This window comes from Perognathus longimembris, chromosome 13 (assembly GCF_023159225.1).
Source record: "Perognathus longimembris pacificus isolate PPM17 chromosome 13, ASM2315922v1, whole genome shotgun sequence".
Taxonomy (NCBI): domain Eukaryota; kingdom Metazoa; phylum Chordata; class Mammalia; order Rodentia; family Heteromyidae; genus Perognathus; species Perognathus longimembris.
In genome coordinates this window covers 54,283,995-54,355,101 of record NC_063173.1, presented here as the reverse complement: position 1 = coordinate 54,355,101, position 71,107 = coordinate 54,283,995, and the positions used below count along the sequence as shown (strand labels likewise).

General features: G+C 49.5%; 1 protein-coding gene across 1 annotated transcript; it reads right to left on the bottom strand.

Moving 5' to 3' along the window:
• Nucleotides 1-27,611: 27,611 nt before the first annotated feature.
• On the bottom strand, nucleotides 27,612-59,660 carry Cd6 (CD6 molecule). The gene is given in 14 exon segments (XM_048361425.1): nucleotides 27,612-28,458; nucleotides 28,752-28,853; nucleotides 29,115-29,357; nucleotides 29,494-29,565; nucleotides 30,530-30,550; nucleotides 30,553-30,651; nucleotides 31,655-31,759; nucleotides 32,270-32,410; nucleotides 33,202-33,267; nucleotides 34,318-34,620; nucleotides 36,843-37,154; nucleotides 38,154-38,507; nucleotides 39,790-39,867; nucleotides 59,504-59,660. Coding segments are annotated over 14 exon segments (2,022 nt in total). The 5' UTR covers nucleotides 59,565-59,660; the 3' UTR covers nucleotides 27,612-28,393.
• Nucleotides 59,661-71,107: the final 11,447 nt, after the last annotated feature.

Here is a 71,107-nt window from a genome sequence, read left to right as displayed (position 1 = left end):
TTGATCCTCAGATCTCACATTCTGAGTAGCTAGTATTATGTCACCAGCACCCTGCTGTATTTTTTTAAACACTCTAGGAGCCACTAATCCGTCTTTCCGTGGACCACATGCCCATGCGTGGGGGGCCCTGGCCCTGGGCTGTGAGCCCAGAAGTGGCGGGCAGAATGGTCTTGCTCTTTCCTCTCTGCGTCATTTTCCATCCTGACCTCCAATGTGGTCTTTGGCAGGTTCCCTTGTCTGCATGTGGGACACGGATCAGCTTTGGGCCGTTGGGCCGGAGTTTGTCATCTTGATGCTTCAGTCCCTTCCTTGGTGATGCAGAAATGGGAGCAGTTCTGCCTTGGCGGGGGGGGGGGGGGGGGGGCGGGAAATTAATGGAGGTTAAATGTTTGGAAACCCTCAACACATAGTAGGTTCTGAACCTGTCATTACCTAATATAGACCATGTCATCATCATGATCACGGTAGTCTTTGATCATCACCTTCTCTGGACAGGCGGAGTCACCCCAGTCTGATCCAATAGGCCCCCCCAAATCCCCACCCCCACTCACAGATTGTCTGAGGGCCTCTTCATCTCCCCTGGGCTGTGACCACCTAGTGAGGTGGAGTATCTGTCCTTCCATCATGCCCAACAAACCTTTGACCCGGAAGTAGATGGACATGGCTTCCTGGCTGGATGGCCTGGAAACCTGATAACCCCTTGCTATTGTAACCAGGGTTTTATTTTTTAACACGTGGGCAAAAGGCCATGCTTTATATAGAAGCACAGGAGGGTGGGCTCGGCTGGGTCTCTCTTAGCAGCCCCCACCCACATTCTTAGAAGCAAGGGAACAGGAAGTGAAGTGGGCAGACACTGACCAACATAGTTTCTGGTCAGGTGGGAATAAAAAGGACTGAGTGAAGCCTTTTTCCCTCTGGGCTTTTTTAGGGGTGAGGGGTGAAGGGGTGAGTCATTGAGATTTTTTTTTTAATGTGATTTTCAGTTTCCCAAGGATGAAGCATTGAAACTCGTTCTTACTACAAGTTGTGCAATAACAGATGACTGAGCCCTGGAACGAGACGGTGTTGGGTGTTGGGTAAGTACCTGGGAATTTTCTTTGTTTGCAGTGGGGTTGGTGGCTGAGCTGTGGGGCCTTACGGGGCAGTATGTGGCCCCAGAGCGTAGTGATCTGGAACCTCAGAGCCCTGATTAATAGTCTTCTGCCTTTGAGCTAAGAGCTTAAATGACAACACCTTCTCTGTGGTCACAATCAAGATGCAAGGAGAGATTCGTCCCCCAGCTCAGCCAGCCCACTGTGGCACGTTTTGAGGGTGCTGTGAAACCCGGTCGTCATCACAAGAGAACAATCGAGGGGGGTGGTATGAAATGGTGACCCTGCATGACTTTGGTTTCTTGCTGTCTGGGCGCCTGCCGGAAGCTCCCTCAGTGAGAACCAGGCCGAGCTTTGGGAGGGGCCTGTTGAGTCTTTGCTGGAATGACTGAATTTTTTCTTTCTTTCTTTTTTTTCTTCTTCTTTTTCCATTTTCTATTACTCTAAAAATGGCCTGGGACTTTTCAGTGTGTGGGTCTTGACACCATGTTCAGTGATCTTCAGCAGGTCTCGTGGGAGATGGGTGGGGGTGTGTGTGGAGGGAATCTGAAACTTGCCTCGAATTTGTATTCCGTTTGTCAGTTCCAATTCTATGGTTCATTTGCTCAAGCAATGCACGGAATGGTGGATAAAATAAGGGATTTGGAGTCAACTGTTTCTTGAACTACTGGTTGGACAAGTTCTTCTAGATTTATTCTAGATTTCTCTTCAACAGTTGTTTGGTGATAGAGGCTCAGAGGATGGTTAGGTAGAATTCAAGGGACGGTGTGCAGACCAGTGCAGGCAGCTTGGAGATGGTGAACTTCAGACCCCACCACTTGCATGGCCCTTATCTAATCTCACTTGCTTTTTTGCTCAAGGCTAGCGCTCTACCACTTGAACCACAGCTCCACTTCCGGCTTCCTGGTGGTTAATTGGAGATAAGAGTCTCACAGACTTTCCTGACCAAGTTGGCTTCGAACTAGGATGCTCAAATCTCAGCCTTCCAACTAGCTAGGATTACAGGCATGACCCACTGGTGCCAGGTGAAAATGTTTTGTTTCTTTTTGAATTTTTTTTGTTATTATAAGGGTGATAGACATAAGGGTTATAGTTACATAAGTCAGGTAAAGAGTACATTTCTTTTGGGACAATATTACCCCTTCCCTCGCTCTCTCCCAGTTTCAAAATGCTTTAAGTCAAGTTCATTCTGAGCTTGCGTGAACCATTCTCTTGTCATTTTTCTCTGAAAAGCAATGTAACACTTATCTACATGACACTTAAATTTTCATTAGATATTATTCATAATCTCAAGATGACCTAAACTCTCTAGGAAGATGTGTGTAGGTTTTACACCAATGAATCGGTCCCTTGCAGGTCTGAGGGACAGCTGTGTGTCAGTCAGTACAGCAGGAGTAGGAAATAGCCCCTCAGAGCTTGGGGCTCAGGGCTTTAAAGTTTGCAAACTCAGATGGCCATTGGGGCAGGCAGGTGGCTGTGTTGTGTGGGTCCTGCTAGGTTCAAACCAACAGGGGGAATGGGTCCTCAAGTTCAAACACTCTAAGACTCTCTGCTCACCAAACAAAGTGTGTCATACAGGGCATCTTATACATGGTGAAAAAAAATAATAACAGGACAAACAACCCTTCATGCCATAAAGATCAAGTTGGACTATCAGTGAGTCTCTGTGTTGCTTGTAAATTAACAAGCTTTGGCATTCAAATATGAGGTTTTTTAGTTAATTACTAAGTGTCGTTGGACAACATCCTTACTTTATGTAGGAGGAGACAGAGGCCCAGAGAGTCTGGACATTTTCGACCCCATGTTGGGTGAGCTTGGGCTCATCTTGCATGCCTGGGAGTCTTGATTTACACCGGATGTCATGCTGCCACTCTCGATAGTCCCTTCCCCGATGTCCTACTATCACTGTGGAGGGCCTGCTTTTCTCCCCCCAAATATCCTGGCTCTGGGGCTAATCACAGACACACGTGTGAAATTGCTCTGGCCTAGCACTCATCCCTAAATGCTGGGATGATCTATTGGTGCTCTTCCCCCTCTTGCTCTTTGTGGGAAAGACTCAGGGGTGTGTGTGTGTGTGTGTGTGTGTGTGTGTGTGTGTTTGTGTGTGTGTGTGTGTGTGTGTATGTGTGTGTGTGTGTTGAAATGAAGTCTCCCCAGTTCAGCACAGGCTAGCAATCTGCCTGACCCCTCTTTTGAGTCTTAGCCCTGCCGTTTACCCTAAGTTACTGAATCCCTCTGAGCCTCAGTTTCCCTGCCTGTAAAGTGGAGGCAACACAAGTTGGTTGGAGGAAGGACCACCAAGAGGATACCCAGAGGCTTCCTAGCACGCAGTGTGCAGCCAAAGCTTTCTTGTGGTAGGGTGGGATTCAGAAGACAGTGACCCTGTGTAGACAGAAGTCATACTTGCACTTTACAGTGAGTCTCACCCCTAGCTCTGGGGTGCTGGTGCCCCAGCTCCTGGCTGGGGGGCTGGGGTTCCGATCTTTGTGGCTTACAGCTTGTTTCGCTGAAGAGGCAGGTTTGGAGCTGACTGGAGGGGGGCTGGCAGGATGGCTGGGGTGCACTTGGGATCTGACTAAGATATGTTTTCCCAGAGACTTCCGGGGCTGTCAAGAGGCAGCCAGGGGACCGGGGCTGGGAAGGCTGAAGTGGAGAGCTGGCAGGGCTGCAGGCCAAGGTGTTACCCCGGCCAGAGGCAATCCGCAAGGCACAAAACCTCAGCTGCTCTTCACCGGGGAGTTTCCAATAAAACAATCTCTCAGCCCATGTGCGGTGCAAACTGGTTGAATCTGGATTCCAAGGTGGGCACAAGCACAAGGTCTTTTGCAAAGGGCCTGGGTTCTCGGCAGTGGCTCTGAGCTCTGTCCTCATTCTGGCTCGATCAGAATTTGCAGGCATTCTTGTGGGCGCTGGTGGCTCTCGCCTGTCATCCTAGCTACTCAGGAGGCTGAGATCTGAGGATCAAGGTTCGAAGGAGCCCAGGCAGAAAAGTCTGAGACTCTTGTCTCCAATTAATCACTAAAATCTGGAAGTGGAACTATGGCTCGAGTGGTAGAGTGGCAGCACCGTAACTCCCATGCCCTGAGTTCAGGTTTTTTTGTGTGTGTATGCACACACATACACACACATACACATCATCTGCAGGAACATTTGTAAGATTGCTAATTGCCCTTGTAAGCACACAAGGGTAATAATGCTGGAGAAGCACTTTGTGAGCCATTAGAGACCCCTTGGGCACAGGTCATAAATGCTTCCTTTTGCTGACAAACAAGTCCTGCAGCAGCTAGCCATAGTCCTGGCCCCATGGAGATCAAAGGCGATGTTAGATGGGGACAGCACCTCTGGGGGCTTCAGGGGGCCCATATGGACTCTGCACTGGCCAGAGCTCACAGACAACAGTGGGGGGGCTGGCCCTCCGTGGCCCATAGCTCTGAGCGGACAGCCAGCTCTGTCAGGCACCCCCTTCACGACTTCCGGTGGGTATGGGAGTGTGTGGGTGGGTGTGTATCGCTGTGGAGTCAAGGCGAGGCTTTGGCTTCGTGTTTACCTGTGCTCAGCTCAAGTCTGAGCTGCAGCCTGGGGCCTCTACCGTTCCCGACCCTGCGGCCAGGCAGACCCCTGGGAGCAATGCTGGGCAGCATTCTCAGTTGGCATGTCTATTTCTTTGCATTTAGAGACAGTGGGGATCCTCAAACTGGGGTCTTGGTGTGCATGTGTGCATGCGTGCCAGTACTGGGGCTTGAACTCACAGCCTGAGCACTCTCTTTTAGCTTTCTCGCTCAAATCTACCTCTACCACTTGCGACACAACTGGCTTCCAAATTTTTGGTGGTTAGTTGGCAATCAGAGTCTCACGGACTTTCCTGCCGGTGCCGGCTTTGAACCAGATTCCTAGACCTCAACCTCCAAAGGAGCTAGAATTCCAGGTGGGAGCCCCAGGCGCTGGACTAGCTGGTGTTTTGTGTTGTTCTTGTTTAAATGCAGGTCTTCTGTTACCAGGCCAGAGATTCAGCTCAGGGTGTCTGGGGTGGAGCCAAGCAACCAGCATTGTCACAAACACCCTTGGGCCAACCATTTGCTGGGCGATTTCCACAGCTCAGTGTGGAGAGTGGGACCTACTTCCCTCCTTCCCTCCACCCCTAATTCCCTCCCTCTCCTCCTTTACCTTACTTCCTTGACCCTGAACCCCCCACCCCAGGGGCCCCACCCTTCCTCTCTAGGGCTTTCAGGCCAGCTTTGTCTCAAGGTGCTCCTAGGGGCACTGGAAGGAGCTCTGAGTTGGGCAGAGCCAGTTCTGGGCCTGGGTGGCAGATGTCAAAGATCGAATGGGATCTGAAGTGCCAGGCCGTGTGACAGACAGCACACAGAGAAGGGACCCAGAGGAGCCGGGTGTGTCTCCAGCCCAGCTCTTGATCTGCAGGGCAGGGATTGGGGCTCAGGGTAATGACGGTGGTAGTTTGCTGAGCCCATAGCCAGGTAGAGGAACACATTGGTCCCTAATACATCCATGAGCTGGTCTAGGGGGGCACATGGACTGAGTTTTCTGGTCTCTGGGGGAGTCTTCTGGGGCTCTCTGTTTGTGGCTCGGCTCCTGGGACACCTAAATCTTCCTTTCCCCACAGGGCCCATGGCTGGAGAGATGGGGCTCAGGCCAGGGTCCCCATCTCTAGTGCACCACCTAACACAGCTCCTGTAGTTGTGGGGAGGGGGTTGATGGTGTCAAGGCACCCCTGAGTAGCAGGTTGACAGGGGCCTGCCCGGTGTCACCCCGGATGGTGTATGGTGCAGTGGGGAGCAGGGGGGGAGGGGCGGATGGGGTGTGAACACCGGGATCCCCAGCCTCAGGAGCTGATCTCTGGTTAGGAATGTGACTATGGATGCAGAGGGGATGTCTGTATCCTTGACCTCATACCCTTGACCTTTGTGCCTCAGCTACATGCATCTCTTCTGGAAGCAACGGGCCAGCCAAAGCATGAAGAGGCACAGGGGCTGTGGCAAGGGTGCTGGCGCCGTTCCAGGGCTCGGTGGTGGTGGGTGGCGTTGGTAAGAGCTGGCTGGTAACCGCCGGTGCCTGGAAGGAAAGCTTTCTGGGCAAGCCTTGGGAGTCGAAACCCTGACAGTCTGATTCCCCCTGGAGATGCTGCGTTCTTTCAGCGGGTGATTGTAAATCAAAGGCCTGGACGCCCAGAAAGCCACTTCCCAGCCACACTAATGATGCTATGCTGAATGGAGCCAGGGAGGAAATGGTCCTTTTAGGGTCGGGGGTGGGGGGGTGGGGGGATGGGGGGTGTCTCAGTGAATCTCCCAGGAGGCTCACTGGCTCCGACTTCATGGCACGGAGATGAGCTGCGGGCTCCGTTCAAATCAGAGATATGGTGGAGTGGTTCTTAGTTGCCATGGGAATGAGAGTTGATAGTGATGACAAACATATGGGATGCGCGTGCCTCTTGTCAGGGCCCCCAGGGCACTCAGGGTGACCAGGGCTGGAGCATACATTTTTTTTTTTTTTTTTGGCCAGTCCTGGGCCTTGGACTCAGGGCCTGAGCACTGTCCCTGGCTTCTTCCCGCTCAAGGCTAGCACTCCGCCACTTGAGCCACAGCGCCGCTTCTGGCCATTTTCTGTATATGTGGTGCTGGGGAATCGAACCTAGGGCCTCGTGTATCCGAGGCAGGCACTCTTGCCACTAGGCCATATCCCCAGCCCCTGGAGCATACATTTTAATCTGTCGTTTATAACTGTGTTCTTACAAAACACGGGATCTCTCATCAATGAATGCACTAGCATTCTAATTTATAAAATAGTGGGTACGAACGTTTCATTCTTCTGTTGTTGTTCTTCAGTGTATTCAGTTGTTGTTTTTTGCCAGTCCTGGGCTTGGACTCAGGGCCTGAGCACTGTCCCTGGCTTCTTTTTGCTCAAGGCTAGCACTCTGCCACTTAAGCCACAGCGCCACTTCTGGCTGTTTTCTGTATATGTGGTGCTGGGGAATCGAACCCAGGGCCTCATGTATACGAGGCAAGCTCTCTTGCCACTAGGCCATATCCCCAGCCCCCAGTGTATTCAGTTTTATTTTTCACCTACTACTGATAACCAAGATAAGTTTCTCTGAATGCATAAATCGCATGTACACGTGCAAGTACCTGCCTGTCTATAGATATACATAAACCTGTCTGTACATATAGTTGTACCCATACCCCTGTCTATATAAGCATGTTTGTCACTCATGCATGCACATATATGTCTATGTGTATATTTTTCTTTTTTTTTTTTTTTGCCAGTCCTGGGGCTTGGACTCAGGGCCTGAGCACTGTCTCTCGCTTCTTTTTGCTCAAGGCTAGCACTCTACCTCTTGAGCCACAGCGCCACTTCTGGCTTTTTTCTGTTGATGTGGTGCTGAGGAATCGAACCCAGGGCTTCATGCATGCTAGCTAGGCAAGCACTCTCCCACTAAGCCACATTCCCAGCCCCCATGGGCACATTTCTTTAAGGAGTTTTCTTATTAAGTAGTTGTTGAGAAGGTTGTTTCAGTTCCGGAAGTCAGGATATGAGTGCAGTGCAAGCTAATCCCTGTCCCCCCTTCCATCATTGTCCCTTACTTCTGCCCTCTTAGTACTTCTTAAAGTGAAAGCTGCTGTGTGAGTGGTTACCACATAGTGGGAACTAGTGCACGGCAGGTTGTGATGAGCCCTGCGCCTCTCATTTTGTGGGGTCCTCACAAACCCCCCTCTCCATCTCACAGAGCTCGAAATAAGGCTGAGGAAGGTGAAATGACAGACCAAGAGCACGGGGCTCTGAGGGGAAGTCACTCCCCAGGATCCTGAGTTCAGGGACTCTAGCTTCCCTACGTGTGTGTGTGTGTGTGTGTGTGTGTGTGTGTGTGTGTGTGTGTGTGCTGGTACTGGGGCCTCATGCTGTCCTTTGGCTTCCTCTGCTCAAGGCTAGCACTCTTCCACTTTAGCCATGACTCCACTTCCTGATTCTGAAGAAAAGAGTCTCCCAGGCTTTTCCTACCTGGACTGATTTTGAACTGTTATCCTCATAGCTCAACCTCCCGCGTAGCGAGGATTACAAATGGGAGCCCCTAGTGCCTGGCCTGGGTTGGTATTGGGAACAGGGTCTTACTTTCTGCCTGAGCTAGGCTGGGATGTCATCTTCCGGCTTGTGCTTCACCAAGCTGCTGGCATGACAGGCACAGAGCACTGTGCCTAGCCACCCACCGTGCTTCCCTTGTGGCTGGAATGACAGGTGCCTGCCCCTGAGCCCAACCATCGACTGAGATGGGGTCTCCTAAGCTTCTTTATCCCTGGGAGCCTTGATTCCCCAAGTCTTCACCCATGTGAAGCAGCTAGAATGACAGGCTTGAGCCATCCTGTCCAGTTCAGCATCTCTTCTTTGTGCTTGTTGTACAGACCCAGATTGTAAGTGTATATGTTAGGGTGTTTCATGCCACAGGCATGGGCAGATTTGTGTAGGAGGAATGTAAATTATTTTGTTCAAATGTTGGTGCAGTGTCTAAAATATTAACATACGCTGGATGGTGCAGGGGGAGGTTCAAAATAAACTCCTTTTTCTTGATCCCTTATTTTGTTAGGGCTGGGGGACCAAGAATCCTGTTGATAATAGACAACCAGCTTTGCAGAAAGAAGTGAAATCCTACAGGAAGGATTAGACCCGTATGCCAGGAAGCCTTAGCTTGTGGGCTCCTCTGGACACCTTCACACAGCGTGATAAAATGTGGGGAAGTCACTGGGGAAAGGGTTGGGGACAGCCTGGCCTTCGGAGCTGTTAAATCACGGGGAGGTGACTACAGGAAGGAAGAGATAGAAGCCAGGGTTCCACGAAGTAACCCTAGCATTCATCCTGCCAACCCCAGTGGGTGCTTTCCCCATCGGTAAGATTAAGAGTCTCCTCTGCAGTGGGTGAGAGTTGTCCTAGTTTTTGTATAGGATTAGGAGGCCCTAATGGTTGATACAAATGGAGGTTCAGGTTACTGGTGCCCAGGAAACTGATGCGGGGGGGGGGGAGGCGGGCAGAGAGACCACTGGTTTCAGCTCAAAACCAGTCCCTACACCAGCATGGCACAATTAAGGCATTACACTCCAATCCCTTTCTGCTGTATGTTTCTTGCCTTAAATGTACTCAGCTGAAGGACTCAGTTTAAAGGAGAAAGATCTACACATTTAAAGGTATCTCCAGTGCAAACTTACCTATTGGGTAGAAAACTGATGTGCATCCTAAAAACAACAACAACAACAACAAAACCTCTGAGGAAAGGACTCAAGGAGAAGTCCTTCAGAGGGAGCAGCTATTCAAAATGGCAGCCCCGAGGCAGGTGGGGGCTCACACCTGCCGTCCTAGCCAATCAGGAGGCTGAGATCTAAGGATCACCCTTCAAGGCAGTCTGGGCAGAAAAGTCCATGAGCTCTGTACCTCCAATAAACTACTCAGAAAAAGCCGGAGGTGGAGCTGTGGCTCAAAGTGATGAAGCACTAGCCTTGAGCGAAAGACACTCGGGGATGGCGCCCAGACCCTCAGTTCAAGCTCCAGGACTGGCACACACACACACACACACACACACACACACACACACTCACAAATGTCAAGCCTGGAGGAAATGGACACCACTTGACCAGACTTGAGGCAGAACCCAGGGAAGCCCCAGAGGGACACCTTAGGCACTGAGGATGAGGAGGCCGGTGTCAGGGACTGAGGCTTGTGAGGGACACAGAGCCAGGCTGTAGGCAGCTTCTGTCTTCAGATTCTTATCTGTGGTTTCATCCATGCAATCGTGTATTTAGTTATTTATTTTTGGTGGTGTCGGGGTTTGAACTCAGGGCTTTGTGTTTGTTAGGCAGGCGCCCTACTACTTGAGCTAAACCTCAGGCCCTTTTGCTCAAGTTAAGTATTAGATAGGGTCTTGCATTTTGCTCCCAGATGCCCTGGACTGTAATCCTCCTATTTACATTTCCTACTGTAGTTGGGATGACAGGGCCATACAACTCCCCGCCTTTTCTGTTGCAATGAGTCTTGGTGAACTTTTTGCCTCTGCTGGCCTTGAACTGCTATCCTCCTCCACCCTGCTAGGATGGCAGGCATAAGCCACAAACACCTGATTTTGTTGATGCCATTTGAAAACTTGGAAGATCCCCACAGTGTGGGGAGTTATCCAATTTTTTTTAAATGGAAAGGAAAACCGAGTTAAATTATCAGTTTGCCATCATCAAGTGCCCCCCCCCTTTTTTTTTTTACAAAATAAAAACAGACAGGAAAGGCAATGAAATCTCCCCCCAGCAGTGAAACCGCAGTGGTTGTGCAAAGAAAGCAAAGTTCAGCGCTGTCAAGTGTGTGAAAAATAGATGTGAAGGCTTTGGAAATGTCGAGGCACTGATAAGAGGCTATCTATCATCAGCCTGGGCTGACCGGGTCCCGGAATGGCTGCCCTGTCAGGCTAAATGGACAATCACGTCATTGTCAGGACGGGGGACTGGTAGCCGGGCACCCATCCTGCCCGGTCCTAGGGGGGACGAGGAAGCCCAGCGAGGAGGCAAGGCAACAACCCAGCTAGTCACCGGGGGAGGGGGGGTGCATTCACTGTCCATCTATAGGATAGGCCATGGATTTGCTTTGGAGCTTCCTGGTGGTCAAAGCAAAGAAGTAGCCCAGAGGCCCGATGGAGGCTCCTAAGTAGAAGAAGTTGGAGGGAGGTGAAGTACCTAGTTCAAGGCCACAGGAACCCAGGCACCATGGCTCAGGGCTGTGTATTGATGTGGATTGCCACTTACTGTTCCCCATCCACAGCCTAGCATGGGGAAGGCAGTGGGGCAGAGGCCAGCTCCCAGCCCGGGGCCACATCGGCATGTTCAAGACCAGGTGAAACACTGCAAAACATCTGCCGTGCAAGAAATAATGACATGAGCAGGCAAGATGTAAACATTTCAATGCAGGCCATTAAAAAAGAAATGAGGTAAGTGGACTTTATTGATGTCGAAGGATGTCTGTGACATATTGATGAGGGAAATAAGCAGGTTGTAAATCAATGTGTGTGTGTGTGAGAGAGAGAGAGAGAGAGAGAGGAGGGGGGAAAGAGAGAGAGGGTGAGAGAGAGAGAGAGGTATACTGCTATGTGTTGTGCAGCAAAGTACTAAAAGGAGGCATCTCCAGGTGGTAAGATGTGTGTGTGTGTGTGTGTGTGTGTGTGTGTGTGTGTGTGTGTGTGTCCTGGAGCTTGAACTCAAGGCCTTGGGTGCTGTCCCTGAGCTTTTTTTTTTCTTTTTCCTAAAGGCTGATGCTCTACAAATGGAGCCACAGCTCCACTTCTGGCTTTTTGGTATTAATTGGAGGTGAGAGTCGTACAGGCTTTCCTTCCCATGCTGCCTTTGAACCTCTGTCCTCGCATCTCAGCCTCCTGAGTAGCTAGGGTTACAGGTGTGAGCCACTAGTATTGGTCCATGGTAGGATTTTTTTTTTTTTTGCCAGTCTTAAGGCTTGAACATGGCCTGGACGCTGTACCTGAGCCTCTTTGTGCTCAAGGCTAGCACTCTACTACTTGAGCCACAGCGCCACTTCCGGCTTTTTGGAGTCATTTATTATAGATAAGAGTTTAATGGGGACTTTTCTGCCTGGGCTGGCTTTGAACTAGCGTCCTTAGATCTCAGCCTCCTGAGTAGCTAGGATTACAGACATAAGCCATCAGCACCCAGCTTATGATTTTTTAAAAATATTTTTTAGGTGTAGTAAAGGATACAGTGTTTAGACCTTTTCATTTTCCTTTTGATGTGTTTGGATGTGCTATAGTAACAGGTAACATTAATTTTGAAAATGTCAGTTGCTTGTGGGAAATAGATTTCGAAAATCAATAAGGAAGGACACAGGGAAGATGTAAAATTCAGAAAACTATTCTTAAAAAGCAGCATAAGAAAGAGTTCCCATCTAATCTTGGCTTCAAGAATATTACGGGCAACCGCTCCATTAGCTTGCTTACTTCTTGCTGGGATTAGGGGAATGAGCTATCATGTCTGGCTCCAAGAAACATTTAAAAAAAGAAGAGAAAAGGAATGGTGAAAGGGAAGCTACCCTTATAGGCATCAAGATGTAAGTGTTTTGGGAGTTAGCTTGGTGTTAGCCTAGCCTGTGTGAAGTCCTGGGCTCTCTTCCCAGCACGCCAAAAAGAAAAACAAAAGACAGATAGATATCCGTGCTTTACAAAAACACAACATTGCACAAGCCATGTTTCTTTCATTGAAAGGACGAAGCAAAGACTTACTAACAATACAGGACAAAGGAAACACTTAAGGGAAAACACAGCTTACATCACAAAGCACTGTGAGCAGCCACGTTAAGCTGTATGCTAACTAAGAATAGAACATATATTTGTATGTGTAAGAGGAGAAAAGATGGAGGCTTCATGGCCCTAACACTCTGTGAGCGTTCCGTGAACACGTGTGGAGAACTTACTATGAGTGAGATTCCATTACCGAGCCTGGGCTTTCAAAATATACCAATGCTTTTACATTCCCAGAAGAGAAAGGTAAGAGCTCACTGGAAAGATGGGTGAAAATAGAAATAGTTTCCAAAAGGAAAGATTACAAATAGCCAGTAAATGTAAAAAAAAAAAAAAACAAAACAAAACACTGGAGGAGAAATGGTGGGCGAATACAGTCATAAAACAGTCATAATACTCATGTATATATGTGAAAATGGAACTAGGAAACTTGAGGGATGGTGGGGGTGGGCTGGACTGGGGTGGGAGTTGATGGGAGGGTGACAATCATCAAGATGCATTGGTGGTCAGGTTACATTGGGTGGACTTATGGGTGGACAGGTTACATTGAAATCCCTTTGTACAGTTACTTAGAGATAAAAATGAAAGAGAAAGAGAGAAGAAAGCCATTCTTCCCTAATAATCATGAAATATACATGAACTTGACGACACGCAATAATTTTTCACCTCTAAAACTGTTTACACATTTTAGGACAGTTCAGATGAATTTTGATCTGATGATAGGTTTTTTAAATTCTTTAGAAAAGGAAGTCAGACACCAGTAGCTCATGCCTGTAATCCTAACTACTCAGGAGGCGGAGATAGAAAGATGAGATTTCAAAGCCAGCCAGGATAGAAAAGTCCAAAAGAGTCCCCTCAAAAACCAAAAATAAATTAATAAATAAAAATCCAGAAGTGGAGCCGTGACTCAAATGGAAGAGTGCTAGCCTTGTATAAAAACAGCTCAAGAATCGTGTCCAGGCCTGAGTTGAAGCCCCAGGACAAGCAAAACCAAACCATACCAAACCCATACAACACAAATAAAACAAACCAAAAATAGAAACTACACATTTAATGCACACACAGTAGGAAACACTGTGAATGACACTTCCAACCACTCTGCTCAGTGTATTTTCTTTCCACCTTTATACACTTTTTCAGGTGCATTACCTCTAAATTATAAGCAATGAGTCCAACTGTTTATCTAGGCAAAAAAAAAAAAAGGTGCAATAAATGATCTCTTGAACCCCTGTTTACAGACATTCTGGGTGCTATAAAGTCTATGACTGGGAGCTCAAGAAGAGCTCACTGAGGCTAGTATTGAAGCGTAGCATGCTCTGTGTGCGCTGTGGTGCAGCCACTTTGCAAACTGCGTTGACAGCTTCTTATGTAGTTGCACACACACACCCATCACACAACCTTGTGATTCTGCTTGTAGGTGTTGGTGAGAGAGGAGCATGTGACCCCATGGCTTGTACCAGAATGATACAACATTGCTGCTCCAGCACCAAACGACACACTACTAAAAATGTCCAGGTTCGTAGAAAACGAGCCCATGGCAGCATTTTGATCTCTCCAGATACACTATGAAATAAAAATTAAATAAAAAAGCTTGACACTGGTGGCTCATGCCTGTAATCCTAACCACTCAGGAGTGAGTTCTGAGGATTTCAGTTTCAAGCCAGCCTGGGCTGGCAAGGCTATGAGACTCTCATCTCCAATAAACTACTCAGAAAAATCTGGATGTAGTGCCGTGGCTCAAGTGACTGAGTGCTAGCCTTGAGCAAAAGAAGTTCAGGGACAGCACCTAATAAGCCTTGAGTTCAATCCCCAGGACTGGCAGAGAAAGAGCGGGGAGAGAGAGTGCGAGCTAGCCACTGATAACAGCAGTGTGGCCAGTCACTAACCCAGCCCAAAGGGAAGAAAGAAGGCAAAATGTGAGGGCAGGGCAGGAGTGGACAGAGCCACTTGCATTAGATTCAGGAAATCAAGAACCAAGCAGTAATGACAGGGCGGATCCTGGCTGCCTGGGGTGTGGGGCGTTGTACCCTAACAGTTAGGAAGAACTTTACGGGTACTGTCTGTCTTGACTGCCACCGCTGTCTGTCTGTCTGTGTCTCTCGTCTTCCCGCTGTCCACTTAAAATGAATGCATTGTTGTGGCATGTAAATTATATCTCCGCAAAGTTGATGGTTTAAAAGAAAAAGAAGAAGGGGTTTATTCCAGGATGGGCCAGCTACATAATTAATAATCCAGACACACATCAGTGGAGCCTAAAACCGGTGGACAGATGTGGAGACAGCATTTCATGTAAACAGAGTCTTACCGTACATGCTGCTACTTTTGTTTTTATTTTTCCTGCCAGTTCTGGGACTCAAACTCGGGGCCTGGGAACTGTCCCTAAGCTTTTGTGGTCCAGGCTAATACTCTACCACTTGATCCACAGCCCTACTTCCAGCTTTTCGGTAATTAATTGGAGATAAGAGTTTCATGGGCTTTCCTGCCTGGGCTGGCTTTGAACCGTGCAACTCAGATCTCAGCCTCTGGAGTAGCTAGGATTCATTACAGGAGTGCCTGGCTGCTACATTCCTGTTTTTGAATTCAGCTGGGTTTCCTCTGTGAGCCAGGGAGCCTAGCTCCTGATCTTTCCCCCCAGAACATCGCATTGTGGGTATGCCGTCCCCCCAACAGCCAACCTCCTGATCGTATTGTAGGATTTTTTTTTTCTGTCTTTGTTTTTCACCATCATCAACACCAAGCCCATACATGGCATGGGGTTCTCAATAACAGAAATTTCTGGGCCCCTCCCAGCAGGCTGCCCCTCCACCCCAGCCGCAGTCTCTGGGGTGCTGCTTTAGAGGTGGTTTGCCAAAAAGCATTTCCCTTCCTGCCTTCTTTTTCTCTTGAGCTTAAAATAGAGCAGTGAAGTTGGGTCTGTGTAATGATCCAGTTTCTGTCGCTCGGAGGCAGCTGTCTCCCGTTCCGCTCCAGGAACCATGGGGCTGAATCCGGGCACACAGATTCTACCTGGCCCCTGCAGAGGCCTGGAGGGACATCCCTAAGATTGCTTCCGGGGCGTCATGGGTGTCCAGGGGTCAGAGCCCCTGATCTCTGAAGGACTGTCATTAAACATGCCTGTATGTCTTTCAACACCTTGACAACCCCTCTCCCAAACTCCATGTAGCACACTGAGCTTGGGAGGAGGGGGCTTCCAGAATCTACCATGAGACACTTCCATTTCCCCACAGAGGAGCAGCACGGGCACAGTTCAAAATAAAAGTATCCACCTCTGTTTTTTCCCCCTGCTGATTTCCCATGTCTGGGGCAGGCTCTGTCTCTGGCTTTTAGCCAACATGAATGGCTATGAGCAGTATGAAGGATGTGGGGGGTGGGGGGGGTTACTCTGTCAGTCAGCGTGCATTTTGCACATGTCAGTCATGTGTCAGGACAGCTGGTGTGAAATGGGAGCGAATGCCGTTCTCTGGAGGTCACATATGCCCGTGCATTTGGTGATCCTTACAGATTCCTGAGGTTTCTCAATGTCAGAGACCCCTTCCCAGAGTGGAAGGATGGTCTTGGCCCAGGGTTTGACCTGAGCCCCACAGAACCCCAAGTTGAGGAGGAAGAAAGGCTCCCAAGCAAGCAAAGTCAGGGGGCTGGAAGGCACTGGGTCCTCTCAGTGGCCTTGGGGATGGGCGTCAGCGATTGACCCCAGTGACCCCAGCTGAGTTCCCACGTGGGAAGATGTGCAGGGAGAGGAGTCAGAGCTGGTCAAGGTCAATTACAATGTCGTTCCCCTTAGAACATCTGTATCACTGCTTGTGTCAAAGTTAGGTTCCTTGCCTCCAGCCGGGAGTGCAGTTGAGGCCCAGACTCAGTCCCTGAGGATGAAATCCCACAGGGATGGCTCTTCAATCACCACTGGGCTGCTGTAGTTGCACATCTCAAGGGACAGAGAAAGGATTTTTGTTTTAGTCAGTCATGGATCTTGAACTCAGACCCGAACACTGTCCCTGAGTGCTTTTGTTCAAGGCTAGTGTTCTACGTCTTGAGCTACAGCACTACTTTAGGTTTTCTAGTGGTTAGTTGGAGATAAGAGTCCCATGGATTTTCCTGCCCAGGCTGGCTTTGAACCATGATCCTCAGATCTCAGCTTCCTGAGTAGCTAGGACTATAGGCATAAGCCACCAGCTTCTGGCTAGAGAAAAGATTTGCAATTGCAAGTTTTAAAAATTAGTACAATCTCGGGGCTGGGGATATAGCCTAGTGGCAAGAGTGCCTGCCTCAGATACAGGAGGCCCTAGGTTCGATTCCCCAGCACCACATATACAGAAAACGGCCAGAAGCGGCGCTGTGGCTCAAGTGGCAGAGTGCTAGCCAGGGACAGTGCTCAGGCCCTGAGTCCAAGGCCCAGGACTGGCAAAAAAAAAAAAAAAAAAAAAATTAGTACAATCTGCTGAGTGCTTTTGGCTTATGGTTCTAACCCTAGCTATTCAAGAGGATCAGATCTAAGGATGCTGGTTGAAGCCAACCCAGGCAGAAAAGTCTGTGAGACTCTTGTCCCCAGGTAATCACCAAGAAACCAGAAGCAGAGCTGTGGCTCAAGTGGTAGCGCACTAACTTTGAGGAAACAAAGCTGAGGTAAGCGTCCAGGCTCCGTGTTCACACCCCTGTACAGGCACACACACACACACACAATATCTAAGCTGGGCTTCAGTGGTTTGCTCATGCTGTGAGCCTAGCTGCTTAGGAGGCTGAGATCTGAGTTTGAAGCCAGCCTCAGCAGAGAAGTCTGTACTCAGCTCTAATCACAAAAAAAGCCAGAAGCAGAAGTATGGCTCAAGTGGTAGAGCATAACCTCGAGCAAAAGAAGCTCAAGAACAGCATCCAGGCCCTGAGTTCAAGCCCTAGGACTGGCAACAAACAAACAAACAAAACCCTATCAAAAAGAAAAGGTGGTGTGAAAAGACTGAAATGAGTTCAAGGATACAAAAGAATCCTGTAAATTCACTAATGGGTGACTAGTGCTAGTCCCCTCTGTCCATTTAAAAGGACAGCCAGGGGACTGGGAATATGGCCTAGTGGCAAGAGTGCTTGCTTCACATACATGAAGCCCTGGGTTCGATTCCCCTGCACCACATATATCAAAAGATGGCCAGAAGTGGCGCTGTGGCTCAAGTGGCAGAGTGGTATCCTTGAGCAAAAAGAGGCCAGGGACAGTGCTCAGGCACTGAGTCCAAGGCCCAGGACTGGCAATAAATAAATAAATAAACAAACAAACAAACAAATAAATAAATAAATAAAAGGACAGCCAGAGTTTTCTTTTCAAACATCAGCATTGAAAACACAACATCATGGGCTGGGGATATGGCCTAGTGGCAAGAGTGCTTGCCTCGTATACATGAGGCCCTGGGTTCGATTCCTCAGCACCACATATACAGAAAATGGCCAGAAGTGGTGCTGTGGCTCAAGTGGCAGAGTGCTAGCCTTGAGCAAAAAAGAAGCCAGGGACAGTGCTCAGGCCCTGAGTTCACGGCCTAGGACTGGCCAAAAAAAAAGAAAAAAGAAAAAAAAGAAAAGAAAACACCACATCAGAGGCGAGACATGAATCATATCCTGCTTCATCAAACTTTTGATGATTTTTTTTTTTTGGCCAGTCCTGGGGCTTGGACTCAGGGCCTGAGCACTGTTCCTGGCTTCTTTTTGCTCAAGGCTAGCACTCTTGAGCCACTTGAGCCATGGCACCACTTCTGGCCGTTTTCTGTCTACGTGGTGCTGGGGAATTGAACCAAGGGCTTCATGTATATGAGGCAAACACTCTTGCCATTAGGTCATATTCCCAGCCTGAAATGTTTTGTTTTTTGTTTGTTTTTTTTTTTTTTTTTGGCCAGTCCTGGGCTTTTGGACTCAGGGCCTGAGCACTGTCCCTGGCTTCTTTTTGCTCAAGGCTAGCACTCTGCCACTTGAGCCACAGCGCCGCTTCTGGCCGTTTTCTGCATATGTGGTGCTGGGGAATCGAACCTAGGGCCTCGTGTATCCGAGGCAGGCACTCTTGCCACTAGGCTATATCCCCAGCCCTTGTTTTTTGTTTTTTTAATTAAAAAAATTAAAAGTTTCAAAATATGGGAGAATCTGTCATGTAACTTTCTGGAAACTTCCCCACTAGACGAAGGGGACACCAACCAGGGCCCATTAGCCTGAAAACTGAGGGCAGTGTCTACATTCATAAATGGCTGGGGGCGGGGAAGGGAAGGGGAAAAAAAAAAGACCAGACAGCTAGCCCCTGACACATACAAATGGTGTGCAGTTCATTTTCTAGGGCCCCTAGGTAAATCTGATTGGAACAGTCATACTTATTTTTTACATACTGTCAGCGGTTGCCTTTCATGGTTCATGAAAGCCGAATTAAATTGCTACACTAGAGGCTATGATCAGCAAGTCCTAAAATATTTATCATCTGACTGCCTTAGGGGCTCAATCTCTGTTTCAAATGACATCTAAAATAAATAAATAAATAACCCATAATAAGCATATATTGTTAGAAGTAATTTCTAAATTTGCTTCTACCTGTAAAAATTTCACGAGCCTGAGAAAACAATTCATACTTAGGTATTAATGTCTGACACACCCTAAGAGTCTCTAAAAATGACTTCAAAGCTGAGCACCCATGGTTCATGCCTGTAATCCTAGCTACGCAGGAGGCTGAGATCTGAGAATCTGGGGAGGCTTAATACTAATTACTCTTACTACTAATTAACCACAAGAAAATCAGAAGTAGAGCTGTGGCTCAAAGTGTTAAAGCACCAGCCTTGTGCAGAAGAGCTCAGGGGCAGCACGCAGGCCCTGAGTTCAAGCCCCACAGCCAACAAAAATAAATACCTGGGCTTAGTGGTAGAACACTTGCCTAGCATGCATGAAACCCTGGGTTCGATTCCTCAGCACCACATAAACAGAAAAGGCTGGAAATGGCATTGTGATTCAAGTGGTGAAGTGCTAGCCTTGAGCAAAAGAAGCCAGGGACAGTGCCTGTTCAACCCCCACAACTGGCAATCAATCAGTAATGGCTCTGGCATTGGCAATCTGTTTAATGCAAAGGGGTGAGGTTCTAAGAGCACCTCGGGCACCTGTGTGGTTGGTGGTGGACATGTTGGTGAAGGAGCTCCTCCCTGCTTGTGGTGAGCAGACATGTCTTGTATAACTCAGTTTCTGTGATACACACAAACAGCCAGCAGGTCCCTGGAGGCCCATCCGGGCTCATCCCAAGACCACGAGCTTCCCACTTCTGTGGAGGCCTCAGAAAAGCCAGGTGCAGATCCGGCCTGGGCACCTCGCACCCATGCCTGTGGAAGGCTCATTTCTGAGAGGAGTTGGTGGTGCAGTGTAAATTCTAGGCAGACCCAGGACAGGCCACCCAGTGCCGGGGGCTGGGTGCTTCGGGTCCCCTGGAGGGAGCCTGTAGTTCTCATCTGGTCCCCAGCCTGCCAGTTTGGGACCTCTGAGAATGAAACACCTCAACTGTAGGCTTGTGGCGTGGACCGTGGGGTGGGGCAGGGGTTGGGAGGGAGTTCATCCTCGGGAAGGTCACTGCTTTTCTGGCTTGCACCTTGGCACGGGTTTCCAATGGCAGATGGATTCATTAGGGGCTGGTGGACTTGAGGTTTCTGCCCATCGCTGATCTCAGTCCTGGAACGGAGGATTGATGGGTCCTTTGCGCTCACCCCCGCTACCGGTGCTGCTCAAGGCCCCTGTGCAGCCCCTCCACCCACCAAAGGAAGCCTCTCAGACCGGAGGTGCTCTGCACCCCACAGATGGAGACCCTGGGGAGGGGGCGGCCCCTTAGATGGCGACGATAAACGTGCCCTACAATGCTCAAGGCCGCTTTCTGGTTTTCATGTGGGCGTCTTTCTCTTAGAGGAGAATCAGATGTCCTTGAATGGATGTAAGAAGGGGGGTACATTGTCTTATTCTCCACCCCCCCCCCCAGACATTCACACACATGCTCGCACACACATACGCTCTTTCCTGCCAAGTCCAGAAGCCTAACAGAGCTCAGATCTTGTACGTTGTGGATCTGGGTTTGAGTTTCTATTCTGCTGTTCATCGTTTGTCCCCTCTGAGACAGAGACAGTAACCAGCGGTCGCAGAGGGTGGAAGTAAGTGAGAAACTGGATCACATGCGAACCAAGAAGAGGAGGAAGAGGATCCACAGAGCAGGAGCAATGTGTGCAAATTGTGTTGCATTTGTTCTAACCATGTGGCACCAAAGTTATTTCTCAGCCAAGCTTGGTGACATATGCCTGTAATTCTAGCACTCAAGAAAGCAAAGCAGGAGGATCATTACTGTGAGGCCAGTCTGGGCTACAGTCAGATCCTGTCTCAATCATTAATTTGTAATGTGTGTGTGTGTGTGTGTGTGTGTGTGTGCACACACATGTGCCAGTCCTGGGACTTGAACTCAGAGCCTGGTGCTGTCCCTGAGCTTTTGTGTTCAAGGTAGGTGCTCTACCACTTGAGTCACAACTCTACTTCGGACTTCTCCGTTGTTAATTGGAGATAAGAGTCTCATGGACTTTCCTGCCCACGCTGGCTTCAAATGGCAATCTTCAGATCTTAGTTTCCTGAGTAGCTGGGATTATTGGTGTGAGCCTACTGATTGGTGTATGCCCATTGATTTTTTTTTTCATTTTTACTTTTGGTCTGCACTGGGATTTGAACTGAAGGAATTTGTTTTCTTGCTCATTCATTTGTATGTTTTAAAATTTCTATACTATTTGTATATCTACTGATTTATCACTCAATTGATATTTGTTTTAATGAATGTCTTAGTTACATATTTGGCCCTTTAAGACCTGAAGCATTCTTTCAGCCTGCCTGCCTTTTTCTGTGGTCTCTCTCTGTCTCTGTCTCTGTCTCTCTCTTTCTCTCTCTGTCTCTCTCTTTCTCTCTGTCTGTCTGTCTGTCTGTCTGTCTCTCTCTCTCTCTCTCTCTCTCTCTCTCTCTCTCTCTCTCGTGCCAGTACTGGGGCTTGAACTCAGAGCCTGGATGCTGTCCCTGAGCTCCTTTGGCTCAAGGCTAGCTCTCTGTCACCATGATCCACAGCTCCACTTCCAGTGTTTTAGTGGTTCATTGGAGGTAAGTCTCATGGACTTTCTGCCCATGCTGGCTTTGAACCACAATCCTCGGATTTCAGCTTTCTGAGTAGCTAGGATTACAGGCATGCATCAATGGTGTCTGACTAATGATTACTTCTTTTTTTAAAAAAAATTAATTCGTAATTAATACAAACCAAATGATTTCTCTTTGCCTTTGAGATGAGACCTTATGATTTCCAGTGCCGTTCCCCGAAGGGCTTGTCTCTAATTACATTTCATCTTTTCAGCTGGCTTAATTAAAAACCAATGTGCCAGGGGACATTTGTGTTGAGAGGGGTCACTTGCGTCTCGGGCAAGGCCTGGGCCCCACAGCTGGGCGTACAAGGACAGCTGAGGGGGGTGTCCAGGGCCTTAAGAAAAAGGCCCGTCTGTCGTGGCCTGGAGGGGAGAGGGGAGGAAGGTGAAAGAGGGGGACAGGCTGGGGCCCCTGCATTGTTTTAAACTGGGTCAGGGGTGAGGGGACTGCCATTTGCAACTTCTTACCACCTTTGTGGGACGCAGCTGTTCAGGTTGTAGCAGAGTCTATTTATAGAACCACACGTCAAAGGAGCCAGCAAACCTCCCTCTCCAACGGACAATTAGCTGCAGAGCTAATTGTGGTGCTGGGCACCCCACAGAATGTGGCCCTCGAGGGCCACGTATGCCTGGGGGCGGGGGCTCCCCATGCCAAAGCCAGTGGGAGCCGGGTACCCGTGGCTTACGCCTGTACTCCTAGCTATTCACAAAGCCTGAGACCTGAGGATCAAGGTTCAAAGCCAGCCCAGGCAGGCAAGCCTATGAGACTTGCTGGAAACAGAGCTGTGGCTCAAGCGATAAGAACACCAGCCTTGAGTGGAAACGCTAAGGGGGGCAGTGCCCAGGCCCTGAGTTCAAGCCCCAGTAACCCCCCCCCCCCAGTCCCCTCTCCCCCACATACAAACTACCCTCAGGCAGGTAAGGAGAAAGCCCTGCTTGCAGGTGGAAGATTGTGGAATGATGAGACCGGAGAAGTCAGAGTAGGCCTGTTGCTCAGTTTTCTGGGGTGCGGCAGGCAGTGGACAGGGCTGGCCACCTGTCTTCTCTTACCCTGATGACGTGTCTTTCCCTCCTCAGCTCTCAGCAGCTCTGCTGGGTGTCTCTGGGGCAGCTGTTGGCTCAGCTCACCAGGACTGCTGGGATTCTGGGAAGCCAGCTCCAGTCGGACGATTTCTACCCTCCCATGCCTCCCCCTCCTTCCCCCCCACCACTGCCCAATGGCTGCCCAGCGCGAGACTCCTGAGAACACTGGCTGTCTTCTGGGTGACAGGGCTCCACAGGGAGCTGGCCCCAAGGAGCTCATTAAACCTTCATGAGATGAACGTGCTGGAACTCACAGATGTGGTTCGTGGCAATGCGAAGCCCCCTGGAGCCCCGTGTGAAGTCCTCATGACACCGAGGAGAATGTCCCAGGCTGGACAAGGACAATTCTGCTACAACCCCCCCCCCCCCGGCTCGTCTCTATACACGAACAACAGGCAGATCCTCTGCTCAGGCTCCCGCTGACAAGTGGATCTAGCATTGCTCTGTTCTAGAATTCTCTTCAATGTGTAGCAAGTAGCACTGGCTTTTCCGCGTATGATAGTAATAGATAGTTTCTTTCAATATAATTTCAGACATAGAAAATAAAGTTACAAGCATAGTACAAAGAATTCCTTGACTGACTCTTTCTCTCTCTCTCCTTCTAATCCCCCACTTCCAAACTACCTGTGCACGTGTGCACACACAACGGTTTTTTTTCTGAATCATTTTAAGTCTGTTGCCCTTTTACCCACAAGTATGTCAGTACTGTGTCCTTCCTTCCTTCCTTCCTTCCTTCCTTCCTTCCTTCCTTCCTTCCTTCCTTCCTTCCTTCCTTCCTTCTTTCTTCTCTCTCCTTTCTCCCTCCCTCCCACTCTCCCTCCCTTCTTCTTTCCTTCCTCCTTTCTTCCTTCCTTTCTTCTTTGTGTACATGTGCAGGTCCTGGGGGGCTTGAATTCAGGGCTTGGGTTCTGTCCCTGATCTTTTGTGCTCAAGGCTGGTGCTCTACCACAGCTTCACTTCCAGCTTTTATTTGGGAAAGGGGTAAACTTTTTGGCCTGGGCTGGCTTCTGTAATCCTTAGCTCTCAGCCTCCTGAATAACTAGGCTTACAGGCGCGAGCCACTGGCACCTGGCCAGTGTCGTGTTTCTTAGAGGCAGGAACATTTTCCGATGTGACTCCTGCGCACTTTTTCAAAATCAGAAAAACGACACTGCCATTCTACTATTATCTATTCCACATGCCTCATTCTTACTTCCCCACCAGTCCCAGAAATGCCCTTTATAGCAAAAGAAAATGGCAATCCCATCTCCTCCTCGGTCACACACCTCTTTTGCTCTTTTAGCTGAAAGCATTCTGAATCGTTGTATTTGTGACATTGACAGTTTTGAAAAGTACATGTCAGATGTTTTTGCACAAGGGAAGGGGTGACATTATCAAAAAAGAAATGTACTTATTACCTGACTTATGTAACTGTAACCCCTCTGTACATCCCCTTTATAATAACAACTAAAAATAAAAATAATAAATTTGCAACCTGGATGGAGTGGTTCATGCCCATGATCTTAGCTTTATGTCAGTTGAAGATCAGGAGGATGGAGGTTCAAGACCAGCCCAGGCAAATAGTTCAAGCGATCTCCCCCATCTCAACAGAAAAAGATAGACTGGGTGGCAGAGGCCTGTCATCCCCGCTGTATCCAAAGTATAAATAGGAGGGTGGAGGTCAAGCCAGTCTGGGCATAACTCTGAGACTCTGTTACACACACACACACACACACACACACACACACACACACACACACACACACACACAGCGCCTAAAGGACTGGAGACATGGCTTAATAGTAAAGTGCCTGTCTAGTGAGTACAAGGACCTAAATTTGGGCCCTACCATTAACAATAATAATAATTGCATTTAAAAAGTGAATCCGGGGCTGGGGATATAGCCTAGTGGCAAGAGTGCCTGCCTCAGATACACGAGGCCCTAGGTTCGATTCCCCAGCACCACATATACAGGAAACGGCCAGAAGCGGCGCTGTGGCTCAAGTGGCAGAGTGCTAGCCTTGAGCGGGAAGAAGCCAGGGACAGTGCTCAGGCCCTGAGTCCAAAGCCCAGGACTGGCCAAAAAAAAAAAAGTGAATCCATTTAAAGAATAATAGATCAAAGTAACTGGAAGAATAAATGGTGCCCAGAAAGAGCCAACACCAGGGAGGGGTACACAGGACACGGGCTTCAGAAATGTTCTTTCATATCAACTTCGTTACCTCCTGGGTTCTCCTTCCACTCTTCCAGGCTCAGGACGGTGGGGAAAGTGGGGACCATGGGAGCCAGGGCTCGGCAGCCCTCAGGGGCCGGGGGGGGGGGGCGGGTGAGGATACTGAGGCCACAGGATGAGCCTCCCCGGTCTATCTTTTCTTCTCTCTTTCCTCCTCCTTCTCCTTTTCTTCTCTCTCTGTTTCTCTTTGTCTCACTTTGTCTCTGTGTTTCTCATTGTCGTACTTTGTCTCTCTCCTCTCTGTCTGTCTTCCTCGGCTGCTATTTTGGTCTTTCCTCCATGATGGTGGGGGGGGGGGGTGCTTCCTTTCATGTCAGGATGCCAGAGCCCCACCAAGCTGGTAAACAGCTGAAGGATGTGGTAGGAGATGAACTTTCCATTGAGGTGGCTTTGAACTCGCCCTCTTCCTGGAGGGGGGCTCCCTGCATCTCCCTGCTGGGAGACTCCATTCCCTCTTCAGCAGGCCAGAAGAGAGGTCTGAGGCCACAGCCAGGAGGGGCCCCGGGAGGTGCAGCCCCGGGTCTCCAGACACCTCTGCCCACCCCCAGAACCATCCTCACCATGGGTTCTTTGTTGAGGGATGGGGGGAAGTGGAAACCACAGATGGGAGATAGGGAGCCTTGTGGAACATGGCGGGTGTACTTTGCAGGTGAGGTTTCCAGCAGAGAAGGTTGGGTTCCAGTTGGTGATGTCCTGCCAGGAAAGGGAAGGCCGAGCTGGGGCTGCCTGGGAGTGGCCTCCAGGCTGCCCAGGTAGCCTTGGGTGGGCTAATCCAGCCAGAGCCGCCTCCTGGCCCCGCCCCTCTCTCCCCTAGACACCTAGGAGATGAAGGTGAACTAGGGGTCCTGCTGTGGCTCTCGCTGACCATTCAGATCAGGAGGTATAGAAGTGAGCCTTTTGTGGGGGCCTTACCACTCTCAGGAGGCCACATGGCGTGGAGCCCCGGGCCTGACCACACCGGGACGGGACAACCAGCCCTGGGAGAACCACCGACCCTTTGTCTTCTCATATGTAGGATGCAGGTGGGGCGGGTTCCGCCAGGGGCTGCTGCAGCCATGAATGAGGCGGCACCTGACAGGTGCTCCTGAGTGAGTGCAAGTGGCCATTAGTGAGGTCACCTCTTGTGGCCCGAGGCAACAGGGCAGGGGGAGCCCTATAACTCAGTGGTGATCTTGGACAAGTCTTTTCCTGCCCAAACATCCATGCCTCTTCTCTTTGGCCTTTTCTTGTGTTTTTTTTTTTTTTTTTCTGAGTTAGTACTGGGCTTGAACTCCAGAGTTCTCTCACTTGGCTTCTGCTGCTCAAGGCTGGCACTCTACTACCTGAGCCACACCTCCACTTCCAGCCCTCCCCCCTTTTGTGGAATGGGGGCTGGGGGGGGACTTGCTAATTGGAGATTAGCATTTCACAGACTTTTCTGTCCAGAATGGCTTTGCACAGCTATCCTCAGATCTCAGCCTCCTGGCTAGCTAGGATTACAGGTGTGACCCGCCCGCCCTGGCCGTTTCTTCCTTGTAAGGATCTATTTATGGGGGTACACTTACTGCCAAGCCCCTAACCCTCACCAGCCAGGGACTTATCTGCTTCTATGCTCACCCTACAACCAAACTGGCAGTGTTAGGAGGCTCAGAGTCCCTGAGGGGCTTCCTGAGGCCCCGCAGCCAGAACAAGGCAGGGCCTAGGCTGCCCCGCCCTCCTCAGTGGGGCTCTTCCTCTAGGAATCCCCCACAGCCCGGGCTGGGGGTGGGGTATCAGAGGTCGGGGGTGCACATCACAGACAACCACATCCTGGAACAGTTACCCTGGGGAGTGCCTGCAGCTTCTTTGCGCCTCTGAGACCCAAGGGGAGGGAAGAACAGGGGTACACCCCTCGTTCTCACCCCACAGCCCACAGGCAGAGCTGGGCAGTGGCCACTGCAGTGGGGCTGAAATCACACTGTCAGAACAGGCCTGGGGGTGGGGGAGGAGCCCCGCATTCCCCTCCATCACCTCTGCCAGCCTCAGCTCCTGTGTCCTGCAATGCCTGAGGATCCCAGCCCAGACCACATCCCTGCCCGGAAGCTCTTGGGGGCTCAGTGCAGAGCCAGGGCGGGTGCAAGCATCCCCGGGTGGCAGCCTGGTGTCCCCTTGTCCCTGTGCCCTCAACATTTTTTTAGGGTGCTGAGCCACCATGGGTTTTTAGTCCGCCCTGCCATTTCCTCCCCAATGGATAAATGCAGCCCTGGCTGCCCCACGTGGTGCGTATGCACGTGCGTGTGCACACTCTCTGTGTGGAATAGCAGGTCCAACAGTTGGGCTCCTCCTGGATGTTCTGGAAAGACTTGTTAGAGGCCAAGGTCATCTGGGTCGGAGCTTCCTCACCTTGCTCTCCACTTTCTCTGGACTCCAGAGCTGCTCAGCTCACCTCCCAAGGCTGCTCCCAGTGTAGGGGCAAAGGGATGAGGGGCTGGGTGGTCCTCAAACCAATGCTGGGTAAGATGGATGGACCCAAATCCACCTGCCTTGCTCCTGGGCCGGCCGGTTCTAAACTGCGCACGCCCACAGGACAGAGCCCCTAGCCTGGGGCAACAGCTTGTTTAGGAACACAGTGTCACAGCTTGGTTCTTCTTCCTCCTTCCTCCCTGTTTCTGGTTCCCCCCCTGGGACAGTTCCCAAATAAAGAATTTGAGCTTAAATGAATTCCTGGCCTTCTCTGATGTTGGTGGAATTTGTGTGCACATTCCCCCTCCCCCAGCTTGCGCATGCGCACGCAACCTGGGTTCTTCAAGAACAAGTCACTCCAGGCCCCCAGAGTTCAAACAGCAACAGTTTAATCTCAGGATACTCAGAACAGGCCATGAGGCCTGGCTCAAGCCTGGGGCCTCAAGGAGGCTGCAAGATGACAGGTTCACAGGTACCACATGGTGTCTTCACCAGAGATCATCCCCAGAAACCCATGGGGACATCTGGGGACTCCAGGACCTAGTGTAGCCTCTGGCCCTTCCTGGCAGATAGTTGGGTACCCGTACCAGACAGCAACCAGGCCTCTGACTCAGGAGGCATGGAGGGAGGACTGGACAGTCTGTGTAAACCATGATGGCTCAGAATAAGGCTGCTGTCTTGGGATAGCAGAAAGGGCCAGGGTCTTGGTGGCAGGTCCTGGCTTCAGACCCCGATCCTTGGTTGGGTCATCCTACTTGCTGGCAGCTGTCAGAGCCCGGGAAGGTCATGTCCCCTGCCAGGTGTAAAGCGACCAGTATGATTTGAGGCTGGAGTCCAGGTCCTGTACAACATGGCCAGGTGATGGGGACCCAGCAGCCCCCTAGGGCCTAGACGGGCTGTTCCTGCCCCTCAGTAGCTGCCTGAGACTTGGAATCACAGTGCCCAAGGATCACCCAATGAGACGCTCCACAGCTGTTGATTGACACAGAGCTCGCACTCGGTCTCCGCCCTCCATCCTGGGCTGTTGTTCTGGCTTGTGCCAGTCGGTGTTCATCTCTCTGTGGGAGGCCTTGGCCCATGGGAAAGGAGGGGAAGGGAGGAGGAAGGGAGAGCAGGAGGAGAGAGGGATGGAGCCACCAGTCGCCTTGATGGATCCAGACTAGGCAGCTCCAATGTCATCATAGTCGCTCTCATCACTGGAGTCTGGCTGGGTTGTGAGGGACCCTGTGGGGTCAGGAGGCTCAGGTTAGCGGTAGGTTCAGTCACTCCATGCCCCTCCACAGCATTTGGGCAGTTCACTGGAGATAAGAGACATTCCCGCCTGGGCTGGCTTCGAGCTATGATCCTCAGTTCTCAGCCTCCTGAGTAGCTAGGATCACAGGCGTGAGCCACCAGCATCTGGCTTCATGCATGTGTTTTAAATCTCTCTCCTTCCCTTCCCCTTGGGCTGAGGCTTCCCTTCACCTGGCCTCTTCCCTCCCAGCCCCCCTGCCGGCTCCCTTCCCCGGTCCCAGCACCTGGATGCTCCAATTGTTCCACCAGAGGAGGCTGGGGTGGTTGCTGAAAGTTCTGGTACCATTCTCCCGACGAGGTGCTGGAAGTATCGTCAGCCGAGGGCCCTGCGGGAGACCCCCACGCCAGTCACCCCGTCTCTGCAGACAGCAACTGCCAGGGCTGGGAGGCCCAGAGACTGGGGAGAGCCAAGCCCTCTAGCCGAACAAGGAAAGAAAAGGCCAGAGATGGGCCGAGACTGCTCCAAGGACATCCAGTCAGGGTGGGGACTTGAATCCTGACCTCAGTCTAGCGAGGAGGCTCCCAGATGCATGATTCCCCCCAGTATTGGTGGGGGGGGGTGGTGGTGAGAGGGGATACACAGCTACCTGAAAAAGTGGCCCGAGAGCCTGCTAGCTCCAAATTAGGGGACTGTTTCTTCTCTGAAGAAAACATCTGGGAATTCCACGGAGGCGGCTTGCTGCTGGGGCTGTTGCAGTAATTCTCCCCAGAAGATGTGCTGGACCCACTATTGCTTCGTGCACAATGCTCAGGGCCCACAGAGGGGGCGCTTGAGATGTAAGGTCTGGGGTCCACAGCTGGTGGGTGGGAAACATGTAGCTCTTCAAGTCCTGGGCCAGGAAGAAAAGAATGAGGAAAGAGAAGGCGCTGCGCTTCCTGCCTAGGGAAATCGTTGAAGTGAAAGCGAAGGTTGCGGCTGGGCCTCCAGGTGAGCTGAGCTGTGGGTTTGTCTCCAGCTTCACTCACCTTCCTCCAAGGGCGGCATCTGGAACCTGCTCTGCCGGGCTTCGGCCTCCGTCACCCGGTGACGCTGTGAATCTACAAGAAGTGGGGCACAGGGGTGGGAGGGGCAGGTGATTTGGGAAGGGGGACACGGGGCCCCATGCTCCCATCCCAATCCAGGAAGGGCTAAGCTCAATCTTAGGCAGGCCCAGGTCTACCCTGGAGCCAACACGGGAGACAGGCTGCTTCCAGCCAAAAACCCTAGGGCCTGCTTGCCTGCCAATGACCCCTCCTGCAGCTTCACAAGATCCCAGCCTGGGGTCTCCCCTCATGTCCTGGCAGCTCTGGAAATAGGCTCTAATACTTTCCCAGAGCAGCAGTAGCTTAGCCTGGGATGGTTGCATGACAGGCTCTGTGGAAACTTCCAGTCTCAGAATCAGAGAGACGAACATTCATGGTGCCAAGAATGTCAGTGTTCTGTGACTTACTCCTGTAACTTTAGCTACTCAGGAGGCTGAGATCTGAGGGCTGTGATTCAGAGGCAGTCTGGGCAAAAAAGTCTATGAGAGTATTATCTGCAATTAACCAGCAAGAACAAAAACAACACCTGAAAGTAAGCTTAAGCTGTGGCTTAAGTGGTAGAGCACCATCCAGGAATGAAAAAGAAGCATGAGGCCCTGAGTTCAAGCTCCAGTACCGGCATAAACACAAAACAAAACAACCAGAAAATAGAACACAGGGTATGAATGTGCAAGAAACAGTCCTGAATGTGTGTCTCTCTCTTGGACCCTCTTACATGTGACAAAGACACAGTCACTTCCAGGTGGCTTTCAAGGACCTTGTCATGGTGTTGAGACCCTACATGGGGAGAAATAATCATGGCAGGGGCAGGGGTCAGAGTAGAAGCCCTTCCAGGGTGGCAAAGCACTTTGAAAACTTCAGAGCAGAGCTTTTGTGGGATTCTGCCCATGCCAGGCAAATGGATCTCTACTGAAGGTCCTGCTGGCCCTCAGCCTGACCTGGGTGGGGGGTTCCCTTGTGAACCCCTGCAGGCACTCACTGTGGAAGGTGGTCAGGGCCACGGAGGCTGGGCGCTGAAGTCATAATGCTCATAATCTGAATCAGAGCTGGAGTCGAAGTCCTCTGGGCATGGGTCCCGGACCTGGATGGGCAGCTTGGGAACTGGAGAGTGGAACGGGGAGGGGCAGCATGGTGACATGGCAGGTAGACATAGGGAAAGGACCCCAGAATACTGATGGTGGGTTCTGATGGGGGGGTCAGAAGAGCAGGGAGAATACCACATAGCTTGTCTGGGTCGGGACCATCTGGCCTGGACACCCCCCAGCCCCATTCCATTTCACATATTCAAATCTAAACATTCTTTGTGTAGCCAAAAGACAGCTAGTACCCACAATGCACCAGGCACTATGCTAATGTTGATCAATATGAGCTCACTTGGCACTGGAAGGAAGGCTGTGGAGTTGGGCACATCCTTTTCCCATTTTGTAACTGAGGAAACTGAGGCACCCAGAGGTTCTCACTTTACTCAGTCTCTAGATGATATGATGCAGCAAGCAACTGTTCTGTGTTTAGATACTGCTCCATGCAAGATGCCGGTTCTCCTGCCCCTGCTTACAGACACGAGTGTAGTGTGAACACACTACTCACGCTGTCTGGTAGGGTTTTTGTCTTGCCGTTGCTGCAAATTTATCTAAGCACTACAGGGCACCTGGCTATATTCACAATGCAAGGTGATAAACTCATACTCTTTGGCAAGGTGTTCATAAGGTCTAAATTCATGCTTCTTGAAGGATGGAGAAGCAGTCCAATTTTTGTTTACTCAGGAACCGTGAAATAAAATTATGTTCCAGGAGAATCTTAACAGGGCTGTGCAGGGCCGTGGTTTGAGCAATGTGACCATATCACAAACCTACCATCCAATGAGCAGGACAAGCTTTCTTCTGAGAACCAATGTCCCCAAAATGCCCTTGATCGGCAGAACCCCAGAGCCTAGGAGGGTCTCAATGGGAGGGTGTTCTACACATCTAGGCAGAGAGGGGACAACATGACCTGCCCAAGAGCAGAGCTAGGGTCGACCGGCCAGCCATCTTGTGACCTCAGCAGTGTCAACCCTCCAGAGGAGCTGCCCTTTCCCCCTCCCGCCCTCTGATAGGTGACCTCCTACCTTCATCTTTGGGCATGGTGATGGTGATGGGGACAGCTTGGTAACTATTGACCCCCGCTGAGGTGGAGGAGGGAGGCTGCTGGTGGTTCCTGGTTGCAGGGAGTGCTGGAGGAGGGGAGGTAGAGGGTCTACAGCCATCTTTCTGCCCTCTCTAGTCCACTGAGTGAACACACACACACACACACACACACACACACACACGATGCCTTCACACATGAGCCACATGCACGCATAACTGGCATATGTATATGTGTGAACCTGCATACCTATACACATGTACATGCACAGAGAAACATGTGTGCATGCGTGCACATGTGTGCACACATGCACAAACATATATAGTATATACACACACGTACAGAGCCTGACCCTCCTGGGGGACCCACACTAGTGGTTTTGCTCCTGCTGGGCATGCTGGGAAAATTCTTCCCTTGGTGGAGGGAACTTTCCCAGGACTGGGATGCATGCGTGACCTGTGTTGGGGTCTACCACTCCTGGTGGGAGTGGGAGAGGGGCAGTTCCAGGCTTCCAGGCCTCTGTTAGGCCTCAAGCCTGCTGCTTCCAGTCCCAGTGCCCTTCCTGCCCACCCTGCGGTTCTGAAGTCTTCCCACCTACCATATTTTCCTTTGACTTTCAAGAGGAGGATGACTATGCAAGTGACTGAGCCAAGGAGGAGCACTCCCAGAATGATGCAGGAGATGAGAAGCACTAGCTCCCGAGAGTCTCTGTCCTCCATGTTCATTGTCACAGAGGATTCTGGAAACAAGAATGCCAGTTCAGTGAGGGGGGAACAAAGATGGACATGGTGCTCTCTTCACCCGTTTCCTTGCCTTTCCATCCTTTCTTATGGCCAAAATTCACTGAAGCCTCCCTGAAAGGCCAGGAAAGAGGCACTGTGAACATCGTGTTCTGAAACTGAGGCCTGGAGAGACTAAGAACTACCCAAGTGACATGGCTAGCCAGGGGGACCACTGGGAGCCTGTCCTGACACTGGTAGAAAGATCGGGTGCGGGGCTGGAGTTAGTTCTAGGGGTGCAGGCTTTAGCCATCACAGTGGCTGTGCCTTCAGCCTCCAGCCTTGGCTTCTGAAAAGGTATAGTGAACCTCATCTAATTGGTTTTGACAGCAGTAAAGACAGAAAACAAAGGTGATGGGGTTGGACATTGGTGCTTATACCTGTAATCTCCTAGCTACTTAGGAGGCTCCATCTGAGGCTGGAAGTTTGAAGCCATCATGGATAGAAAAGTCTATAAGACTCTCATATCCAATTAACCAGCAAAAAAAGACAGAAATGGAGGTATGGCTCAAGCGGTGGAGTACCAGCTTTGAACAAAAAAGCCAGGCAAGAGTGCAAAGCCCTGAGGTTGAGCCCCAGTATTGGCATAACCAACCCCAATAAATAAACAGGTTAGAGCACACAAGATACTCAAGAGTCTCCAGGGGACATGTCCACCAGCTGGGATGGAGGCAGGAGGACATGGAAACACATACGTGCACACACATGCGCACACGCATTTGCCCAGGCTTCCAGGAAAAGCTACACTTACCTACAGTGACTGTTGGAACACTTGCGGAGCTTTCAGAAGTAGACACATGCTGTAGTTTCTGAGAGCCTGTTAGAACCACCCATTTATTCACTCAACACATTTCCTGAGCACCTACTGGGTGTCAGAGATCTCAGTCTAGTCCCCACCTCCAGCAACAAGGAGGGGCTCCTGGAGGAGGCCCAAGAGGGACTCTGCTTAGACTAAGGAGCTAATAGAAGAATGGGTACTTCTGTCTGTATAATCCGCCCCAGACCCCAAGCCTCTGTTCTAATTCAGCCATCAGTCCCTTCTTTTAGGTGTTTTTTTTTTTTATGGTATTGAGGTTTGAACCCAAGGCCTCATGTTTTCTAGGTAGGTACTGTACCACTTGAGCCACAGTCACAGCCCCTTTTAGCTATATTTCAGATAGATCTCTCTGAACCTGGAACTCCACCTCCTCAAGAAATTGAGATTATGGGTGTGAGCCATTGTGCCTTGGCTGCCTGCCTGCCAGATAAATTTGTCCTTCTTTGTACCTTAGGAGTTGGGGAGCAGAAGTTAGCCTCATTACCCTAATTTGAGCTTCCATTTGACTGGCCTGCTTACAAAGGAGAAGAGTTTACAAAGGCCTGTAAGCACATATCTGATTTCCCAGCTAACTTGTGGAATGCTTCCATCAGCAACTTCAGAATCCTCATATCACAGAATCTGAAGCCACAGAGATTTAGGTGACTGTCTTAAGCCCCGAGGCCAATAAAAAGCAGAGTTGGAGTATTTTTTTTTTAATCAAGTGCCTGTTCTCTTGCAAATCAGTGTTCTTTTAGGAATACTAATCTTTCCTATGATCATCAGCCCTGGGATGGCAAACTGGTCTTTATCCCCTGCCCCAATCTTAGTCAACAGGGAGCACTGGTTTGCATATCATGATGCCTTAATAATTACTTGATTCATAATCCTAGGGTGGGTATCTGTAGGAAAAAAGAAATCGATATGGAATTAGTAATGTCTGCTTGGGCACAGTAATGACTGTTCCTTCAGTATTGATGTTGCTAATCTAGTCCAAGCTGTAAATGGAGACTCAAGTAAGATTCTGGTCCAATCTGAGGGGATGGCCCAGGGTGGGTAGGGAAGGGATACCTGAGCAGAGGACCCTGGCTGCCAGTGACTGGCTGCAGAGGTTGGAGTTGTTAAACCACCAGGAGCATTCGGAGAGGGTAGGCTCTTTTCCTGTACATGAGTAGAACATCTTTCCCTCCAGGCTGTGGGGCTGCCCCTTGGGCCGGTTTACCACATTCCCGCAGCCCAAAGACCGGCAGAGCACTTGGGCCCCTGGTTGGTACCACTCGCTGTCACATACAGTGCTCCAGACCCTTCGGAAGAACACCTCCACCTGTCCCTCACAGGGGTCGATGCCCCCAGTCAGGCGCCAGGACTGATGCTCTGTGGAGGAGGGGAGGGGGAAGACACAGGTCAGGATCCCAGAGGCCCAAATCCCTGCCACTCAGAAACCCCATGCTGAGGTGAAATGCAGCCAACCTTAGGTCCCCTACCCCTGATCTGTGCCAGCCTCCCCAGCCCTAATTGTTCTAGCCAATCCCTGCCTTATAAATAGGCTCTCCAAGAACCAGTGGAGTCAGGATGATAGGCACAAAAATAAAGAAGTGTCTCAGCAAGGCAAAATTTACTTCTGCAGAGGAGTGAGCCATCAGCCAAAAATCTGGCCAACAGGCAAGAGGCTCCCCTATTTATCCCTAATGCAGCAGGTCCCGCCCCTCTGCTCAGATTGGTTGAGCTCAGGGTCACAATCTTCTTGTGATTGGCTAGGAGGCCCTACCCCTCTGGCCAGATTGGTGGCGCTCCAGGTCACAACCTGCAAGTGATTGGTTAATTTGAATAGGGTTAAGATGGATTTACATAAGATAAATCTTTGAAATAAGATTAACAGTACACAACTAATCTCAAATTTTACCCACGTCCTCTGCTATTTCTTGAACAATCTGAGGTTTGTCTTCTGTGATATGTCTTAATTCCATCTTGGAAAAAAAAAACCCAGTTAAGACAAATACTTATGTTTCAAAAAACCCTTCCTTAGGAACTTCCTGAATAGAGTCCCAGGGGCACAACAAATAGGGGAAAGACTCGACAAATGGGACTACTACAAATTAAAAAGTTTCTGCACAGCTAAGGTCATAGCCACCAAAATAGAAAGACAGCCAACGATATGGGAAAGGATATTTACCAGCACAGCAACAGACAAAGGCCTGATATCTGTCATCTACAGAGAACTCAAAAAACTAAGCCCCTCCAAGCCCAATAAACCTATTAGGAAATGGGCAAAAGAGCTAAAGAGAGACTTCACAAGAGAAGAGATAAAAATGGCAAAGAAACACATGAGGAAATGCTCAACATCCCTGCTAGTAAAGGAAATGCAAATAAAAACAACCCTGAGATACCACCTCACCCCAGTTAGAATGGCCTATACTCTGAACTCAGGAAACAACAAATGCTGGAGGGGCTGTGGGGAAAGAGGAACCCTTCTCCATTGTTGGTGGGAGTGCAAATTAGTACAACCACTTTGGAAAACAGTATGGAGGTTTCTCAAAAAGCTCAATATAGACCTTCCCTATGACCCAGCCATACTACTCCTAGGCATCTATCCTAAACAGCAAAACCCAAGATATCAAAAAGACATTTGTACTTCCATGTTTATCGCGGCACAATTCACAATAGCCAAAATATGGAAACAACCCAGATGCCCCTCCACAGACGAATGGATCAAAAAAATATGGTACTTATACACAATGGAATACTACATAGCGATTAGGAATGGTGAAATATTGTTATTCGCAGGGAAATGGTCAGAACTCGAACAAATAATGTTGAGCGAGACAAGCCTAGAACACAGAAAACAAAGGGGCATGATCTCCCTGATATATGACTGTTAACAAAGGGAGCCGGAGAGACAGTAGAGACCAAGTCTGTGAATACTGTATATGTTCTTGATACATTGTATATTGCATATATGTCTACCTGACCTAGACAAGGGATAGAAAAACAGGTCGTAAGATAGCACAAGAAATGTACACACTGCCCTACTATGTAACTGCACCCTCTTTGCACAACACCTTGTAAAAAAATTTATGTTCAATTAATAAAAAAAATTAAAAAAAAAAACCTTCCTTATTCCAAAGCCGTTCGTCTTTTCCTTAACAAGAGCCATGCCACCAGGTCAAAGCAGGAACTTTTAAAGCAGCACACTTTGATAGAAAGGCCAGTTTTTCTAAGGAGGGCCCTGGCCCAGCCCTAAGGAGTCAGTACATATTTATACTTTAATGCCACCTACCCCATTCTTCCTGGTATTAACGAGGAGCACTGGCTGGACCAGCACCTCTTGGTCTCACTGGATGGCCAAAGTCCCACCGGAAACCATCCATCCTGCCTTCCGTCTCCCTGGCTCACAGCAAGGGAGAGCCACACTGCTGCTGCCAGCTTGTCCAGGAGCTGGGCAGCTTATTCTCCAGCAGCGTCTGCATGGCTGCCAGCTCTCCTGTGGCATCCACTCCCTTCCCTGAGTCCTGTTTGCCTGGCTCCTCTCTGTCTCCCCTCCTGGACGGGTGACTCCACCGAGGCCCAGGTCCTCTCTCTCATGTGACCCCACTGACCTGAACACACCACGCCGGCGTCCTCCTTGTGCCCGCAGTACAGGTCTCCCGACAGCCCGGGGCAGTCCCACAGGTGGGCCTCGGCCCCACTGCAGTTCACCTGGTCGCGGTGGATGGGGCCTTGGCCGGGGGCGAAGTGCAAGCCAGGCAGGGCCTCGATGGCCGAGCCGCACTTAAGCTGCTGGCACACGACGTTGGCATCCTCCAGGTCCCACGTGTCGTCGCACACGGTGCCCCACCGGCCGTGCTCCAGCATCTCTACCCGGCCAGCACAGCGGCTGCCGCCGTCCACCAAGCGCAGCGCCCGGTTTTCTGGGGGTGGGAGGGGTTTGGGTCTTGAGCCAGGGTCCAGAAAGCCGGCAGGTAGTCAGGAGGGGGTGGGGTGGGGCTGTGGATCTGGAGAGGGCAGGACTACTTATGCTGACCGGCTAGGCAGAGGTGCAGGCCAGGGGCTAGAGGGCAGTCTGGGAGCCACAGTGCTAAGGAAAGCCTGGTGGGAAGAGGGGCCATCGAGGAAGGGCAGGGGAATGCAGTCATAATATTCAGCATATGCATGTGAAAATAGAACCAGGTAATTTGAGGGGCTGGGTGGGGTTGGGGAGATGGGGAGAGAATCATGGAAGGGTTGACACTGATCAAGATGCATCGTACTCACGAGCCGACTTGCCAACTTGAAGTCCCTTTGTGTGACTTGTTAAAGATCATTTAAAAAATAACAATAATTGATTTCTTTTTAAAATAAAGGAAAGCTTTGTGGAGAGCTGGTGGCTCAAGCTTGTAATTCTAGCTACTCAGAAGGCTGAGATCTGAGGATTGTGGTTCAAAGCCAGCCGGGGCAGGAAAGTCCACGAGACTCTTTATCTACAATGAACCATTAGAAAACCTGAAGTGGATCAAAGTGGTAGAGCACTAGCCACAAGGGAAAAGAGCTCAGGAACAGCACCCAGGCCCCAAGTTCAAGCCCCACGACTGACAAAATGAAATAAAAATCAATAGAGGAAAGCCTGGCATATTTATGTTTATGGCAGGATGGGCCAGATACAGAGGTCTGTGAAGGGAAGGGAGTTGGGGAACCGGGTGGTTCCAGTAAGTATAGCCAGACATGGGGCTGGGGCTGGGGATCAAGTGGGTGATCTGGAGATTAAGCAGGGCAGAGGCCTGGGGCCTAGATCTGGGGACGTGTACAGATCTGGAAATGGCACTGTTCTTACACTAGCAGAGGAGACTTGGTGCAGTGGTTGGATCCAGGGTCAGTGGCTGAAGCCTGGAGGCCTGGGGACAGGTGTGGGGGCGGGGAATGGCCACTCTTACCCGTGCAGGTGACCCAGGCGGGCCTCCCTTCGCTACTGCACTCCTGGTGCTGGCCTAGGACCTCACACAGCTGCCAGTCGCCTCCGGTGCACACGATGGCAGGTGCCAGCGGCCCTGTGGTGTTCAGGACCCTGCTGGTGTTCTCCGTGGTGGGCATGGGCTGCAGCTCCGGGGTGGGCCACCCTGGCTGGACAGGGGTCTCTGCCATGCCGCAGCCTAGGGCCTGGCACACAGCCTGAGCGGCCTGGCGGTTCCAGAGCGCCCCACAGGCCGGCTCCCAGGCGCCCCCGACTTGGACTTCCACTCTCCCGCTGCAGCTGCTGCTCCCGTTCACCAGGCGGACCCCCGGCTCCCCTGGAAGTGTCAGACCAGAGCTGAGCTCCTCATGGGGCTCAGACCCTCCCCCCAGTGAGTGTGGGAGATGGGTGTGGCTGGGGCCCCACCCCCTCTCCCCTCCAGAGCACTACCTTAGCCAAGGCCCTGCAGCTCTGTAAGAGGAGGGGGGGCCGTCAGGAATCACCAGGTGCCCCTGCAGGCTTGATTCCTCTAGAGTCAGGAGATGAGGGGCTCAAGGGGGACTCAGGAGGTTAGACTGGATTGGGGGGGGCAGGAGGATCATTTTTGTGAGCATGCCAGCCCTGGTGCTTGAACGCAGGGCCTGAGTGCTGTCCCTGAACCTTTTTTGTGTGCTCAAGCCTAGCACTCTACCAACCGAGCCACAGCTCTACAACGACTAGCTTTATGGTGATTAACTGGAGATAGGAGCCTCAGAGACTCACAGATCTGATCCTCATAGCTCAGCCTCCTGATTAACTGGGATTGCAGGTGTGAACCACCAGCACCCAGCCCAGGGGCACTTGGGATTTGTGACAGGGCAGAGTTTTGGCTTAGAGACCCTGGCCCCGTGGGGCCACGCGGGAACCCTGGAGGACTGTTGTGAAGCATAGACTGTTGTATGGGAAGTGGGCTCCTCCCCTCCCCACATCCCTTTCTGCAGGAGCTACCCACCATCTTTGCCCGGGCTTGTGCACCAGTGCAAAGCCTTCTGCCTGTACAAAGCAGGTCCTCAAATAACACATGCGGAGCAAATGAAAGATAGATCTGATGGCACCTCCTACCAGAGCTCTAGTATGCTCTCCCCAACCCTTCCGTGAGCTCTGTGGCCTACCACCGATGACACAACTGCAAGAGTGCAGGCCTCACATCTCAAGGGGAATCCAGCGATCGACTTCAGCTTCTGGACCAACCAGATCTGAAGTTAAGGTGTTCTCTCCTCTAGTTCCCTAAAAAGTCCACTTCCTGCTGGGTGCTGGTGACTCATGCCTGTAATCCCAGCCACTCAGAAAGCTGAGATCTCAGAATCATAGTTTGAAGCCAGACTGGGCAGGAAAGTCTGTGAGATGCTTATCCCCAATTAACTACAAGAAAACGAGAAGTGGCGCTGTGGCTCAGAGTGGTAGAGTGCTAGCCTTGAGCAAAAAAGCTCAGGGACAGTGTCCAGGCCCTGAGTTCAAGCCTCATGACTGACCCTCCCCCTCCAAAAAAAAAAGTCTGTTTCTCTTCCTCGTTCCCCCAGAGGCCTTCTATTTGGTCTCAGAGAGCTGACTGTGGGCCCCTAAGAAGATGGAGTGCTTACCCAGCTTTCCTAGCTTCAGGGCCCTGTTCTCAGCCCAGCTGGTATTGTGCTCGCCAGCCGGGGCTGGAGACGGGAGACCTGAAATATAACCAACAGCAATCACGTGGGTGCATGAACTTGGCTATGGAGGTCACAAACGTCCCCAGTGGCAGGACACGCTTTCTGGAGCCTGGTGTGGACATTTCCCATTCCTGTGGCTTATGCCACAGGATGGTTTGGGCCATTCAAGCAGAATGACAGGTTGAGCCAAGGGCAAGATGGAATTGGACAGCTTCCTCCTATACCTGTGTCTTCTCTATTACAGGACCTCAGGGACCCCTGGATTCCAGGTGTAATGGTAAGATGGAAGAAGTGACCACCCTACTTAAATTGTGCATGAGTAAGAAGTAAACTTTAGCCAGGCTCCAGTGGCTCACGCCTGTAATCCTAGCTACTCAGGCGGCTGAGATCTGAGGATTGTGTTTCAAAGCCAGCCAGGGCAAGAAAGTCTGTGAGGCACTTGTCTTCAATTAACCACAAGTGGAGCTGTGGCTTAAAATGGTAGAGCACAAGCCTTGAATGAAAAAATGAAAAAGCCCAGGGACAGCATCTAGGCCCTGAATTCAAGCCCCATGACCAACAAAAACAACAACAAAAGTAAACTTTAAGCCAGGCACTGGTAGCTCATGCCTGTAATCCTAGCCAATTCGGGCAAAAAAGCCTTTGAGACTCTTACCTCTATAACTACCAAAAAGCCAAAGCAGAGCTGTGGCTCAAGTGGTAGAGTGCCTGTCTTGAGGGAAAAAGACCTGGGACAATGTTCAGGCCTTGAGTTCAAGTCCCAGGACCAGCAACCCCATCCAAAGGGATGGGGTTATACTTGTCATAAAAGCTCAGCTTAGTGGGCTGAGCCCATTTTCAGAGGCCCCCCCTGAGAAGTTTCCACCCTCACACCCATGATCATGGGGTGTGAGCACACCCCATGAGCCCACACCCCTCTGCAGACCTAGCCCTCCCACGAGCTCCCATCTGGGCCACTCCATCACCCAGACAGAAAGTAATCAGCCCTTTAATTGCCCATCCTCATCAACTCCCTGCCTGGCTGTCTTAGCCTGGTCCCCAAAGGAGAAACGGCTTGGAATTCAGAGCACAAACTCCATAGCAAATGTAATATTCAAAGCAAGAATTCAGAGGCCCACAGGTGCGCATTTCAGAATCCCAGTTCCCACAGCAACGGTGCCAGGGCTCCCGTGTAGTTTTCAATATTTCTGCATGTGTGTGGGGAGGGCAGGGAGGAGGGATGGGATGCTGGGGTGTGTGTGTGTGTGTGTGTGTGTGTTTGTGTGTGTGTGTGAACGTGCATGATCGTGACCTTGTTTGTATCTGAGCATGTGTGAGAGCAAGTTCTTATGTGGAGACTTCTGCTCTCCGGATCCTCCCCTCTGTCCGGCCTCAGGAAGCACTTTCTCATGCTAAAACGCACCTGTTTTCTCCCAGACCAGGAAATCCTGGACCCAAGGCATAATCTTCCCCACGGTGCCGTGTACAGTGTTTGTTAACAGAGGGGGAGCTGGATGGCACTGACCAAGGTGAATTATTGAAATACCTCACAGCCAAACCCTTTGAGTGTCACGTGCATTTGCCTATCCCCTGTTCCAAGAATGAAGCCTGACTTTGGTGTCCTCTAGCTTCCATAGGAACCAAGCCCAAAGTGACCACACTTTCTCCATGTAGAGCAGGGGCCTCCCTGAATCAGGACTGCTTTTGTGGGTTTTTTGTTTGTTTTGTTCCAGCTCTAGGGCTTACACTCCGGGCACTGTCCCCTAGCTTTTTTGTTTGACTAGCACTCTACCATTGAATCCACATCTCTACTACTGGCTTTTTGGTGGTTAGTTGGAGACAGAGTCTCATGCATTTGTCTACTGGTACTGGCTTTGAACCTGGATCCCCAGTTCTCAGGCTCTTGAATAGCTAGGATTACAGATGTGAGTTACAGGCGCCCAGCTAGGATCACTTTTGTTTAATCCCTCTCTTTACGTTTCAAGTTGGTTTGCTGTTTAGTAGCAATAATATTTATTTGCAATGAAACCATTGTTCTTTCCTGTGAATTTGCTTTAGGCCATGAAAATGTCCAGACATAAAACTATCCCCTGCAGTTTTTAGAACAGTGAGTAATTGGGAATGTTGTGGCCATCCATCTCTGCAGAGGCTACTGAATAAATCATGGCCTAGCACGGCATGGTATCTTAGGAAGCGCTCCTAAGGAAAATGAGCTGGGGATGACTCCAGTGGTAGAATGCTGGCCTAACAAGAAAGAAATCAAACCATGTCGGGTGCTGGGATTTTCATGCTGTATTGAATAAGAAAATCAAAACTCAAAGGAGAAAATAGCAATGGGGAAAAAAGAAAGACTTTTTAAAAGGCTGAAGTCTATTTTAAAATTTTAGTATTAAAAATATTTACAGGGGCTAGGAATGTGGCCTTAGTGGTAAAGTGCTCGCCTTGTATACATGAAGCCCTGGGTTCAATTCCTCAGCACCACATATATAGAAAAAAGACGGAAGTGGCTCTGTGGCTCAAGAGGTAGAGTGGTAGCCTTGAGCAAAAAGAAGCCAGGGATAGTGCTCAGGCCCTGAGTCCATGCCCCAGGGCTGGCAACAAAAACAAAACAAATTTTAAAAAAATTACAAGCTGGGCATGAGTGGGTCGTATCTATAATCCTATAATCCTATAATCCTATAATCCTAGCTAATTGGCAGGCTGAGGCGTGAGGATTGTGGTTTGAAGCCAGCCTCAGAGGGAAAGTCTGTGAGACTCTTATATCTAATTAATCACCAAAAAAGCTGAAAGTGGAGCTGTGGCTCAAAATGGTAGAGGACTAGCTCTGAACACAAAAGCTCAGTGCCCAGGCCCTGAGTTCAAGCCCAAGCATTGGCAACAACAATTACCTGTGTGTGTGTGTGTGTGTGTGTGTGTGTGTGTGTCTGTGTTACTAGTTCCAGAAATATTTCATAGACTCCCCGAAGAAACATGTACTTGTTAATAGTGAGTGACATTTTTTCCCACTTCTGACAATTTATACTTGCTGTCTGTTCTCAATGTTGTGCTTTACCATTGAATTATTTGTCTGTTGTTTCAGATTTTTATACTTCATTCTTCCTGTGCTTGTGACATTAGAAAATCACAGAATGTATGATGGGGAGGGGGAGGCTAACGTTCAATAATAAATCATTTATGAAATAAATCCGCATATGGAAAATTAAGTACATATGTTAACATATAAAAATAGAAGTTACTAAAACCAGAAGGGACTTTTTATACCACTTGGCTGAAGTAGAAGGTAATTATAAACATACTAGAAATAAAATCCTACTGGAAATGTTCAAAAACACGTCATCACCGAGGAGTCTGTTTCTATGACAGACTCAGAAAGAATGATAAAGCCATGTGCTGGTGACTCATGCCTATAAAACTGGCTGTCCCTGAGCTTTTTTCCATTCAAGGCTAATGTTCTACTTCTGAGTTTTTGATAGCTAGCTGGAGGTAAGAATCTCACTGACTTTTCTGTCGGGGCTGGCTTTGAACCACAATCCTCAGATCTCAGCCCTTTGAGTAGCTAGAATTAAGAGGCATAAAACTCAGTAGAATTCAGTCGTTTTGGTTGTTGTTGTTGGTTGTGAGGCTTGAACTTAGGGTCTGGGTGCTGTCTCTGAGCTCGTTTTGCTCAAGGATAGAGCCCTACCACTTTAAGCCCCAGTGCCACTGCTGGTTTTCTCATGGTTAATTGGAGATAAGAGACTCACGAACTTTCCTGTCACAGCTGGCTTTGAATCCATCATGATCCTCAGATCTCACCCTCCTGACTAGCTAAGATTACAGGCATGAGCTTGTAATTCGTACTGGCTGGATTCAGCCTTTTGAACGCTTTTCTCACCATGTTGCTCCACAGAGGACGTTCACCTGCACTTGTGGTATCTTCTGTGTGTGCCTGGATCCTAATTCTGCTCCTCCTCCATCACCAAATCCAAGGAGGAGTGAAGGGCAACTCACGACCTTGCTGTGCGGTGTTGTGAAGACAAGATTTATGCAATGTGATAGGGGTTTTGTGGGACATTCAATTTCTGCAATCTCTCTCTGTGTTGGCGAAGACATTGAGAGCCTGTGAGCCTTGCTCTCCTGAAAGCTGAGAAATGAGTCTAGCCATGCCTGCATCCAATTCTATTAACACCAGCTGAACTTGTTCTGTAGGCCATGGCTGGGCAGGTATTAAAGAGATAAGTGTAAATGAAATGATCTAGAGAGTAGAAGCAGCCCAGCCTTTCCCCAGGCACCAATTTATTTGCATCACAGTTTCCACTCAAGAATACATACGCTCATACACACAGATAGATAGATAGATGGATAGATAGACAGATTTTTTTTTTTTTTTTTTGGCCAATCCAATGCTTGAGCTCAGGGCCTGGTCACTATCCCTGAACTGTTTTTTGCTCAAGGCTGGTGCTCTACCACTTGAGCTTTGTTGTTGTTGTTGTTGTCAGTCATGGGGCTTGAACTTGGGGCCTGGGGCCTGTCCCTGAGCTCTTTTGCTCCTGGTTTTCTGGTGGTTAGTTGGAGATAAGAGTCTCAAGGATTTTCCTGCCCAGGCTGGCTTTGAACCAATTCTCAGATCTTAGCCTTCTGAATAGCTGGAATGATAGGCTTCTGACTTTTTATAGTTAATTGGAGATAAGAGAATCACCGACTTTCCTGCTCAGGCTGACTTTGAACCGCTTGAACCTTGATCCCCAGATCTCAGCCTTCTGAGGAGCTAGGATGACAGGCAGGAGCCACCAGTGCCTGGCTTCAAGAATATTGGTTTCATGACTTAGGAGAGGGGCTTTGAGAGGCAGACAAAATAACGGCCTGACCCATCCCTGCCTGCCAGCCTCTAGCTGTGTGACCTTGGGAGTCACGAAGCTCAGCTAGGTCTCACCAGTAGCCTGGCTGTGAGTGTAGACACCAGGGGCCGCAAGGAGGGTGCTGTGATTCATGAGACAGCACAGGACTTGCTGTATGCCAGCTGCTGGCATTTTTCTTTCACCCGAACTCTTCCCTCCTTGCTGTGGTTCAGCCCTGAGTGGACGTGGGGTACCAGGTGCCCCTGGATCAGCGAGGTCATTGCAAGCATCAGGATGACTCTGAGAGCTTCCCGCCCCACCCCCACCCCCCAACCCTTCTTCTCTGGAAAGGGACAATCCCAGTTTTCCCAAGAGATGCGCCCTTTCTTCCTCCCACCCCATCTTTATTCTTAACCCATATCAAAGCTGCCTTTCATTAGTAACTTGGCTGCTTGCTACCCTGGCTCTTCAAACATGGCATCTCAGGTTCTTGGAGAATAGATGTGAGCAGCGGTTGCCATGGTAACGGGAGTGTTCTCTGAAAGAAAAGGCTCTGGTTTTGGCATCTGGGGCTCACCCAGGCTATCTTTTCTCCGCAGATACCAGACAGCAAGATGAGACACTGAGTCCTGGAGGGTGACAAACACCTCAACAAAAACCTGAAGGCACAACAGTAAGGATCTGGCTCCAAGAGACCTTCACAGGGCAGGGACCCTGGCCCCATCTTCCAACAGCTTAAAGCATGGAGTGGAGGCCAAAGATGTCTAGATTTCTATCTGCAGGGGCATTGTCGATGAAGCCCCTACATCTGATTAGGGAAAACCATCTACCTGGTCTTATCAGAGGAGGAACCCTGGAGCTTTACACTTCGATTTCCTCCTCAGGAATTCTGTGTATGTGCCCAACTGGCCTCCCTCACCCCAGGTGTGTAAAGACTTTGCAGGATTCAGGCAAGATCACAAGAAAACCCCATTTCTTGGCCTCTGTAAATGCCAAACAAGAGCTTGTTGAAGCTGGGCACCAGATCATGCCTGTAATCTTAGCTACTCAAGAGATGGAGATCTGAGGATCACAGTTCAAAGCCAGCCCAGGCAAGAAAATCTGTGAGGCTCTTATCTCCAATTAACCACCAAAAAAGCCAAAGGTAGAACTGTGGCACTAGCCTTGAGCAAAGAAAGCTCAGGGACAGCACCCAGGCCCTGAGTTCAAGCCCCAGGACACACACACACACACACACACACACACACACACACACACACACACACCCCTGGGTGGGGGTAGAGGAGAGACATGCCAGCATGGAGGAGGAGGTGACTATGTTCCCAGTGCACACCTCGGTCTTGGATGTCCAGCCCCCAGAACTGTAACACTGAATCCCTGGAGCTTGTGTTACCCAACCTGTGGTCCACGGAAATGAAGTCACCTGCATGCAAACCTACCACAAAAGTCACCTCCAGAGAGGCTTCTAGAGAATTCTGTGGAGGGAGGAGAGGAGCCAGGAGAATGAAGGGCGGAGCCTCCTTCACTTCCTGATGCCTGTAGACTGTAGAAGCCCACACGAGAGTTTCAGAGCTGTGGGGACAGGGCTAGTACTGAGTCCCACAGATGTGGGTTGACTAAGAATGAGCCTCGAAAGTCCTCAGGGAACCGAGATCTTGAGCCTGGAAGAAAACCGAGGGGCTGGACTACGAGCGGTACTCGCTTTACCTCCCAGAGGTTTGGGGCCCGGCTCCAGCTCACAGAGAAAGTGGTGACACCTGGGATCAAGTGTGGTTTCACAGAGTCCAGACCCCATGTGTTCTCACAACCATTTGACAACCATGGGCCCAAACCAGCCTGAGGCCCATCTTCAAGGTCACCTTTGTGCAGAGGACGCCAAGTACCCTGGATGAGCTCGCGACTCACAAACTCGCTCCTTCCAGAATGAAAGTCAGGCCAGGTGCTAGTGGCTCACACCTGTCATCCTAGCTATTCAGGAGGCTGAGATCTTCTAAGGATCACGGTTCAAACTCAGCTTGGGCAGCCAAGTTTGTGAGACTCTTATTTCCAATCAACCAGTACAAAAGCTAGAAATAGAGTTGTGGCTCAAGTGGTTGAACACTAGCCTTGAGAGGGGAAAAGAAAAGAAAAGAAAAACGAAAGTCATTGCTGTGTGAAAGTCATTGCTGGGTGAGACTTCTCTCTATTTTCCTTTTAATGTGGTAGTTGCAATGTTTTCAAATAAGGATGACTAATGTGTTTATATCATGTCTGAATTTTCAGCTAGAATAGGGGTGGGGAGGAATAAAAGTTGGTAAAAACTGAGCCATTATGATGACCCTGGGTACATTGCTACCCAACCAGGGCCTCACTCTCTGATCAGAATATGATGGGTTCGTGCCCAGTGTGGTGGTGCATGTCTGTAATCTTAGCACTCGGGAGGTTGAGGCAGAAGGATTTCAAGTTCAAGGGCAGCCTGTACTAAAGAGACCCTATCACAAACAAACAAACAACACAGGGTGGGTTGGGCTACTTGGGAGGCTGACTGAAGGAGTGGGGGGCACCTCTTCTCAACTCACCACCTCTGATTATAGGTTGTGTTTTCCTCTCACACAACACAGACACCCCACCCCCACCCCGCCATCTTCAATGCCTCTACCCAACTACTGCTTCCACCAACGAATGAAATATTTCCTGCAGCAGGCATGGTTCAGAAGAGAATTTAACATGTAAGATTAAACGGTACGAAATCACATAGTGAGTGAAGTTTGCCTTTTCCAATTCTTCAGTCCTTCTCATTACATCAACAAGAAAATCTCAGCTGGGTACCAGTGGCTCACACCCATAACCCTAGCTATTCAGGAGGCTAAGATCTGAGGATGGCAGTTCAAAGTCAGCCCAGGTAGACAATTCCAAGAGATTCTGATCTTCGATTAGCCACCAAAAAGCTGGATGCGCGAGTGTGGCTCAAGGAGTAGAGCAGCAACCTTGAGTAAAATAGCTAAAGGACGGCACGAAGCCCTGAGTTCAAGCCCCGGTACTGGCACAAAAGGAAAAGAAAGAAGAAGGAGGAACTCAAGGTAATGCTACGCAGTCTTTAATAACCTCCCAGTTTTAAACAAAGGGGAGCTCACCCCAGCTTGGATAGCAGGCGCCCGTGTCCAGGGTTGGCTTTGTGTATGTGGATACCTCCTTCCCTATTCAAAACTGTCTGATGGTTTTTTCCATTCTCCTTGGATTAATTCCAAACCCCACTGACCTCCCCCCCTCCCTTTCCCCCACTCCCCTTATCCCCACCTGGGCTTTATAGGTATTGTTCCCCCCTTGCCCACGGCCTCTGTGGCTGCTGCTCCCTCTGCCCTTCCCATGGCGGAGCTCTCAACTCTGCCCATCCCCATGTCTCCCCTCAGACATTTCCCCCGAGGCCTCACCTGCCTCAGTGGTGCTTTCGTGCTCTTGGTGCATGTATTCCTTTCTGATGGGATACTTGCGTATGTGCGTGTGTAGATACTGGCTTTGAACTGTGGTCCTCTGATCTCACCCTTTTGAGAAGCTAGGATTGCAAATGTGAGCCACTGACATCTGGCTTGTGAGACTAGGTTTGTTTTTTTAAATGTGTTCACTTATGTGTCTATTTCTCCTGTAAGCATAAAGCTCCTTGAAGACTAGGGCTTTGTTCTGTGAGCTCTGTGGCTGGAATCAGTGCCTAGCAAATAGGTGAGACTCAACAAAAGAGTGGCAAAAATTGAAAGAGTAGAGAGACTTGGTTTGGTGGTAACGAGATGTTGAGCCAACTCTGAAATCAGACGAAGGACAAGATGGCAGCCATCAGAGGTTCTACTTGAGGGAAAACTCCAGCCTAAGCTAACCTCATTCCCACCAGACTTCAGTGTTCTCAGCCATCTGGCTCCCACCTACCTACTGAGCCAGCAAAGATCAAGTCAGTAAAAATAAATGTAGAAGAGATGATTGAGTTATAACAACACACTTGGCCAACTGTCAATATAACTTATTGGCAAATGGATGGGCAGAGCTAGGGAGGCAAGATTTGAATGGATCCAAGTATTTATGTATTTATTTATATATTCTCAGAGACTCTACCTACAAGAATCATGTTAATTACAAAGAGGAAAGAGAAACTTTATAGCAGAGAAACTCAAAAGATAACACCTTAATAAGACCACTAGTTAATAGATGAGCCATGTTCTTCTTGAAATGCTGCACGGAGGACAAAGCCTCACGTCAAAGAAGCATGGCTCACACCTAGCCATGAATCACCGGCCTGTACGCTTCATATAGAAATTCAGTGCCACCAAGGAAAGAGAGAGAACCTGACAGATTATCTCCATGAAAGGAGAATGAAGAGGCATGAGAATTAAATGTAGCAAATTAAATAGAGCTTTCTGTGGGTTATTACTGAAACAACTCCAAATAAAGTCTGTAGACTATTTGATAGTATATCCATGTTAATTTCCAGTTTTTGCTAAATGAATTGGGGTATTAAGAGACTGTATTTCTAAATAAATAAATAAATAAATACAGCCAGGCATAGCGGCAGGTGCCCGTAGACTCAGCTATTTGGGAGGCTAAGGCAGGAAGATCATTTGAACCCATAAGTTTGAGACCAGCCTAGGCAACACAGTGAAGCTCTAAGACTCTCAGGAAAAGAAGAAAAAGAAAGAAGGGAGGAAGAAGAAAGAGAGAGAGAAAAAAGAAGAAAGAAAGAAGGAAAGTAAGGAAGGAAGGAAGAAGGAAAGAAAGAAAGAAAGAAAGAAAGAAAGAAAGAAAGAAAGAAAGAAAGAAAGAAAGAAAGAAAAAAGGAGAAAGGAAAGGAAAAATAGGAAGGGAAGGGAAAAGAACAAAAAAGACAAAAATCAGCCTGGCACCATTGGCCTGTAATCCTAGCTACTCAGAAGGCTGAAATATAAGGATCATAGTTCAAAGCCAACCCAGGCAAGAACATCCATGAGACTCTTATCTCCAATAAACTTCTCAGAAAAAGCTGGAAGTGGTGCTGTGGCTTAAGTGGTAGAGTGCTAGTCTTGAGCACAGAGAGGCTTGGGGACAGTGCCAGGCTCTGAGTTCAAGTCCCAGAACCAGCCTCTTCCCCCCGTCCCCCCCCCCAAAAAAAAAGACAAAATTGAAACATTGGAATATGTACGAGAAAGGGACATTATGTCTCCAACTTTCTTTCACCTAGTGACAGACAACAAAAATTAGACATCGAGGGGGAAAAATGAAAAAGTAAGGGGCTCTGTGACCCTGCCCGCCTCACTCCCCCCTCTACGTTTCAGTTTCCTCTTCTGATGCGAGGGGTGAGCTGGCAAACAGCATTCTGGGGTTTCTTTCAGCTTAAGGCATTTCTAGAATTCCATTTGGGCAGAGCAAATGAGGGTGAACCCTCATTTCTGTCTTACCTTACCCCCTGGTCTCAGGCACCCCTCCTGGAAGAGGTGAGCACCCTAGCTAGAAATATAACAACATACAGATAAAATCCTTCCCTCTCTCTTTAAATAGAAGCCAGTAGGTGGGTGACAAGAAAATGAGGGGTGATATTGCTCAAAAATTTCTGGGTGCCAATTTGTCCTTCTATGAAATGGGCATAGCTCTGTTCTGTGCACCTGACTGCAGTCAGCTCTGATTCTCTTGACCGGCAGGAAAGTTCCAAATAGTTCCCCCCAAAAGCTCCCAGGTCTGAGGTTCTGCCCCACCCAGCCTGTGTCCCCCCCCACCCCCGCCCCCACCCCCGGCCCTGATCCTCAGTCTCATGAAGATTTCCTGGGCTTCTGCTTACACTACTTGGGGTGACCCTCCAATCGGTTCAAGGTGACAATGGAGTTCAGGAGGCTCAACCTCCTTGTGCCCCCTCCCCTGTCACAAGATGGAGGCCCAGGGGCATTCTGGATTGCAGAGGAAAGCAAGGATGACTTTCCCCACCGTGAGCACCCACTCCTGAAACTCCCAAGGGCTCCACAGTTTCCTCCTCAACTCAACAACGTGCTGCTTTTCCTCTTGGCCCCTCTCGGTTGCCATTTTCAGGCAGGAGCCAGCCCAGCCCCAGGAGCCTACAAAATGGCGGACGGAAATGAGCTTGGTGCCATTTTCCCCTCCTGTGTCTTTCTGCTCTGACCTCAGCCCCATTAGCAGTTGTGAACTTCTAGGGCTCACCTAGCATCCCAACAACTCTTAAAACTTCTCTAAGTGAGTCACGGTGAACCCCCTCATGGACTTTGCTCACAATCCTGTGAAGACTGCTGCTGTTGGTGTTGTGGAGAGACAAGCTCAGAATGGCTGCTCAGCCCAGAACTAGCAGAACTCAGATTCTACGTTAGAGCATGACAGCTTAGATGATAGCGTGGAAATTCAGAGAGTGGAGCTAACTTCCCCGCAGACATCCTGAGGTACATAGGGTTTTCTGCTCCATCTCCAGGGCTGGGAAAGAGGTACTGGATTCGAATCAGGTCAGGTCCCAGATCTGACTAGCAGTATACTCTAGGAGAAGTCACACTACTCACTCTTGCTTCTATTAAATCAGCAAAATGGATATAGTCTCTCAGCCCTCACAGGGCTGAGATGAGAAGGGGGTTTTGTGCATGTACAGAGTGCCCCACGAGGTCAGTGTCCTGTCCCTGCCTGGAGGGTGTCTGTGGATGTTCCTTTTGCAGATGTATCTTCTACAGATCGGCCACTGGTGGGAGTGGGGGGTGGGGGGAGGTTGGTGGGCAGGAGATCGGGGAATCCTCATTCCCTGAGCCAATCAAAGGCGCTAACACAGAGAGAAGAGGCTGGGCTTAAGCTCCGTGGGAAACTGTGGCCCCCCCACCAGGTGCTGGTGGCTCAGGCCTAGAATCCTAGCTACTCCCGGGGCTGAGCTCTGAGGATCGTGGCTCAAAGCCAGCCCAGGCAGGAAAGTCTGTGAGACTCTTATCTCCAGTTAAGCAGCTAAAAGCCGGAAGTAGAGGTGTGACTCAAGTGGTACAGTGCCGGCCTTAAGTGAAAAAACCAAATGAGAGTGAGAGGCCCTGAGTTCAAGCCCCAGTACCAGCGCACACACACACACTGAGAAGTCTCATGTCCATCGCTCAACTTCCCCCTCGCCCTGCCCAGGGTGACACGCGCTATCACACGTGACAGAACACATTGCCTGACAGGAAGTCAGTGTTGGCATGACGCAACTGGCAGAGTGACACACCGCTCAGCTGTCGCTGGTCTTGCACGCATTTGGTTTTCAAATGCCTTTGTTCCTGGAATGTTCTCGCCATTCTCCCGCCTGTGCTAATGCATCTCAAAGCCTCCTTCCTGTGACCTCATCCTCGGGCTCACTTCCCCTGTCCTGACTCCCAGCTCCAGCAATTGAAGCCCATCTTTCAGAATTTAGGTTTTAGAGATGATTTTTTTTTAAATTTAGCCTCAGACACACTCAGGAACAAATGTTTGTGTGTGTGTGTGTGTGTGTGTGTGTGTGTGTGTGTGTGTGTGTGTATGTCATTATTGGAACTTGAACTCAGGGTCTCTCTTGCTTGGCTTTCTTTGCTCAAGGCTGGAGTCCTACTGCTTGAGCCATACCACTATTTCTGGAGTTTTGCTGGTTAGCTGGAGAGAAGAGTCTTACAGACTTGTCTGCCCAGGCTGGCTTCGAACCACAATCCTCAGGTCTTAACCTCCTGAGTAGAAAGGATTTGCAGGTGTGAGCCACCAGCACCTAGCCGAGCAGGTGATGGTCTTTCTCTTCTGGCCTTCCTGGTGGCTTTGAGAAGCTAGCCATGAATGCCTCCCTCGTACCCACCAACCTCTCTTTTGAGCCAAAGGAGAGCAACCAAGCGTCTGGCTGGAAATGAATGACACTGTTTTGTTTCCATTACACACTATCACTATTGCTTTACAGTGGTGCCCCCTTTGAAGCCAACCAACATATGTAGCCGAGCACAGGTGGCTTTTCCTTGTCATCCTAAATATTCAAGAGAATTTGGCTGACATCTGAGGATCATCGTTACAAGCCAGCTAGGGGCAGGAAAAGTCTGTGAGACGCTTTATCTCCAATTAAGCAGCAAAAAGCCAGAAGAGGTGCTCTGGCTCAAGTGATAGAGCACCAGCCTTGAGCAAAAAAGCTAGACAACACTTAGGTCCTGAGCTCAAGCTCTCCTATGGGCAACAAACAAACAAATAAATAAAGAGGGTGACGGCACCTTCCATGGCAGACAAGGAGAGATGGACTGGAATGAGAGCCCCAGAACACGGTGTGAATAACTCCCATGCCTTGTCTCTAGGCTCGAGGCTCAAGAGATGAGTGCTGAGGGTGGGTAGAGCGGAAGGGCCCTGCCGCACAGGCCTAGGACCTGGGTGTGGCTTTGAAGCTGGTGGCTCCAGTCGGTACACTGGGCTCGTGGAGAAAGGCCAGCACACCTACGGTCTTTTCTTACTAGGCAGCTTTGCAGGCCCTCCATCCTGTGTGCTGAAGGCTCAGTCGGGGCCACGTGCTCCATCCTCCTCCTCATCTCAGAGCAAGAAAGCTGTTCTTCTTTCTTTCTTGTCCTTTTTTTTTTTTTTTTCTAGTCCTGGGCCTTGAGCTCAGGGCCTGGGCTCTGTCCCTGAGCTTCTCTGTGCTCAAGGCTAGTACTCTACCACGTGAGCCCCAGCACCACTTCTGGCTTTTTCTGAATAGCTTATTGGAAATAAGAGTCTCGTGAACTTTCCTTCCCGGGCTGGCTTCCAACCTCGATCCTCAGCTCTCAACCTCCTGAGTAGCTAGGATTACAGGTGTGAGCCACGGATACATGCCTGGGAAAGCTGTTCTTTCGCCTCAAAACCCAGCCGCTGGAGCCCAAATTCTCGAGCTTTTCCTGTCCACCAGCAAGACGGGTACAGCCATGAAGGACTCGTCAAACTCACACTGAGCTTGGTGGCCGGGGGCGTCCTGCTCATTCCAAATCCCTCTGTACCCATTGGCAACTGGCTAAATGAGCCAGGCCCATCATCTTTGGAAAGTCACGGCAAGAACACCATGGAAGTGTCCCCACGTACCATGTCCACACACCATGCCACACCACACCGAAAATATGCAAAAGCTAGTCTACATGCCCGCAAAATTCAGGAGTTGTATTGCTGGCAGGAAGAATAGGAAGAGAAATCAGAATGGAAAAGTAAAAGTGAGCCGGGCACCAGTGGCTCACGCCTGTAATCCCAGCTATTAAGGAGGCTGAGATCTGAGGATCATGGTTTGAAGGCAGCCCCGGCAGGAGGCAGGATAGTCCACGAGACTCATTTATCTCCATGAAACTATCAAAAATGCCCGAAGTGGTGCTGTGGCTCAAGTGGTAGAGCCTTAGCACAAGCCTTAAGCACAAAAGCTCAGAGACGGCTCACAGGCCCTGAGTTCACGCAAGGGGGAAAAAAAAATAGAAGTGTGTGTTTAACTGAATCCAATCCAGTGGAGAGGCATAGATTGAGGCTGTGATTTGAGGGACCTGCCCAGCTAGAGAGCATCAGCTGCCCAAAAGGGTCATATCTCCTATGTTGTTCAAAACGAAGAGAAAAGCTAACCTGAACTTTGTGTTCTAAAATGAAAATTTCCACGCTGCTCAGGGTAACCTAAGACCGTACAATCACTTATTTATTGTTGTTGTTTGTGCCAGTACTGGAGCTTGAACTCAGGGCCTTGTATTCTCGCTTTTTTTCCCTCCGGACTGGCATTCTACCACTCGAGTCACAGCTCTACTTGTGGCTTTTGGGGGATTACTTGGAGATAAGAGTCTCATACACTTTTCTGACCGGACTAGCTGGGAATCATGATCCTCAGCCTCCTGAGTAGCTGGGGTCTCAGTGCCTGGCAGCAAGTGGCTTTTCACCCAGGAAGATTAGGATGTGCAAAGTAGGAGTGATTGAATAAATCGATATCCCAAGCATGTCTAGACTTACATTAGGTTTAAACTGGGTCAAGTTCAATGCTTTGGCCCATCAATTCCTTCATTTCTGCCTCGGAGACATAGCCGTTGTCTGTCATCCATGTGAGGATGTAATTGACTTCCATTCAAATTGTAAGTTAAAGAAATAAGAGTTTGGAAATCTCTGTAAATGTCATTGGTATATCTAAGAGAATGCCATAGTCACTTGGCTTATACTAACATTTTAGATCTGAAATTCTCTCTCTCTCTCTCTCTCTCTCTCTCTCTCTCTCTCTCTCTCTCTCTCTCTCTCTCTCTGTCAGTCATAGGGCTTGCACTCAGAGCCTGGGCACTGTCCCTGAGCTTTTCTTTCTCAAGACTAGCACTCTACCACTTCGTGCCACAGCACCACTTCTGGTTTTCTGGTGTTAATTGGTGATAAGAATCTCATGGACTTTCTTACCTGGGCTGGCTTCGAACTGTGATCCTCAGATCTTAGCCTCCTGAGTAGCTAGGATTACGGGCAGGAGCCACCAGTGCTCAGCTTCACTCTGAAATCTTTAGGAAGATTTTTTGTTTTGTTTTGTTTTCCTTTCCTCTATTCCATAAGAAAATGGAGTAGCAAAACTGGGGTTGAAGCTTAGCTAGAGGACAAACAAATGTGAGACCCTGGCTTGATCCCCAGCACCCCAAGGAAAAAAATTATTAAAATCCTAAATGTAGTTTAGAATATCAAAGGCAGCTCTAGCCAACAGAAATACAATGCAAGCTACAGGTATAATTTTAAATTTTCTAGTAGCTCCATTTAAAGTAATGAGGAGGGCTGGGAATATGGTCTAGTGGAAAAAGTGCTTGCCTTGTATATATGAAGCCTTGGGTTCGATTCCTCAGCACCACATACATAGAAAAGGCCAGAAAGCGCTGTGGCTCAAGTGGCAGAGTGCTAGCCTTGAGCAAAAAGAAGCCAGGGACAGTGCTCAGGCCCTGAGTTTAAGCCCCTGGACTGGCAATAAGGAAAGAAAAAGAAAAAAGAACGAAAGAAAGTAGTGAGGAATAAGCCAACTTAATGCTAATCAAATTTATGTAGTGTTCTATATTAAAATACTAGCATTTCAACTGTGGTTCACATACTGTTTATTAAGGAGAGCTATTATATCCCTTTGGTGCTCATCTTCACAGTCTGCTGAAAATATTACAGTTGTACCCATCTCAATTTGAACTATCACATATTACTTTATTGTTATTATCTTGAAGTAGTTGTACAAAGTGGGTTGTAATTCAACTTGTCGGCTTATGACACTACCATGTTTTAAATGCATTCCTCTAGTGATTACTGCATCAGACACCACAATTTTAAGGGAATTAATTAGCTACATCTGAGTTAGACATGTACTATTTAAGGAAGCTTCCTCCTTTCAGCTTGCGTGGCTGAAATATTAATCAAAGACCCCTTGAAAGTCATTGTTAAAAATTACTGGGCTTAAAAATGAAATGAAATTTGTAAGCTGGGCACCGCTGGCTCATATCTGTACTCCTAGCTACTCAGAGGGCTGAGATCTGAGGATCATGGTTTGAAGCCAGCTTGAACAGAAACATGTGTGAGAATCTTATCTCCAATTAACCAACAAAAAGCTACAGCACCTGCCTTATGGGGAAAACGAAGGGAGGGCATGAGGCCCTGAGTTCAAGGCCCAGTATTGGCAAAAAAAAAAAAAAAAAGAAAAAGAAAAAGAAAAAAATTTGTAAGTTGAACTCCCAAATTAAGGAAAATGGACTTAATTTTTTTTTTTAAAGAAATGATGGTTGTTGTTTTGTTTTCAGTGCTGGAGATTGAACCTAGAGAGCCTTGCATATACTGGACAAATAATCTATCACTGAGCTTCCGCCCCAGCCGGAAGACATTTTGTGTGAGTGTGCCCGTCCAGGGGCTTGAACTTAGGGCCTGGGTGCGGTCCCTTAAATTTCACTCTACCACGTGAATCATGGCTCCACTTCTGGACTATTCGTGGTTTACTGGAGATAAGAGTGGCTTTGAACCATCATGCTCCGATCTCAGCCTCCTGAGCAGTTAGGATTGCAGTTGCGAGCCACTAGTGCTTGGCATGGAATTATTATTTTGAAAGTATACACAAGCTGCCTTTTCAGTTCCCAAAAGCAGCCCACGAGGCCTCACCGACTGCACCACTGCCCTCGCCCGCGCTGGTGGGAAACATTCGCTTCTCCAACAGCACTGTCGTCACAGATCTGAGCAAGCCCTTCCAGGACCCAAGGCACCGCTCCGCTACTGCGGATACTGAGGCCAAGAGGAAGCAAAAGGAGCCCAAGTACCAGAGTGGAATTAGAAGCAGAACTGGGGCAAAACCTCAGGCCTTGACTCATCTACCTACGACAGTCATTGGCTCCTAGCTCATATTCTCGGCTCTTTTACCTCCCCGGGGACTGATCAGAAAACTGAGGGACAGAATTGGCGTGTTCTGGATGTAGGCCACTGGGCAGCACATGGGTGAATTAGAGAACCAGGGTCTCCAAATCCCGGTCACCCAACGACATAAAGGACCAATCAGAAACCACTGCAGACCTCAGGTTGCCTGGGCAGAGAAATGGGATTCAGGGAAGATAGCCAGAGTACTGAGCCAGAGGAGAGGGGAGGTCCAGCTCCTACCAGTCCGTCCTGCAAGCAGAGCCAGGCAGCCCACCCAGGATTTGGGCACGGCTCTTCAGCCCAGACCCCCCTCTTCAGGCTTTATTTTCTCCCTCCCTTTCCTACTACTCTCTATCAGTTTTCTCCCCCCCGCCCTTTTTCTTGGAATCCCTAATCACTTTTCCCCAACACAGCTGGCCCAACCACAGACTTCCATCTCCAATGAGATCTGAGTCCATTTGGGCCTGCAGGACTAGGTGAAGAGAAATGCTTAGGCTTGAGAGCCAGCAGCTGGGCCTCCCCCACTTCAGCACTGCCGTGGGGGCCATGCGGCTTCATTGGGGTGGCTACAAAGCCCTTCCTGCCAGGCCGCCATTGCTCGGCGGAAGACCTTGACCAGTGACGGCGAGAGCTTCAGGACCCGCGTGGAGTGTCAACCAGCCACACCAGTGGAAGGCCATTCCCCTGCCCGAGCGCCTTCAGCCCCTCTGCACAGTCACGAAGAAAAGGATGTGGGGGTGAGGATGTCTTTCTCACCTTCCCTGCCCCCCTTTTAACAGGGTAGACTGGGGCTTCCAGTTCCAGGGCCTTTCAACTCGCAGCTGTATGGGATCACAGACCCCCGTTTGGGCCACCCTTTTCTGTTTTCTTCTTTATGTATGACCAAGAATAGCTCTTTCCCACTTAACAAAAGCAAGGGAGATTTTTTCCTTCCAATCTACACTTGTATCTAAGAACTGAGTCAACGACTCAACGCCATTTGAAAAACATAGTAGAGACCACAGTGGCCATAAGAGGAGCGTGGTGGATGGGGGTGACAAAGACCTGGGGATTGGGGTGGCTCCTGGGCCCGCCCTTGGGTCCACTGAACTTTGCCACACCCCGTGGCCCCGCACTCCCCACAGGCACCGGTCTAGACCAGCCATCCAGTGGCCGAGGTGCAGGGGGCCTGGCCCAGCCTGGGTCCTCGCTTTCATTGGGCAACTGTGGACGCAGCCAGCCTGGAGCGTCAGTGACGGTGGCAACAGACCTTTGGGGCCTCCACTTCATCCTGAGAATCTCGGAGAGGGTGGCTGGAGGAGGGAAGATGGCCTCGCCCCATCATCTGCCCTCAGCTCAGGGTGGAAGGCAGCTGAATCCCTGGTGCTACTTTTTTTTTTTTTTTAATTCTGGTACTGGGGCTTGAACTCAGGTGCTGCCTCTTTGCTTTTTCACTCAAGGCTGGTGCTTGGTCATTTCTTTGAGCCACAGTTCCACTTCTGACCTTTTGGTAAGTAGTTGGAGAGAAGAGTCTCATGGACTTTTCCTTCCTACTCTGGTATCGAACCCTGACTGTCAGATCTCAGCTTGCTGAGTAGCTAGGATTACAGGCGTGAACCATGGGTGCCTGGCTGGAACTTCTCTTTTGGGAAACCGCTGGCTAAGTTAATGCCAATCCCACTCCCAGTATCAACAGGCTTTCCCAGAACCATCTCAGAACAGCTGCCTGAGATGTAGACAGAGGGGAGACATCTCAGAGCCCTGCACACTTGCCCCCAGCCCCTGAGCCAGCACAATGCCCCCTCCAGCTGCGGCCTTCCTGGGTCCCACAAATGACAAACTGAAAGCACTCAGCTGCCCCACCTCAGGGCCCCCCACCAGCTGTCCAGGCCCCAAATTACATTTCCCTATCAGCTCCCCAACTCCATACATGAAAGCCCACACAGGACAGGACCTCTTGGGTCTCTGGGCTGCTGCCCAGCCATGACCAATGTGGTCTCTGCCCTCTGCAGGACCCAGCCTGGATCTGGTGCGCACAGCCCAGGGGCCCGTGGGTCCTTGGCTGCTACCTTAAAACCGGGGGTAGCTCAGGATGGTGCAAGTGGCTCTCAAGAACTTTCCTGTTCATTTGTGCCCCCAAACTCCCTTCCCCACAACACATAAGTGCGCTAAAGCTACTGAATAGTTAGTGGGAGCTCCTCCGGACCTCTTGTTTCTGGGACTTGGGGAAGCCTAAGCCTTTCTGGTCCTGCCACGCTGGAAGGTGAGGTTCTTTCTTGTGAGTTGGCAAGAAATGAGCGAGGGAAGAGTCTCTGAGCCTGTGGGTGGGCTCCTTGGTAAGACACAAAGGTCACTGCCGATGACATCTCCCAGCAAGCCTCTGAGCACAGGGCACTGTCTAGCCAGTCCTGGTCCTTGAGGGAGCTCCTCTGCTCCCCCCCTCACCCCCATCCAGGCTGTTGTCCCAACCAGGGTTCCCTGGTTCCCTAGTATGACCTTGACTAAAAAGCCCCAGGGTAGCCACGAGGAAAAGGCAGAAAGGGGCCAAGCAAGGGGGACTCGGGTCCCCTAGTGCCGAGGTGACAGCAAAGGGCTACCTGTGAGGGTGGTCGCCAGCAATCCAGTGATCCCAACGAAGAACCACATGGCTGTGGTCATCTGTGAGCATCACACGTCCCTGCCCAGGGGATACGCCATCCTGAGGCCAGGAGCCGGTCACTGTGTGTGCCCGTGTCGTCTTTGTTCCTGTGGGCGGCTTTGTCTCCGCGCCTCCCTGCGGCCTGTGAGTATCTCACGCTTCTACGTGCTGCTTGTGGTTTTGATCTCCAGGAAGCCGGGCTGGTGTTACGGAGGCTGGGGTGGGGAGGGAGCCCCAGGTGCCTCTACCATGAGCCCACCCAGACCAACTGAACACACACACACACACACACACACACACACACACACACACACACACACACACACACAGAACTTCCAAGGAAAGCAAAAGGAAATGAGGAGCTATGCCTCCATCCTGGTAGACCAAGAGAAAACTGGCTCATCGTAGATGCTTAGCCAACATGAGCTAGAAGAACAAACTAATGGCAGCCTGTTAGCCCCTCCTGCAGAATCAAACTCTCATGGGACTCAGTCCCAAGTTTTCTCTTCTCCTTGGGGCCATGGTGCTGAGGAGCAAGAAGGCTGTGGTCAGGGCTGGGGATATAGCCTAGTGGCAAGAGTGCCTGCCTCGGATACACGAGGCCCTAGGTTCGATTCCCCAGCACCACATATACAGAAAAAATGGCCAGAAGCGGCGCTGTGGCTCAAGTGGCAGAGTGCTAGCCTTGAGCGGGAAGAAGCCAGGGACAGTGCTCAGGCCCTGAGTCCAAGGCCCAGGACTGGCCAAAAAAAAAAAAAAAAAAGAAGGCTGTGGTCAGAATGTAGCAGCCTAAGTTTTCCACCAGCAAAACTAATGGCAAAGAACCTGAGAGAAAGCCAGGCTCTGGTGGCTCACGCCTTGAACCCTAGCTACTCAAGAGGCTGAGATCTGAGGACAGAGGCTTGAAGCCAGCCATGGCAGGAAAGTCTAGGAGAGTCTTATCTCTAATTGACCACGAAAAAGCCAGAAGTGGAGCTATGGCTCAAAGGGTAGAGCACTAGCCTTGAGTGAAAAAGCTAAGAGCCAATACTTAGGCTCTGAGTTCAAGCCCTCAGGACACCTGTGTGCTCTTTCTCTTTCTCTCTCTCTCTCAAACCTGAGAGTGGTCCTCTCTCTCCTGCAGAAGAGGGAGCCTCTCCTCAAATACGAGCTGTCCACAGATGGCACAGAAGGCCCAGCTCCTAACACCTCTGAGTATCAGCTGGGTGCCCTCTGTGGGAATCAACATGCTCTCCACAGATAAGGGGCCTTTGAGCCACAAAAAAAAACGACAGGGGCAAACCGCTGGCGAAAGGTGGCAGGGGCTGTCTGGGAAATGCTCCATTGTCCAATTGGACTGCAGTCAACGACGGGGTGAAAAAAAACAGACGGGCAACATTGGTTTAATTCATCCCTGCTCTCCTCTGTTGCAGACAGTAAGTGCTCAATAAACGTTTGCTGAGAAAATGAAGGAATGGATCATTTGGCTCTCCATGCAGAACCGTGGAGTCTAGAAAGGACTGGTTCCCCATTCTAGCCCTGCCTGGTCGGCTCTAGTCTTCTGGCCCTCGACTTCCCCCTCATCCTCGCTTGCCTTCATTCCTCCACCTGTGGAATGTCAGGGATTCCTCGGGATGAATCATTTGATTGGCAGGTTTTGGAATCACCTGGAGCCAGGCCCCGCCCACCAGAAGTCCCAGAGCCAGCCCTGGGTGGGTGGGGGTATGAAGGGGTGGACTCCGCTTGGGTAGCAGCTGAGGCTGCCCTCTAGTGGACAGTCACAGTCATGGGCAGCACAGGGGACTCACGGGTAGATCCAACAGCTGGATTCAATTCCAGTGCTCTCCAGAGATGTGAGTGTGTGTATCTCTGGAATGGAGTCCATGAAAGCTGGAGGGAGGAAACCACCTCCTGGTCTTCAAGGAGTTCAGAATAATGGCCCTGGATAAAACCTAAATCCTTGACAAAGTGGAAAAAAATCAAAAGCAGAGCCCTCTAGCTAAAGCGCACAGGGCAGCAAGTCATCACTCGCCAAATGGGTGAATGTTCCAGGCAGTTGACAAAGACCGTGCCAGGCTCTGCACGGGCTCTGAGCATCCCCTTGAGTGGTGTGAACCCATCCCTCCCCTATTGGCCCCCACGTGAGTCTGAAAGTAGGGTTCATTTCTGGTACCCCCCAACCCCACAAGCACACGATGACATGAGAATGTAAATAGTCGTGTCCTACATAGGACTTGGCAGGGGTAAGTGGTGGACATCCTTCCTAGAGTCACTCACTGTAAGCTCTGGCCTCAAAGTAGTCCCACAGGAAAAAGATCCAGGGAACATGAGCTTGAATGGAAAAAAATGAATTGTAAAACAAAGCATCTGACAGTATAGACTGAGACCTACAAAAACTTCAGATGTTGGAGTTATAGTATATGGACATGTAAAATAAAAACTAAGAGTTGGTAGTTGAAGGTATAGGAAATGAGTAGGCTGTATTAAAACTGATGAGGGAAGACCGGACATGTTAAGTTATACAGGTCTCTAGGCATTCAGCCACAGTGAGATCAAAGGATGGTATTCTTAGAGGAGGAACACAAAGGGTCAATCTGATGGTATAAAACAATATTTATCTAAATGAACTCCAGGAAATGGAAATAATGTTTCCTGTTGCTCTTTTTGTTTTCTCTTCTTTTTGTCTTATTTATTTCTTTATCTGTTTTGGGGAAGGTAAGGAGGGACGCAGGAATGGAGGGACAAAGGGTGAGCAAATGCATCACTGCTATCCACTAGTCACCATGTTGAAAATGGAGCATACAACTTGTGGGTGGGGACGGGAGGAGAGAGCGAGGGAAGGGGAGACGTTGTCCAAAAAGAAATGTATTCTTTATCTGACTTACATAACCATAACCAGACCTCCTCCATACGTCACCTTTACAATAATTTTTAAGTCGAAAAAATGATCAGGGAGATTGGCAAACATTATGTAGTACTTGGATAGACAATAACAAAAAAAATAATCTGAGAAACCAGCGTCTCAGTGGACAAGTTAAACAGGAGATTGACTAATCGAAGGGAGAATTAGGAATCTGGAAAGTGGCTCTGAAAAGCATCACAGGGACAAAGAGATGGAAAACCTGTAACTGAGGCTAGGTTTAGAGACAGCATTGAAGAACTTGGATCTATTTTTAATCAGTGTTTCAGAAGGAAATAGAGAAATTTCCAGAACGGATGGAAGACATACTCCTCAGATCTTCCTAGAGGAATATTCTTCAACACAAACATAATTTAAATTTTAAAGAAAGTCTACACCAAGCATGCCTGGTGGCAAAGCTGCTGCTCGCTTAGAGAGAAGATGGGTGAGTCACAAAGTAGACAGGCAGTTAATAGCTCACTGCCATCCACGGAAGCCAGAACACAAACAGAGAACAACACCTCAAAGTACTGAGAGAAAATGCCCCCCAAAGCTTGTGTATTGGAAATGAGTCTCCAAATTCATACAATGATGATATTTGAAGGTGGATCTTTACAAAGTGATTAGGGTGAGATGAAGCCAAGAGGGTAGGACTCCCCACTCCAGGAAGGGAGACTTGAAAAGAAGAGGAGGAGGCCGGGCGCCAGTGGCTCAAACCTGTAATCCTAGCTACCCAGGAGGCTGAGATCTGAGGATCGTGGTTCAAAGCCAGCCTGGGCAGGAAAGTCCATGAGACTCTTATCTCCAATTAACCACCAGAAAACTGGAAGTGGTGCTGTGGCTCAAAGTGGTAGAGCCTTGAGCTGAAGAGCTAAGGGACAGTACCCAGGCCCTGAGTTTGAGGAGGAGGAGGAGGAGGAGGAGGAGGAGGAGGAGGAGGAGGAGGAGGAGGAGGAGGAGGAGGAGGAGGAGGAGGAGGAGGAGGAGATCTCAACTTTATGCTCTTGCAGTTCTTGCCTTTTATCACAAGATACCTTCTGCCATGTTTCAACACAGCAAGAATGCCCTCACTGGATCCTAGCACCTTTATATTGGATTTCCTGACCTTCAGAACTACGAGAGACAGATTTGTCTTTACCCAACCTGTGACATTTGCTAGCAACAGAAAGTGGACTAAGGCAGAAATATTTCCTGTGTAAAAAAAAAAAAAAACACAACACAAAACTGAGAACATTTACAACTAAACAAATAGACCTTCCCCCAAAGGACTTCACAGGGATCTTCTTTAAGAATGAGGATCAGGTCAGGAGCCATGGCTCACACCTGTAATCCTAGCTACTCAGGAGACTGAGATCTGAGGATTGCACTTTGAAGCCAGCCCAGGCAGAAAAATCCTGAGATTCTTATCTCCAATAAACTACTCAGAAAAAGCCAGAAGTGGTGCTGTGGCTCAAGTGGTAAGTGCTATCCTTGAACACACAAAAGCTCAGGGACAGCACTCAGACCCTGAGTTCAAGCCCCAGGACTGGCCCCCCCCTCCAAAAAAAAAAAAGGAATAAGGAAACTAAACCCAGAAAGAAAGTCCAAGATTCCAGTAGAATGGTAGGGGAAAAATATGTAATCACGTAATCACATAGGTAGATTAGAAAAGTATTAATTGTATAAAAGAATTATAATAGTGTCTAATTTCTAGAGTTGGAGGGAAGCCTGAAGCCTGGATGAGACTAAGGAACACGAGAGCTGTAACTAACACACTGGTGAGTAGTGATCAGGATTAGAAAGCCATATTTGACCGCACACTGGTGACTCTGTAATTCTAGCTACTCAGGAGACTGAAATCTGAGGACTGAGGTTCGAAACCAACTCAGACAGAAAAGTCTACGAGACTCTTTTATCTCTAATTAACCAGCAAAAAGCCAGAAGTGGAGTTTGTGGTTCAAGTGATAGAGTGCTAGCCTTGAGCAAAAAAGCTCAGGAAGAGTGCCAGGCCATGAGTTCAAGTCCCCCTCCCCCACACCCCTCATATTATTTGGTGGGAGGGAAATGTTGAGTTGTTTTTGACCTTGTCAAATGAAATGTGCAAGACAAACTAGCAGAGCGATCAACTATAATGGAGGGAGAAAACCTGCTATCATTAAAAAAAAGAGCACACAAAAAGGAAAGGGAAAAGAACTGAAATAGAAAGAACAGGCAGGCAGAAGGATGAGCAGGTGGCTGAGAGGTGGTGGGAAGGGGACTCCTGACAGGGGGCACTGACCACATGGGGGCTAGCCAGCAGGCCACAGAGCCAGGCGATCCCCCAAGCCAGTCATGGTGCACGGACTGAGCTATGACCAGGGTGCTGGAAGACAAACTGAGCTGGATGCCGATCAATGAGCTCATCTTTATTTATGATTCTCTGAATCAGGATCTTTTGATCTCATTTTGCAAAGGGCACCTGGTAGTTCTCCATCCTTGGAGAATCCAAGCTTTCTTCCCTTTTTTCCTTTCATCCAGTCTGCATCTCTGGACCTTGACCCAGCAAAAGGGAATAAGCAGCATTCTGGAAAGAGAGCTGAATCTCTAAACTGGAAGGAAGAGTACCAGAGCTGTCTCCTGTTTCCATCAGGCCTTGAGGAAGGTTTCATGCAATTGGGGCTTTAGTTCGCTAAACAGATGATGTTCTTAGGAATACCTCACAGGTAGGAACACTCAACTTAGAGGGCTACGCTTGCTGAAGATCCTGTGGCTAAAAAGGAGTAGCACCGGGCTCTGAACTCACTGAGGTCTATGCAACCAACACCTTGAATTTGGGCTCATACATAATTCAGCCTCTTTTCTTTCTTCCTTTCTTTCTTTCTTTCTTTCTTTCTTTCTTTCTTTCTTTCTTTCTTTCTTTCTTTCTTTCTTTCTCTTTTTCTTTTTTTTTTTTTTTTTGTCTGTTGTGGGGCCTGAACACTGTTCCTGAGCTCTTTTGGGGAAAGCTAGCGCTGTACCACTTTGAGCCACAGTGCCACTTCTGGATTTCTGGTGGTTCATTGGAGATACGAGTCTCACACCTGGCGATGGTGGCTCATGCCTGTAATTGTAGCTACTCAGGAGGCTGAGATCTGAGGATCCTGGTTCAAAGCCATCCCTGGTGGGAAAGCCTACGAGACTCTTATCCCCAATTAACCACTCAAAAACCATAAGTGGTGCTGTGGCTCCAAGGGGAAGAGTGCTAGCCTTGAGCAAAAGAGCTCAGGGACAGCGTCCAGGCCCTGAGTTTAAGCCCCAGGATTAGCATGAGTAGCTAGAATTACAGGTCTGAGCCACCAGCACGCGAGAGTGAGAAGATAAGGTTGTGTCAACATAAGGGCTTTGGCTGAAACACAGTGCCTCTACTACTGTAGACTCTGGTTCTATGGGGTTCTAACACTCTGGAACTATCTCCATCTTGATGACTTAAAGCATCAGGAACCGATTCTGACAGTTCTGGAAACTATAAGTCTGAAATCGAGGTCGAGGTGTCCGCAGCCCTATGCTCGCTCTTTCCTGTCTCCAGGGGAGATTGTCCCTGACTGTTTTCTGATGGCAGATGGCCTGTGTCATTATGTCACCAGAGGCCTCATTTCCATGCAGAATTGCAGGGCCTTGAGATCCATGTGCAAAAAGCATTTTAAGGTGTCTCACCAAAGGAAAAAAATAGGAGAGCCTCACAAAGTGGAGGTTTTAGCAAGGAATTTATTTTAGCATAACCGGGTTACAGTAAGAAGGAAAGGGAGGTGAGAAAAAGCACCTCTTCTTAGAAGCGCAGGGATGGGAGCTATTCAGTTAAATTTGGTGAGATCATGATGGTGGGGTAATGGCTTTTCTCTGACAGAAATGCTCATGTTTTATATGCATAGGTGAGATGACATAGGTACCAATTAATGATAGAAAGTCTATACAATCCAAGGAGGAAATGAGGTATAGAAAGACAATAGAGCAAGTATTTATCGTGGCTAAGATGTGATCACGAGATCATCTAACTCATTAGAATGTTTTCTTCACGTTTATGTGTGCTTGAAATAGCTCCTAAATAAAAAGGCATTGGTGGCTAGTACAGATCGGGGTGCTGTGTCAGCCAGCTCTCATTGCTGTGACAAAAATAAGAGCAGGAGAGATGTTCTGACTCAAGTTCATGGTCGCTTGGTCCCACCTCCCTCAGCCTGTGGCCAAAAAGAAAAGAAAAAAAGCCAAAAGTGGAACTGTGTATCAAGTGGCAGAGGGCTGGCCTTGAGCATAAAAGCTCAGAGACAGCATCCAGGCTCTGAGTTCAAGCCCCAAAATTAGCATGCATGTGCACACGCGAATGTGTGTGTGTGTTTGTGTGTGTGTGTGTGTGTAAAGAAGAGGAGGAGGAAGAGGAGGAAGAAGAGGAGGAGGAGGAGGAGGAGGAGGAGGAGGAGGAGGAGGAGGAGGAGGAAAAGGTAGAAAGGGAAGGGAAGGGAAGGGAAGGAAAGGAAAGGAGAGGAGAGGAGAGGAGAAAAGAGGAGAGGAGAGGAGAGGAAAGGAAAGGAGAAGACTATTTCTGCTATAGTTTGGATCTTGACTATCCCCCCACCCTGACCCCAAAGTCCATGTGTTGAAGCTGTGTCTCAGCCCACAGAGCTTCTGGGAGGTGAAGAACCTTTAGGAAGTGAGGCCCAGTGGAAGGAAATTCCATTCGTGGAGCTATGTCCTTGGGTCCCCTGCTTCTCTGGGTTTCTCTCTTTTGTTTCCCAGCTGTGGCCATGAGGCGCATGAACTGTCCATCACACGTTCTTGATGATGTCCTGATTCAGCACAGATCCAAAGGCCACCAGGCCAAATGACCATGGGGGCTGAAACCCCTGACACCGCAAACCTTTCCTCCTTCAAAGTGGAGTCCCCTCAGGTCATTTGTCATAGTGAGGAAAAGCAAAGACCATTGGTGGGAAGTTGCTGCCCGGAGGGGAGAGGCAGGCAATGTGAAGATGGCCTCCTCCTCTCCTGCCACCTTCCCTAGGCCATGGTACTGATCAACTCTGGCATGCGCAGAGCGTTCGAAAGGCCCACCCTGGCATGAGTAAGGTGTTGAGCTAGGTTGTGCCTGGCCTGGACAGGACATGGAGAAGGATGACCCTCTGTCCCATGGCCCCCTCTCTGTACTGTGTGGCTAAATACTTTCCTCCAGGTGCTCTGTTTCTATTTCCATCTATCCTCTGGCATATACCTGTTGTGCCAAGTCATGAGACGACCACCAAGAAGGCCACCGAGACTCAGACATTCCAAAATGCAAAAGCAAGGCAAGCCTTTATTTAAACGAGCTGCAGCTCGGGCCTCATCCTACCCACCGACACAGCGGAGGTTAGGAGGGAGCCTCGAGCTGCAATTCCACAGGACTTATAAAGGCAAAAACAAAGTTACAGCAATCAGGTGTTCAAGCAAGCAAGATTAGGACACAGGTACAAATCTGATTGGCTCAGGGTTGGAGGCATTCTAGGGGTGGTTAGAGTTAAGCATTCCCAGCAGTTAGAGTTCTTGACTGGCTGGGCCCTTATAAGCTTGCCCTGGGTCTGCTCAAGGGCCTGCTTATCTCAGGTTCACGTGGTAAAGTGGGGTTTGCGTGGTAAAATGGGGTTCACGTGGTAAAATGGGGCCTGACTTCAAAGTCTGGCACTTCATTTCCCCTTTTTTTCTTTGGTACCTTGGGAGCCAATCATGGCTCCATTCTGTCCATTTCAATGGCTTGCATGTCTAGGGGATGATATAGAGATAAGGCATGGGCCAGTAGGGCCCAAAGTAGTAACCAAAAACAACTCTGGTCCCTTGGTTTTAAGGGGGGGCTGATGGGTGAAGATCATCCATCTTCTGTAACTTCTTCAGGCTGCCTGAGGGGCATTGACCTTACCTAGCCAGGAACCTATAGCCTTAGTCTACTTTACCAAGGGACTGCAGGATTACTTCAAACTGAAAATTAACTTTCAGCTATACAGACTTACCATTAGCTGTATAGTGTTTAGTATCCAAATGTAAGCAACAAAATAATACATAAACTTCTCAGCTGTGCTCTAAGGGTCGGGTGGCTATACCCGTATTCCTGAGCAAGCCCAAAACTACCTAAAATAAGGGGGTCACCTCACTTTGGAGTGAGCTGCCAAAATAACATCAACACTAGCCAGGGTAGTAAGGAAAGAAGGCAAAAAGTAAATTATAACAATGTTCAGTCTAACTTTCTTTTCTTGAGGCGAAGGCGAAGCGGCTGAGTCGGGTGCTTGGAGACCTCCCATGTTCCACCACGGTAGTCGTCGTCCAGGGCAAAGGGGTCAGCTAGCCTGGCATGGGAGCAATGGACCCAAGTGGTGATGCTGTCTACCTTGAGGGCGGTGGGAGTAGTCAGTAGTACCACGTATGGTCCCTTCCACTGTGGTTCTAAGGATTTGGGGTTATGCCTCCGGACGAACACCCAGACCCCTGGTCTGAATAAATGGGGGGTAAGGACAGAAGCGGAATCATATAATGCCTTAAGTTGGGGCCACATATTCTTGTGCACGAGCTGCAAATAATCAAGTTTACACAAAAATTCAGCATCATCCAAATCAGCAAGCAATTCAGTCTGAAGGCTAGGGATAATGGGTAGGGGGTACCCGTACATTATTTCAAAAGGAGTAAAGCCAAGCTGACAGGGAGAATTTCTTACTCTAAGCAGAGCAAAAGGAAGGAGTGACACCCACTCTGCGCCAGTCTCTAAGGCCAATTTAGTTAGGGTCTCTTTTAGAGTCTGATTTATTCTCTCTACCTGTCCTGAACTCTGGGGTCTATAAGCACAATGCAATTTCCAATCTATCCCCAGTGCAGCGTCTATTCCCTGACTTACTTTTGAGACGAAGGCCGGTCCGTTGTCCGACCCAATGGTGGATGGGAAGCCATACCTGGGTAGGATTTCTTCCAGGATCTTCTTAGCCACTACATTCGCGGTCTCATGCTTTGTTGGATAGGCTTCAACCCATCCTGAAAAGGTGTCTACAAAAACTAGCAAATATTTGTATCCAAATTTTTCCAGGTTTAATTTCTGTGAAATCTACTTCCCAATACACACCTGGCCTATCCCCACGGAGGCGAGCTCCTTTAGTAACTGGTTGATTGGGGGCGTTGGTGAGCTGACAGGCCTTACAATTTTTAACAATATCTTCAATAAGTTGATCTCCTTGTCTAATTTTTACTTTGGAGTGTCGGAGCAAGTCCTGCATTCTTCGGGTTCCCATGTGAGAGGCTCGGTGGATTCTCTTAAGGATCCCCTTACCCAGCCCTTGTGACAAGATAAGTTTCCCTTCACAAGTTTTTCACCAGTCATTGTTTCCTTCTCTGTTTGGGGTTTTGTGGGCCATGGGAATTTTCTTTATCCACTCCAAGTCTTCTTGGGAATACTGGGGCACAGGAGGCAAAGCTCGTGGCTCTGGGTCTACTAGAGTCAATACTTCTCTGGGCTGAAGGGCTGCTTCCTTAGCTGCCTGGTCGACCAGATTATTCCCTCTAGTCACTGAATCAACTCCCTTTTGATGACCCGGACAGTGCATAATGGCAATCTTTGCTGGTTCCCATAGGGCCCAGATGACGCTTAAAATCTCCTGCTTGTTTCTAATGGCCTTTCCTTTGGCTGTCAGTAGCCCCCTCTCTTGGTATTCATGTCAAGTAGGCCTAAGGCAGGGGCTTCCAGAAGGCTTTTCTAGATTGTCTCAAAGGCTTTTTGCATCTGCTCAGTCCAATGAAATTCTGGGAGGTTTTTGGTGGCTTCATATAGAGGCTTGGCCAACTCAGCAAACCCAGGTATCCACAGCCGGCAAAAGCCCGCTGTTCCCAGGAACTCTGACTTGTCTGGCTGACTTAGGCGCCGCCTCCAAGGCCTATTCGAGAGCTTTCTCCTATCTTCTTTTTCATTGTTATTGTAAAGGTGGCTGGCCCTCACTGCCCTCCCACCAAGGCCTGGCAGACCTCTCAGCTGGCTCCATTGCCCTACCAGGCGGTTCCCTGTCTAGTAGCAGATACATTATTGCCAGACTCTGTGATTTCTAAAAGACTTGAACTCTTTAACTTATTTTTATTGTTATTATCAAGGTGATGTACGGAGGGGTTACAGTTACATAAGTCAGGCAGAGAGTACATTTCTTCGTGGACAGTGTCATCCCTTCCCTTGCTCTCTTCCAGAAGACTTGACCTTTTGAGCAAGTGTGTGTGTGTGTGTGTATGTGCGTGCGTGCGCACGCACGCACACTGGGGCTTGAACTCAGGGCCTGAGTGCTGTCCCTGGGCCTTGTTTTGTTTGGCTTTTCTTCTCAAGGTTAGCACTCTACACCTAGAGCCACAGCTCTACTTTCAGCTTTTGGGTGGTTCATCGGAGGTAAGAGTCTCATAGCCTTTCCTGCCTGGGCTGGCTTTGAACTGTGATCCTCAGATCTTGGCCTCCTGAGTAGCTAAGATTACAGGTGTGAGCCACTGGTTCCCAGCTTGAGCAAATATTTTTAAGGAGCTAAATTTTTTTTTATTGTGTGCTGGTACTGCCAGCATGAATGCGTATCTCCCAATATTGCGGAATCGTTTTGCTCACAGCTGAAGCTCTACCTCTTGAATCGTGTCTCCAGTCCTTGGCTTTATGCTGATTAACTGGAGATGATTCTCGAGGACTTGTCTGACCAGGCTGGCTTCAAGTCTGGATCCTCAAATCTC